General features: G+C 38.8%; 1 long non-coding RNA gene across 11 annotated transcripts; it reads left to right on the forward strand.

Annotated features, from left to right (window-relative positions):
* Positions 1-22,058: 22,058 nt before the first annotated feature.
* LOC105497258 (uncharacterized) lies at positions 22,059-60,535 on the forward strand. 11 transcript variants are annotated; one of them, XR_011606898.1, is made up of 10 exons: positions 22,059-22,909; positions 25,486-25,582; positions 28,993-29,190; positions 36,948-37,064; positions 39,295-39,393; positions 39,961-40,109; positions 42,178-42,231; positions 43,486-43,606; positions 52,385-52,510; positions 59,973-60,535. It is a non-coding gene; the product is annotated as an uncharacterized lncRNA (long non-coding RNA). The 11 variants fall into 11 exon arrangements; XR_011606891.1 differs by lacking the exon at positions 25,486-25,582 and adding an exon at positions 57,144-57,404; XR_011606892.1 differs by lacking the exon at positions 25,486-25,582 and having other exon boundaries at positions 22,061-22,909; positions 42,178-42,329; positions 59,973-60,534.
* The last annotated feature ends 10,544 nt before the right edge of the window (positions 60,536-71,079 follow it).

Consider the following 71,079-nt stretch of genomic DNA (forward strand, 5'->3'; position numbering starts at 1 on the left):
ATACAACATACCAGAATCTCTGGGACACATTTAAAGCAGTATGTAGAGGGAAATTTATAGCACTAAATGCCCACAAGAGAAAGCAGGAAAGATCTAAAATTGACACTCTAACATCGCAATTAAAAGAACTAGAGAAGCAAGAGCAAACACATTCGAAAGCTAGCAGAAGGCAAGAAATAACTAAGATCAGAGCAGAACTGAAGGAGATAGAGACACAAAAAACCCTCCAAAAAATCAATGAATCCAGGAGTTGGTTTTTTGAAAAGATCAACAAAATTGACAGACTACTAGCAAGACTAATAAAGAAGAAAAGAGAGAAGAATCAAATCGACGCAATTAAAAATGATAAAGGGGATATCACCACCGACCCCACAGAAATACAAACTACCATCAGAGAATACTATAAACACCTCTACGCAAATAAACTGGAAAATCTAGAAGAAATGGATAATTTCCTGGACACTTACACTCTTCCAAGACTAAACCAGGAAGAAGTTGAATCCCTGAATAGACCAATAGCAGGCTCTGAAATTGAGGCAATAATTAATAGCCTACCAACCAAAAAAAGTCCAGGACCAGATGGATTCACAGCTGAATTCTACCAGAGGTACTGAAACTATTACAATCAATAGAAAAAGAGGGAATCCTCCCTAACTCATTTTATGAGGCCAACATCATCCTGATACCAAAGCCTGGCAGAGACACAACAAAAAAAGAGAATTTTAGACCAATATCCCTGATGAACATCGATGCAAAAATCCTCAATAAAATACTGGCAAACCGGATTCAGCAACACATCAAAAAGCTTATCCACCATGATCAAGTGGGCTTCATCCCTGGGATGCAAGGCTGGTTCAACATTCGCAAATCAATAAACATAATCCAGCATATAAACAGAACCAAAGACAAAAACCACATGATTATCTCAATAGATGCAGAAAAGGCTTTTGACAAAATTCAACAGCCCTTCATGCTAAAAACGCTCAATAAATTCGGTATTGATGGAACGTACCTCAAAATCATCAGAGCTATTTATGACAAACCCGCAGCCAATATCATACTGAATGGGCAAAAACTGGAAAAATTCACTTTGAAAACTGGCACAAGACAGGGATGCCCTCTCTCACCACTCCTATTCAACATAGTGTTGGAAGTTCTGGCTAGGGCAATCAGGCAAGAGAAAGAAATCAAGGGTATTCAGTTAGGAAAAGAAGGAGTCAAATTGTCCCTGTTTGCAGATGACATGATTGTATATTTAGAAAACCCCATTGTCTCAGCCCAAAATCTCCTTAAGCTGATAAGCAACTTCAGCAAAGTCTCAGGATTCAAAATTAATGTGCAAAAATCACAAGCATTCTTATACACCAGTAACAGACAAACAGAGAGCCAAATCAGGAATGAACTTCCATTCACAATTGCTTCAAAGAGAATAAAATACCTAGGAATCCAACTTACAAGGGATGTAAAGGACCTCTTCAAGGAGAACTACAAACCACTGCTCAGTGAAATAAAAGAGGACACAAACAAATGGAAGAACATGCCATGCTCATGGATAGGAAGAATCAATATCATGAAAATGGCCATACTGCCCAAGGTAATTTATAGATTCAATGCCATCCCCATCAAGCTACCAATGAATTTCTTCACAGAATTGGAAAAAACTGCTTTAAAGTTCATATGGAACCAAAAAAGAGCCCACATCTCCAAGACAATCCTAAGTCAAAAGAACAAAGCTGGAGGCATCACGCTACCTGACTTCAAACTATACTACAAGGCTACAGTAACCAAAACAGCATCATACTGGTACCAAAACAGAGATATAGACCAATGGAACAGAACAGAGTCCTCAGAAATAATACCACACATCTACAGCCATCTGATCTTTGACAAACCTGAGAGAAACAAGAAATGGGGAAAGGATTCCCTATTTAATAAATGGTGCTGGGAAAATTGGCTAGCCATAAGTAGAAAGCTGAAACTGGATCCTTTCCTTACTCCTTATACGAAAATTAATTCAAGATGGATTAGAGACTTAAATGTTAGACCTAATACCATAAAAATCCTAGAGGAAAACCTAGGTAGTACCATTCAGGACATAGGCATGGGCAAAGACTTCATGTCTAAAACACCAAAAGCAATGGCAGCAAAAGCCAAAATTGACAAATGGGATCTCATTAAACTAAAGAGCTTCTGCACAGCAAAAGAAACTACCATCAGAGTGAACAGGCAACCTACAGAATGGGAGAAAATTTTTGCAGTCTACTCATCTGACAAAGGGCTAATATCCAGAACCTACAAAGAACTCAAACAAATTTACGAGAAAAAAACAAACAACCCCATCAAAAAGTGGGCAAAGGATATGAACAGACATTTCTCAAAAGAAGACATTCATACAGCCAACAGACACATGAAAAAATGCTCATCATCACTGGCCATCAGAGAAATGCAAATCAAAACCACAATGAGATACCATCTCACACCAGTTAGAATGGCGATCATTAAAAAGTCAGGAAACAACAGGTGCTGGAGAGGATGTGGAGAAATAGGAACACTTTTACACTGTTGGTGGGATTGTAAACTAGTTCAACCATTATGGAAAACAGTATGGCGATTCCTCAAGGATCTAGAACTAGATGTACCATATGACCCAGCCATCTCATTACTGGGTATATACCCAAAGGATTATAAATTATGCTGCTATAAAGACACATGCACACGTATGTTTATTGCAGCACTATTCACAATAGCAAAGACTTGGAATCAACCCAAATGTCCATCAGTGACAGATTGGATTAAGAAAATGTGGCACATATACACCATGGAATACTATGCAGCCATCAAAAAGGATGAGTTTGTGTCCTTTGTAGGGACATGGATGCAGCTGGAAACCATCATTCTTAGCAAACTATCACAAGAACAGAAAACCAAACACCGCATGTTCTCACTCATAGGTGGGAACTGAACAATGAGATCACTTGGACTCAGGAAGGGGAACATCACACACCGGGGCCTATCATGGGAAGGGGGGAGGGGGGAGGGATTGCATTGGGCGTTATACCTGATGTAAATGACGAGTTGATGGGTGCAGCACACCAACATGGCACAAGTATACATATGTAACAAACCTGCACGTTATGCACATGTACCCTACAACTTAAAGTATAATAATAATAAATAAATTAAAAAAAAAAAGATTTTCTACAGAAAAATACATAGGGTTTTGCTGAAAGATCAGCATGTACAATGGCAGAATTTAAGATGAGATATTTGGGAGATTTACCAAGAAATATAACTTTCTTCCACCTAATTCATTAAGTGTCTTTATCTTTTTTAAAGGAGAAAGTTTCTATTTTCTCTGGCCTTTCATCAATGTCTTTTTATATGTACATACAAAAAAAATAGAGAGTCTATAGGACATACCCACATTTGAAGTTCCCTCTGTGTACTCTGATATTGAAATCATTTTGTGAAAAATAACATCCTTTTTTTCCTGGTGTAGAATGTGTTAGGTATTAGATTAACAGAAGGAGTGTGTTAGAAGTTGGGCAGTCTTATCATTTAGACTTTCATAACAAAGGTACTTGAATATGAAACCATTAGTTCTTTGAGGATAGAATTTTTTTCTTTTATCATCTTATTTTTCTTTGGATGGAACACATTTTGGTCCATCAAATTCAAGTTCCTTTCTGAAATGTGCCCTGAGGATACATGCCATAAATTCCAACATATTCAGCATTCCCCAATCAAAATGATACCAACTTGTTACAGTGTTCTGTTTCTATTGACATCCATGAGTTTCTTCTCTCTCTTTTTCTTCTGAATTAAAGGTATAAGAAATGGTGTCGAATGTCATTTATTACTTTCTCAGAAGATCTGAACAGAAACTATTATCTCCTTCAAATCTTTTGTGCTATCTTTATTGAAAATTCTCAGGGAGACCTGAACCAGTGTACTTACTGTTGACCTCAGAGCTATGGTAGTACAGTTTCTGTTCTGAAAATAATGTAAAGCATAAAAGAGCTGGAAAGGACACACATTCTGAGTTACAAAGAAAAAAGCAGCCTACACCATGTGATTTACAAGAACTCAACATATTGCTTTGTCTGAGGCATAACTAGTTTAAAAAAAATACCATTGAGTAAATAATGCAATTGTCATAGTTAGGTCATAGTAGCCCATGAAGATTGTATTAGTCCCTTCTCACACTGTTATAAAGACACATCTGAGACTAGGTAATTTATGAAGAAGAGAGGTTTAATCAGCTCACAGTTCTGTGGGCTGTATAAGCTTCTGCTTCTAGGGAGGCCTCAGGAAATTTACATTCATGGCGGAAGGTGAAGGGGAAGCAGGCACATATTCACATGGCCAGCAGTAAAGTGAGAGTGAAGTGGGAAGTGCTACACACTTGCAAACAGTCGGATCTTGTGAGAACTCTATCACTGAAACAGCAAGGGGAAGTCAGCCCCAATGATTCAATCACCTCCCACCAGGCTCCTCCTCCAACACTGGGAATTACAATTTGACATGAGATTTGGGTGGGGACACAGAGCCAAACTGTATCAGGGATAACAAAAGAACATTTACAAAGAAGAAAGTTAGGATAAAAGTAAACTATTTTCTTATAGGCCTAAACATAAAAATATTCATACTAAATCGTATTAATACTGAAAATGGGCTAAACCTTGTAAACATAATCATTTTTAAGCTTATATTATTGAACTGAGGCATTAATTCTGCATCATCCTAAATTATAAAAGGGACGACTTAGTTCTGCTTCCTATTGCTATAATTGATTTCTCATTTGTTCATTAATTTATTTAATAAATAAGCATTTTTTTCAGCGACTCTATATGAGGTAGTTCCTACAAATAAATACAAAACTCTAATATTTGACATAGATAGTCTCAAAGCAGAGTTATCAGTTATCTCTTGGGGAGTAAGACTGACCCTTGAACTGAGTCATGGGTCAGGATGTTTCGGAGTTGAAGCTGGAGAGGACGTTTGACCAGAGTGGAGGCAATGAAGATGAAAGGAAAATTAGGAGACAATAATTGTTCTGAGATTAGGGGTGAGGGAGAGGGAAACTTCCCTAGTATTAGCAACTTGGTGGATGGCATTGCTATTTACCGAGAGACAAACATTTCAGCTCATGACAGAAGATGGAGCTGGAGCTAGAAGTCTCGAGTGGCTCTGAAGCCTTGATAGTGGATGGGCTCCCTTAGGGAGAGCATATGGACGGCAAATCCATGAAAAGCTGCATGGCCAATGGCTTCATTAGTCTGAAGACAGGAAAAGGAAAACAGAATAAGGGACCTCTGAATGTCAGGCTGAAGAAACTGGGTTTTGTTTCCTAGATTCTCTGGAATGACTGGAGGTATTTATGGTGCAGGGAGTTGATTAGAGCTTGGCTTCTGGGGATTAATTTGGAGTGAAAAGAAACTAAAGCCAGATGACCCAATTTGGAAGCAACTGTTGGTGAAAGGTACTGCAGACATGGGGTTCTGGAGAGAGCGTGGGGCTGAGACAATCCAGTGGCAGATTCTATAGGACCAGGCTACTCACAGGATATGGGGAAAGAAATAGCTGGGAAGACGTTTAGCAACATTGTTAGCAGAGAATACAGAGTTTGAAAAGAAGGCTAGGATGTGTGCGGCTGCTCTCGCCTATAACTCCAGCACTTTGGGAGGCCAAGGGGTGGGAATCACTGAAGGTTAGGAGTTTGAGACCAGCCTGGCCAACATGGTGAAACCCCGTCTCTACTAAAAATACAAAAATTAGCTGGATGTGGTGGCAGATGCCTGTAATCTCAGCTACTTGGGAGGCTGAGGTAGGAGAATCGCTTGAATCTGGGAGGTGGAGGTTGCAGTGAGCCAAGATTGTGCCGCTGCCCTCCAGCCTGGGCAACGAAGGGAGACTCTATCTCTAAACAAAAAAGAAAAGAAAAGGAACGAAGCTATAGGAAGGATGTTGATTAAGGTTTCAGTTTCCAACAGGTTGCATTTGAGGGAAGGGGAGACACTCCCAAGCTTGGAAACCTGACCACATCCCTGACCAGAGCCTGGGAGATCTGTCAAGGATGAACATGAAAAATTGAGTTATCTGAAAAGCAGCAAAAAAAAAAAAAAAAAAAAAAAAAGACTGTGAGAATCTTTCCTGTTACAGAAATACTGTCCTCTCTGAAGCCTGTGGAATAATAGAAGATGTTTTTTAGAAAGACTCTCAGGAGAAGTGAAATGCTTTGCGTTTCAATTATCATTGGAACACAAACATTTGAGCTCTAGTCTCTACATGAAGTAACAAGGGGCATGCATGACTTTAAGTGACTTTTCAGAGAGTGGGTTGGTAACAATGTTAAACTGTGCACCAATCCTGAACTTTGTATTATTTCCTTTGCCCAGAATTTTAAAAATAGTTATTTGAAAAAATTTTTCTTGAGTATTTTTTAACGTAATGTTTTAACTCAGGTTTGGTATTTCAAATAAATTTCTCAGTAACACTGGATGAGGACAGACACATCCAAAGAGCTGGGCCAGCATCCCAAGCAAGCCAGCGAAAGGCTATGAGTTTCCCACTATCACTTTGATAATGCATGCACAATGCCTAATGTATTATTAACTATTCAAAATGTACTCTGGTTCCTGCCGTTTCCACAGAACAAGTATGGCAGCCTGCATTGTTTTGCAAAACACCTTTCAAAACTGGCTCCCAGTTTTGCCTTTACCTGCTGACATTTAAAAATAACTGAGTTGTTTACTCTGTTTTCATTTCTTGGAGCAAATAAAAGTAAAAATGATACTGTTAGCATTTGAGTCCTGGAGCCACAGTTGGAGATGGATTTTTTTTTCTCTTTCCTTCTTGCTGTATTTTTTTTTAACGAAAGGTTGTTATTTTTGTTGATTGGCCAATTAGAGGAGCCGGTAGCTGCTACCTACTTCTAAGACTTGATTCTATTATAAAACCTCAGAAGCTAATGCTGCTTCAGTCTTGCCCTAAAGAGACATAAAAGGATACACTTGCAGTTAAGTCTCCCGGCAGATGAAGGAGCATAAACCATTGATCACAATGCGAAATGCTGAAAACTGAAAAGGAATCCAATTTATTTTAAATAAAACTACTCTGTTCTCCAGTGACAGATTCCAGAGTCAGACAAGAGAAAGGAACTGACAGCAGATGTTTTAGAGCCAAGACACAGAGAGACTGAGTAATAGTATAGAAAAGAAATTGCTTTGAACTTCACCCCTGCTTTAAATACTTCAAATCAATAGGGTCACAGAGCTCTTTAATAGAGTGATGAGGTCTTGCCCTAGCAGATCTGCACAGTGACAAGTTGATGTGCGTCCTAACAGCAGGGTCATAAAAATGGCAGGCTTCTCCCTGAAAGGGAGCTTTGTGTGAGCGGGGTCCATTTGGAGTGACTCCCCTCTACGGCCACTCTCGAGAGCGAGGCCCTAATAGTCTCCATCTAAATGGGACTGACCTCATGAATTACCTCAGGAAACTTAATCTATAAACTGGCTTCTTCTTATGCAGACTGATGAATTCTTGTTTATTCCTAAATGGCTGTCACAAGACCTATTCATCAAACTCTTAAAGCGGGGAAAGGAGGCTTACAGAAGCCAGCCTCGAGTGCAGCACCGTTAAATAATCATTAGGTTTCATGGCTGGTCTTGAGACCCACTCCAAATCCACAAAGCAGGTTTCTTTTTTATTTTTTAAACTATTCATCAGAACTGCATTCAGATGAGAGTCTGACCTGATAAAGAAAAAAAGAGAGTGCTTTTTGTCACTATCAGTTTCATGGCTGTGTTCTTTCTCTTTTGAGAGTTTTTTTTTTAAACAAAAGTAAAAGAAAATAAAGGCAGATGGCCAACTCCTTTCAATATCCGTTTGCTTTATTTGAGCAGTTTAATGTAGTGAAACAGAGTGAAATGTTGCTACTTGCTAAATGGTAAACAACACCATTACCCAGAATTCTGCTGTAGATTGGTACAAAACAGGGTGCTGGTGATTAATTAAACTGTTGTTGTAATTGTAATGCATGATACATAATAGATAGTGTGCCATGTATTTTAAAAGCAGCAAATTAGCAAATAATAACTTTCCTACATAGCACATATCCATTGCTTGCTGCTAATGCATAAATAATCAAAAATAAAAGGCTATTATGCAACTACCTAATAAAATGAATGTATCTGATGTTCACCAATCTGTAAACATGTGCTAGTCAAGCTACACATCATGGCTGCTATGGGTCAGATGTCCCTGGCGGCAAGAGGAGTAATTTTTTCTCCAGTTGACTTTATAATGTCTGCTGAATTATAATATTCCCAATCCTGCCAACAGTCATACAAGGAGTGATCTCCTCTCCATATATATATTTAACATGTTTTTTCTTTTTTTTGTGTGGGCTACCAGCCTAGGTTACAGAAATGACTGTACAAATACCTTTTACAGGAAAAATTTTTTTAAAAGAACAATTTTATGAAACCTGTTAATGTTTCATCTACTTTTTCAGTGTGACGACTTTTCAAAAAATGGGGAAGTCAAGGTGATTATTTCTCTTTTCCAATTCTTTCAGCATTCTCTAGCATTTGGTAGGTGGAGAAATAGACCTAAGATAAGGTAACTTAAGCCAACCAGTACATACCGGGCACTCATATAGGATGAATGAGATAAAAATACACAACTGGCAAAAAGAGGCTCATGTGAGTTCTACGAACATGAGAATCTTCCAGTCCAGTCTTCTTTTTCCCCTTACCCTGTCTTGCTTAAGTTGAATGATCAACCTAAATTTTTCTCTGTCAGCTTTCTTGAGGTATAATGTACGTATCATACAATGTATTCACTTTTTAACTTCACAATTCAGTGACCTTTAATAAATTTACAGAGTTGGGCAACCATTGCCACAATTTAATTTTAGAACATTTCTATCACTTTCAAAGAGCCCATATGCCCATTTGCTACCAATCACTGTTCCCACTCCCAGACCTAGGCAAAAAATAAAAAAAACAGTTTAATGATACCATGTTCGTGTTTTGTCTACTTTTTCACTGTGACAATTTTTCAAAAATCAGAATGGCAAGGTGATCTACTTTATGTCTCTATTGACTTGCCTTTTCTGGTCCATTCATCTAAATGGAATCATGCAATATGATGTCTTCTGTGTTTGGTTTCTTTTACTTAGCACAATATTTTTCATGTTTAACCAAATTGTAGCATATATCAGAATTTCAAATCTTTTTATGGCTGCATAGTATTCCATCATGTAGATATACCATATTTTGTTTATCTGTTCATCAATTGATGAACATTTGGATTGTTTCCACTTTTTGGTTATTACGATTAAAGCTGCTATAAGCATTCACATACATGTACTTTTGTAAGCATATGTTTTCATTTCTCCTTGGTAATTTTCTATGAGTGAACTTGCTGACTCATATGGTAAATTTATTCAATCTGAAATTTTAAAATGATCTCTCTCCACTCCAAAAGTTTGTTGTGAAATCTTAATGTAACCCGTATGGAAAATGATATTGAATTCCAGGGCTGAAGAGTTGTTTAGTCTTTAGTACTCTGGTGGGACTAGGAAATACTGGGCCTGCTTGCATATCCACCATTTGTACCTTTGTGACCACAGCCATACCCCTAAAGGGACTACTAACAGAGAGAGCCCCAAGACAGTCCTGGTGGCATTCTTTGAATTCTCAAAGGCAAGAAACAACTGGAAACAACCAACTCAAACTTGGTTAGCATTGCTGGTTTGACAGACTGGCATGAGACAGAAGATATTTTGGCACACAGCAGTATGCATGCAGACCAGACGCAGTACCCCAATGTCTGGAAACAAGGGAGGAGTCAGAACTGGTAAGTATATGTTCTTCTGGCCTGGTACTGTTTCATAAGAAGAGAGTGAGTGAACTGCAAAAGCCCATTGCCTACAAAGCAGCTCCTTTAATGTGATGCTGTTAGAAGAGGTTTTTCCCAATCAAATTGCAGTAAATTCCTAGGGGATAAGGAGGTCTGGGAATCCATGTTTCCCACCTCACTCTACCATTTATTCCTGGTGATAAAGAAGGCCTCTGTCTGTTTCAATGACTAGGGGCTGTTTTAGGACACATTGATGGCAGCGGTGGGCTGTCTGGAGTAGCCACTACCATCATACCTGCTGCATCATGGAGGGATGACTGGGGCTGCATGCTCCATGGAGCTGGAAGCTGGGAACAAGCAGGAGCCCTGCCCCTTCCAAGTTGGGGTGGGAGCTCCCTGGATGCTGTTGCAGCTGCCCAAGCCACAGCTGCAGACCTGGGCATCCCTGTGCTCTCAGTGCCCAGGAGCAGGCAGGATCCCTGCCCTTCTGGGTACAGCCACAGTCACCCAAACCATTGCTGCAGACCCAGGCCTCCTGCTCCACAAAGCAGGTAGAAGCCCTGCACCCCCCAGGTGCAGCTGCAGCCACTCAAACAGCCACTGTGGACCCAGGCATCTCTATAATCTTGGGGGCCCCGTAAGGCCCCCCTTCCAATCATCACAGGCTCAGAAGTGCCTGCTCCTGCTGCCTGGCTTCCCCTTGCTGTCTGCACCTGCTCCAATCTTGGAGAAAAGTCAGGGCCAAGCCCAAGAACTGTCACAGCCTGGCCGGGTGTGCACATGCTTGAGGCAGTGCTGACATGCCAGACCCTTGCTGTCTTGGCACCCTCTGGACTTCGGGCACTGACAAGCATAGGAGGGAAGCTGAGATGGGGCTGAGGACAGCTCGGTGCTGGTCTACAGGTGCCTCTCAGCACCTACAGCCTGGGCATCATGAGGAGGCAGACAGGTTCTTGGGCAGAAGAGGGCAGGTCCCCAGTAAGTCCTCATCTTCAGTCCGGAGTGGGAGGCCTAAAGGCTGGGGGCCAGGCTGCCAGTCCTTTGGACTGGAGTGGGAACTTGTGATGCCTTTTCTGGGCTCACCCATGGCTGCCCATGGACCAATTGGAGTGCATTTCTTCCCCTCTAAGGCCCATAAAAGCCTTGGGCTCAGCCAGAGCTGAGAAGATGTTGGGACAGCCAGCTGCAGAGAGGAGTAACCCACTCTAGGAACTCCTCTCTGCTGAGAGCTGCAAAAGACGAGGGAGAGACAATGGGAAGATGATGGGATGACCTGCCTGCAGAGAGGAGCCATCCACTTTAGGGCTTTCTCTCTGCTGAGAGCTGCATAGACGACGGGACAACCAGCTGCAGAGAAGAGCTACCGTCTCTGCTAGGAGCTGAACACTTGTCAGGACACCCTGGCTGCAGAAAGCAGCTGCCCCCTGCAGCTTTCTTCTGAGTTGTTCTGTTGCTAAATAAAGCTCCTGTTCATCTTGCTCACCCTCCACTTGTCTGCATACCTCATTCTTCCTGGCAGGACAAGAATTCGGGACCCACCCAATGGTGAGGCTAAAAGAGCTGTAACACAAACAGGGCTGAGACATGCCCCTTGCTTGCCATGTTGTGGGTGAAGAGAAGGAAAGAAAACCTGCGGCTCTTCTGGGAGCCCAAACTTAGGAGCTCCTCAAGCTAGAGCTGTGAATCCCTCTTTTGGACTCCGGTGTCATGGTGTTTTGTGTGATTCCTGGTGTCTCCAAGCTTCTGGGCACCACCATGTTCCTTAGTGCCAGCTGTGGAAGCTGCTTGTGGTGTGCCTGGTCTGGTCACAAGCTTGCAGAGAGCCAACACTTGTGCCGGCAACTTGAGCTGCCTGCCCCACAGCAGCAGCTCACGTTTGACTGCACAGTGGCTGGACCCATGCTAGCTCACATACCCCTCATCATTCTATGCTTGACTCACCCTTGGCATGGGACCCAGGCCGTTAGCATAAACCAAGAGCGCCCTGCCAGGCAAATTGGGCAAAATAAGCCCAGAGGGCCTGAACAAAGCTCAGGCAAAGGCGCCCTTGGCCACAGAGGTTTTCAGCCAGAAAAACAACACCCCAAAGATCATGTAACACCACCATCATCTAGGTGCTTTTTCCTACCAGTTATTGGCTTGAAGTGCTGATAAATCACACTCTGTCCTACCTATGCTCCCTATAAATATACATAAATGATAATTTCCCTAAGCATGGTAAAACTCTGATCAATGCTATAAAGCAAAATGCAGTTATTGCTGCCTGGCATATAAGTAATGCATTTCAACACTCACTGTCCTCCTTTAATAGTCCAGGTAGCATTTAGTCAATAAAGACTCAGAGTGTGTGTGTGTGTGTGTGTGTGTGTGTGTGTGTATGCTTTTTCTTTCCTTTCTTTGCCAGACACGAGATTCTATTCTCTGCCCTACAGGGGTCTGGAGTAGACCTCAAGAAATTAGCCAAGTGAAACAAGGACATCCTGGGAGGTGAAAGCAGTGTAAATCCCGCAGAGTGAGCTTCCCAGACTTCTGTGGGATTCAGACGTTTCATGGAACATAGACACTTCCTGGTGGGAGATGAGAACACTGTGTACAAATAACTCTATTTGCTCAGGTTCTGCCTACTTCTATTTGTTTCTTTTGTGACAGCATGATTTTTAAAATAGCATAAGGGCAGGGTGATGCTTCTACTTACATAATGTTGCCCCTGCTGGGAGGTGGGATGTGGAGCAGTGTCACGTGGGGTACACATGCATGTAGAATAGTGCACTTAGGCAAAGAGCAGGGGTGTCTTCAGTCACCCTGGCAATGCCAGGTTTGCAGCAGACCTCCCTATGGGTGTCTTCCATTGTGACCTCAGCAATGTAGCCAAGGACTGGGATGTACTTGGGGTGAAAGTTGTGCCAAAAAGTTTAATTAGTTTTCTTTATCTTGGTTGCCACAATCTGGGATTCAAATAAGCCACTGAAAGGAAAAGTAGACTTATTTTAAGAATATGTGTGATGAGAATTGGAAATGAAAGACCATCTAGGACTTGGGGAGCTCTACGGGTCTGTTACTTGTGGCCAGCGTAGTACTGAGTCTCACAGCACATTGATCATCAGTTTTACTGCATGCCCAGCTCATTCTCCACCCATTGCTCATTGGATAGTTTCTCCGTCTTCTGCAGGACTGAGAAGGAGAGTGCTCATCTGAGTGGTCACATGAACACCATCACCCATACTGTTATCAGGTCCAGGGTTCCCTCTTTACCAAGTAAATAATTCACTATAGAGTTAGAGCTATTTTATTCAATGTCTTTGATCTATCAAGGCTCTACTTACCCACAGGGAAAAGGAGTGCATAGCTTGTCTTTTTTCCTTCCTGTGCTGAGTGGAGTGTCTCTCTCCCAGGATCTTCTGCCCCAAACTGTGCTAATTTGTATTAAGTTATTTTATAATATTTTATTGACTTGAAGTGAATGTTTCTTTGATTTAAGTTTTAAGAATTATATAACATCATGGGGCATTGCAAAACTGTAAGACAAACATTTTATTGAATTGTTTTCTTAAACTCCGAAAAGTAGAATGAAACTCAAAATGAGCATGGAATGAAAATAGTCTACTTACCTTGAAAACTAGGCTTTCCTCTTAGCTGGTGATAATTACCTGTATCCACAGCCTTATTAATGTAACATCTCTATCCTTAAACATTATATTAATAAGAATTCTATTTACATTGTATCCCTTTTAACCAGTGAAGAGTTTGATAAGCACAGTTTCTATGTGGCTTTTACTGAATATTACTTTTAAATGTCATTGTTTTGATGGCATTTATCAGGCATTATAAGGACCTACCTCTTCATCAAACTTCAGTAAATTTAAGTTTCAAATTTATTTAGATAAATAATACTTAGATAAATATGAAAATTATAATTTACATTAGTTCGGTCCATTGTGCTTTACAAAGCCATCTCAAGTACACTATGGTATCCAATCCTCAAACCAATCATTTGAAAGAGGTAGGATGAGAGCTTTTGAGTTTAAATCCAACTTCCATTAAATGTTGAAGTTGAGATAACAACTTGGATATGTATTCTCTGAGTTTAATATTCTTCTTTTCTAAGAGTCAATATTATTGAAAAACAGCATCTCAGATGCAGGGAGTATAACAGTTTCTGACTCAGTCTTAGTCAAGACCTCACTGTATAGGAGAAGTTTTATGTACCACACATTGTGAGGAGTTATCATGGGAATAACAGCTTGTGTTCACATTACACATGTGCAAGCTCATCATCTTTGGTCAAAATTGTAATCCCAGCATGAATTCCCCTCGATACTCTGGTTCATCTTTCTTTGGTCCCAGCGGTCAGTGTTCAAACATCAAATAATAAGAATAAGCCAAATACAGTTAGGAAAAGAAATTTACTGTGAAGAAACATAAAAACCTTGTGCCACAGAGGTCCTTTGACAGAGGTTTGGCTTATATTGACAGGATTGATCATACTGTTGGTTTCTGTTCCTCTAAAAGTCTGTAAAAATATATCTCACAGAATATAGATTTTCTCTATTCATGATAATTCATGCATAGGTCAGAAAAGACTCTCCTTTATGAAGAATATAACTAGGATGACTACCACATTAAAATATTTTTATTATTTTTTTTTAAGGGATGAAGTCACACTATGTTGCCCAGGCTGGACTTGAACTCCTAGCCTCAGGGGATCCTGCCTCAGCCCCCTGAGTAGCTAGGACTATAGGCGTATGCCACCACACCTGGCTTTACCCCCATAAAATTTTGTACTCTTTCCATGATGAGATCTTTTTCACATTGGGGGACATCAGGTTTAGACTGAACAGACAAACCCTAGTAGAGACATTTTTATCTCCCAGAAACACAACCCAATAAACCTTTAGTTTCCTGTGTTTGATTAGGAATAAGGTTAATCAGATGGAATCAAAATATGAATTTCCACATAATGAATTTTGACCTCTTGAACAATAAAAATTCATTGTAGCATGGTCGAGCAATACTTTGAAATGTTAACTAATGTATATTTAGTGCTCACCCTGGCTGCTTGGCTTATGAGTTTCAGAATCTTAAGTCTCAAGCAAACAGGGAGGATTTATGCACTTAAACATAATTCCAAGTGAATATATGATAGGAAAAAGCAAGACTTAGCACACACATTTCCTCCTCAACTTCCAAGACTTGAAACCAATTATACTACACTGAGGAAGGAGAAGAACATAAAGGTGGAACAAAAAGTGAGTAGATAATGTGGATCCTTGAGAAAGAAATTCTCTCACCCTGGTTCCTCCAACTCCTGAAAACAGCATTTTTAGGAAGATTAAATATAACAGCTGTCAAAGGGAAGACTCACGGGGAAGCAAACTCAAAACTTACTTTCAGAAAGCAAAGCAACCCTGGAAAAGCTTATAATCTAATATTTAAAAAAATAGCAACCAATGCCACACAAATCAATGATTACTGGTTGAAAATAGTCTTGGAATTTGTTGAGCTCACTAGCTGTACCAATGCTTAGTGGATTACACTGGAGTAAATAATGCAATATTTGAAAAGAATGACACCACCTATTGTACTAATCTGGATATTACTCGCTTCTACTTTCAGGCCAGTGATTAAGGTACCCACAGACAAGTTACTAAACATTAGGGTTTTTAAAAATATATATATTCTTCAACTCCATAAGCAAAAAGTAAGAGAAGTAAAAGAACTTTGTCAGTTGCAGTTTTTGAATGTAAGCAGCAGAAGCAGAATTTAGCTATCTTAAAAAAAAGGCAATTTGTTAAAAGATGATGGAAAAGTTTTAGGATCAAAGCAGAGGCTGCAAATCAAGCAGGAAAGGGGAGACAGGCAGCTTCTAGGGGCTCAGGAACATCACTACATGAATTACTTGATGGTCTTCTCCAGGCACCATTGCAGGATTAAGTCACATGCAAACATGTTTATTCTCTGCCATTCAACTTATGATTTATATTTCAGAGGTAGGAATTTGGTCACATGCCTGTTGCTTGGCTAAGGAAAGAACAGGGTTCCTTGACTGGCAGGAGTACCACCAAGCTGTATTCAAAGGTGCAGTTTCCCTAAAAAGGAAACTGAGGTCTAGTACCCAAAGGAGGAGGGAATTGGTTTTACAGGGCTAACCAATTATGGGCTTTACAGGGCTAACCAATTACAGGGCTAACCAACATGTTCCCTGCAAATTGTATGGCATTTTGATATTTGTGAATAAACAGCAGCAAATAATACAGAAGTACTATTATATTTACATAATATATATAAGTATGCAATAGTTTTCTGTGTTTCTTTCCATGTTTTCTGGTTTGCAGTATCCATTTGCACAAAGGATGTCAGAATTCCTCTCAAGTTCCAATTGCCTTTTAGGAGAAGGAACAACTTAACAGATCCTGAGATGCTAAGACTGGGTCTGAGCCAGAAATACTAAGTGCTGAACATTAACATTTGGCAAGTGACCATGAGATCTCCTATAGGCAGCCATATATCTCTTCTTAAAAGAGAGAGTGTCCTTCCCAATCAGCTTGAAAAACAACCCCAATACAAGGGACATCTATCATTACAGTCTACAATTTCCAGTTTGTAATAATGGCATGCTGATGTAAGTCATGCTTAGCTCTCTAGTGGACTTTCTGCACCAGTGTACTGGGCCTTTCAGTTAAACTAAAGACCGATCAGCTGCTTTCTATATATATGCACTAATCACTCATTTATTCATACTATTTATTAGAAACCAATTATTATAGGATATTCAAAACTCACTTAGGGACCAATTCATTTAAAAATCAATTACACAGTTAGATTGTATAATGTACCAATTAGTCTAAATGATTTTCGGCTTTGGAAACTATTTGTAATTTACAAAATATATCTCACTAAGTTAATAGAAATGATATATAAATAATTCAGCAACTTGTATGTTTATTCACATCACTTCTTGTAACAGCACTAGTTATAAATGTTGGAGATGGGGGTATGGAGAATGCTACAACTCTTTACTTCTTATTTACCTCACTGCAAAGAGTACTTGAGGGTGGGCAACAGAAATTGCACCTAAGATGGGCTCCAGCTCCTTCAGGTAATCTAATCTGGAGGCATAAAACCAGAGCAATTGATTTGAGGCCCAGGTTGAACATAAGCACAACACATAAACACTTTTAGATACACACTCAAATGCACACATAATATACCCACTTACAGATACACAGAGCTCATGAAAGTGCTCATCATGTAAGGCCAAAAGTGTTGACTCCCAATTATCTTTGAGTGTGAGCAGGTTACATCAAGACTATGAGGCCATTTTTTTGTTTCATTTTTGTATCCATTTTCACCATTATATTCTTCACTGCACCTAGCATCGTTCCTTCATACTAGTTGTTCAGTTGTGGTTTTTCAAATAAAAAAAGCAATTAAAAATTCACACAATTTAATAATATCATTTTACAGTCATTACTGTACCCAATTATTTGTTCTTTAAAAGAAAGAAGAATTCACTATTTTATTCCATTTTGGCACCTTTCCTTATTTGTTCTAGTGAAAATGTTAACGAGAATTTTATAATCTCAAAACAGATGCTGTTGCAGAAAAGCAGTCCAAAATCATCCACAAGCTGAGAAATCAGCTGCTGGACATTAGAGAGTAAGTCTTCTCCCTACGGAATACCCAAGGGTCATATAATGTCCCACACCATGCTTTTTTCCTTCTCAGGAATGTAGAGTGAAATGTAAGTTACAGCTAATTTGTAAGAGAAAATAATACCAAATTTATTCAATATATGATAAAAAAGACATGTATATTGAAGACAAATTTCATGCTCAGAATCCATGACATTCCTAATATTGCTCACATATTCCTGTGAAATTCCTGGAATCTTGAATATTTTAACCACGTTAGAGATGAAGCTACTGTGAGACACATGGGCCTTGGCACTAACTATCCCGACTCTTTGATTTGTCTTTAAATTTTCAGTACTGCAAAGAACTCCAGGGAAACATTTAAATTGACGGTTGGTAATCAGAAAATTGAAATACTAACAAAGTAATCTCTGCACATTACTATTTTTTCAAAGTAAAAACTTGGCTCATTTCAAAATAAATCATTTTGTCAACCTTATAACCTAGATAGCAGCAAAACTTCATTTTGAAACAATAAAATTGAGTGAGGACAAAAACATCTTAAAAGCAAATGTTATATTCACATACATCCATATTTAGAATCATTGTCATTCATCACAAGCAATTGGATAGTCTTTTCTGAAATTCAGTCAATATTATTTTCCTACTTAGTTAGGTATTTGTTTTCAGAGTTTTAAGGATTTCTGGCCATTTCCGTTTTGTTGTTTCTTACATTTTTTTCCTTTAAAATAAATAGCCAATAGAAATGACAATGTATTTCACATCTTTTGGTGATACTGTAGATATAGTAGAGCCATCCATTCCCAAAGAGATTTGGCTGCTGTCTTGAGTGTTCCTTCTAGAACCTGGTTTCATCAGATGAGAATCACTTTATTTTCAGTGGGATTTGTGTGGACTGATAACAGATAAAGAAGTTCAGAGGACTCACATTATGATTAGGAAAATAACTCATCATGAGAAATATAGATTGACAAAATGGAGAACTTTGTAATGAAACCATGCCCTCGGTAATGTTAGCAACACGTAGTTAGTCACCTTTCAGGTATTAAATGAATAATTTACTCTTAAATTTTAAGAAACAGAAGGAAAGGAAGACACTTTCTGGCAAATTAAAGAAATATGGATTACCAGTGTCTGCTTCCTTGTGACTCTAAATGTTTCTATGATAGAAGCATTTGGTCTAGAATGTCTTTCCCATTATGAGAAGAACTTGTCCCTATGACTCTTGGAATGAAATTGCAATGTCCCTGTATTAGTCTGTTCTTACACTGCTATGAAGAAATATTTGAGCCTGGGTAATTTACAAAGAAAAGAGGTTTAATTGACTCACCGTTCTGCATGGCCAGGGAGGCCTCAGGAAACTTACAATCATGCAGAAGGCACCTCTTCACAAGGCGGCAGTAGAGAGAATGAGCACCAGGAAATGCAGACACTTATAAAACCAAAACCATCAGATCTCATGAGAACTCACTCACTATCACAAGAACAGCATGGGGGAAACCACCCCCATGATTCAATTACCTCTCACTAGGTCCCTCCCATGACACGTGGGGATTATGGGGATTATAATTCAAGATGAGATTTGGCAGAGGACACAGACAAACCATATCAGTCCTTGTCCAGGGCACTGAATGTTGAGAGTAAAGTAGGCTGGTGGGGGAAAATAGGAGGTGAGGGGCAAGAAGAGAGAAGAAAGGAAAGTGAGTCCAAGTTTACCTTCTGTGGAAACTGCAGCCCCTGGAAATCAAGCAGTTATCCAACTCCATTTGAAAGAAGTATCAGAGATCCTCAGATCTTGCCAGGGTACTTGGTGCCTGGGTGCTGGCTACAATCAGCTAGGCTAGGTCAAGGACTAACACTTTCTTTTAAATTTCAGCACAAATTTGATCAGATGGAGCATCAGAAATATGATTATCTGACTAATTCAGTAAAGACAGAATTTTTATTGAACCACGAATGAACAGACTGAGATCATCCACTCCTATCTCCTATAAGCATTCATACAAAGTTCTTTTTCAGTTCAAAACCCACAGAACTAATACCTGAGGTAAAATAGAGAATGATTTTGGGGAATTTGAACGAATATAGGAAACTAGAACTCCAGTTTCTGTGTTTGCCTTGCAGAATCCATGAAGTTAAAGTAATCAGTTATTGCAAGAAGAAGGGGGTTCAAATCATTGTTTTCTAAGTTCATGTATATGTGTGTGTGTGTGTGTGTGTGTGTGTGTGTGTGAGAGAGAGAGAGAGAGAGAGAGAGAAAGAGAGAGAAGTGCAAAGAACTTAAGAGCAGAGCATTTTTTAGTTAAACGATTTTCTGCATTTTGAATGAATATGATTCAGACTTAAAACCAAACAAAACTTTTAATTCTTTAAAGTTGGTCAGGTTTATTTTAAGCAGCAGGACTGATCTGCAGAAGAATGACAGAAATGTTCCTTTCTCCCTTGGTGGTTTACGGCTGAGACCTGTACTTCCTCAGTATATCAAAAAATGGGAGAATGTGTTCTGGCCTTGGGGTTGCCAGATTCAGTAAGTAAAAATGCAGGATTCCCAGTTAAATTTGGATTTCAGATTTTTAAATGAATGCTGTTTTAATATAAGTATATTCCATGCAACATTTGGGACATACTTATATGGAAAAACTTGTTTATCTGAAATTCAAATTAGCCAGGTACTTATATTTCACCTGGCAGTGCTATCTGGCCTTTGCCTGGCCATTGTTTCTGTGGGTGGCTTATTTGACAATGTTTCCTGTACTATTTTTTCTATCTTTCTGGCCAGAGATCCAGTGCTTTTCAGGCTCCCACATTCACCAGAGCCATCATGGCCACAGGGTTCTCCCAGACATAAACCATTTTACTTCTGGTGACAAATCATAAAAGCCAAGATAATTGAAAATTCCAGTGAGAGACATAAAACAACTTATTGCACTGAGTATCTGATAAAACCTTACTGTTTAAAATTTTATGTTAGTGAAAAAAAAAAAAAAAGGAATGAGATAGCGTGTACCAAATCTTCCTTGTCAAACTTTGGCAACTGAGATCTGAAACCTCTGAATCTGAATCCCAACTCTGCCATCTACAAGCTGAGTAGAACCAAGTTATTGAACTTCTCTGAGCCTCAGTGTCCTCGCTTTTACATTGGAGATAATGACAGATAATAATATTAGCTACCCTAGGAAGAGGATTAAATGAAATAAGATACATAAAGTACTTGACACAGTCATAGTAACAGCTCTTTCTATTACTACTTTTACTACTGCCACCTCTACAACTATTGCGATCACTAACATTACGTGCAAGGCATTGTGGCAGACAATATAAAGCAATTGTTAAAAAGCTCACAGGCTGTTTTGGAAATAGACCAGCTCCTAAAGAAATAAAGAACAATATAAGCCAGCAGGTCCTAAGTGCCAAATGAGGGTCACAGATGGGTAAACTACAGGAGCTCAGAGGAGGAAGGGACATTGGCCATATCCCTGGAAGCATATGAGGATAGAATGGTTCATGTCCTACCATGTTCCCCTGGGAACTTTCCTCTTAATAGACACCTCCAAATGCAGATAACTGATTACTTGCTACAGCTCTACCAGCTGCCTCTATTTCCTCCATACTACCTGCAATGCCCTAGGTCTCTTGACTAACAAACACAAGTGTGCTCCCTAGAATCACCAATAACTTTCTCCAGGTTAAATTTGAAAGCTGTTATTTCTTTCTGTTATCCATCTGAAAACTTTTTTGACCCTATGTTCATCATGCATCCATTCTTTTCTTAGTATATTCTATGTATTTACCTGTTTGACTCTCTTCTATTCTCTGCTTATGGATGCCAGCCAGTCTCTGGCCTTCTCTTTTTGCGCCCCCCGCTTTTTTTTTTTTTTTTTTTTTTGAGACAGAGTCTCATTCTGTCACCCAAGCTGGAGTACAGTGGCACAATCTCGGCTCACTGCAACCTTGGCCTCCTGGGTTCAAACGATTCTCATGCCTCAGCCTCCTGAGTAGCTGGGATTACAGGTGCCTGCCATCACACCCAGCTAATTTTTTTGTATTTTTAGTAGAGATGGGGTTTCAACATGTTGGCCAGGCTAGTCTCAAACTCCTGACCTCAGGTGATCCACCCTCCTGGACCTCCCAAATCTTTTTGCTCTTTTTAATTCCTCTGTACACTTTTTACTTTTTAGCTCATTTGTGCAAGTGGTTCCTGTTGCTAATTTTATATGAATAAAATTTATGTTCCCTCTAAACAACTTCTTTCCATTAATCACTAAAACAGTTGAAAGAGGAATATCCTGGTAATGTGCCACATTTATGAGAATATTAGTAAGCCTATAGTCTTATACCAACAACAAATTCATAAAATTGAAGTCAATATAGAATTAGCATTGCACTGAACCAGATTAAGGTTGACAGATATCCACTCAACTAAATGAATATTTCCAACTTAATTGAATCATTTGGCAAGTTTTCCTAGCTGACCCATGTGGTTCTTCCCCATGCTTTGCCTTAAAAAGTGTATTATTAGGATGTCACCTTAGTAAACATTGAGAAATGGTAAACTTTCTGGCTTCTTTATTTTCTTTCTTTTTTCCCCCCCCAATGATATCCATTGAACTACTCTTGGCGTTTTGTGAAACAGGCATGCACCAGGGACCACAACAGCAGAACGTTAGAGAAAAAGATAGTGTCAGAAGTGGTGGGGACTTGGGGAAAAAAAGTGGTGACGGAGTTTTTTTTCCTCTCTCTCTCTTTAACAGATTCATTTTATTTTCATCACGGGGTGCACCCTGTTGGCGAGTTCTCTGGGTCAGACCTCCGATGGCTCCTAGGTCTCGGGGCTGGGTCTGAAGTTACTCGTTGCTCAGGAAGAGAGTGGAGACGGTTGCAGTCCCCTCACTCAGTGGGTCCGGCTGTGTCCCCTCACTCTGTTCCTCCGCCTGCGTCCCCTCACTCAGTGGGTCCGGCTGTGTCCCCTCACTCTGTTCCTCCGCCTGCGTCCCCTCACTCAGTGGGTCGGGCTAGGCCCCCTCAATTCCGGCCGGTTGCCCTCACTCAGTGTTTCCTCTGGCTGCGTCCCCGCACTTAGTGGCTCCCGCCGCAGTTCATGCTGAGGGAGCTTCTGGTTCAGCGGGCCAATGGGGCCTGATGGCGCTGGCCCGCTCCCTTCCTCAGGTGTTCTTACAGTCGAGGTCTTTTTTGGAGCACTTTTCTTCCTGGCTCTCCCTCGACGAGTTGCTTTTCCTTTCTTCGCTATTTTGGGACACTTCTTAGGGCTTCTGGGCCTTGGCTGAGAGGAGGACTTCGTCTTTCGTGTTCCCTTGGTGCTGGCTGGTGGTCCGGCGGTGGGCAGGCTCTCGGCTTTCCATCCGTCTTCGACAAGTCAACGTCTCCTAATGGTACGGAGTTTTCTAATTTATCAAAATAGGAGTCCTGAGACTTTTAAAAAATAAAATAACGTAGATAGCCTTAAGATTATTATAGAAAAATGTTCAGCTAGTGGGGGGCAAACAAACTTTTCCAGAGCACCAATTGCATGCCTGGTTTCATTTTTCAAATACAATTAAAATGGAAGTCCTGCCCTTTATCCAAATTCTCACAGAGAACATGAGATTCGACTTTTGAACTCAGTAATACTGATAATATTAGACTAATATCTTAATGATATAGACTACTAATAATTAGACTGTTTCCAAGTAATCACGTTTGCATCTGGAAAAAAGGGAATGCTAACATTAGATGTCAGACTAATATCTTAAATATATATTCTAATTATTATTAGACGAATAAATTGCCCTATGGAGCAAGAGATTTGCTGTTCTACAAAACTAACAAATCAATAGACTGGTTGGTTTAGGGAAACTACTCTTTAGAAAAAAACTTAAAACTCCAACATGAAAAAAGTGAAGTCTGTAGCTCTGCCTGGAGCCTAAAGAGAATTTGGACATTAAAGAAAAATAAGGTAAAACCAACTATCAATCAATTGATTACTCGTTTTTTACAATTGAGGATCTATTCAAAGATGTAGTCCATCAACCACTTTCCTCAGACATTTTCATCAGAAGAATATTTCATTTTTAATAGAAATAAAATTATCTGCAATTCATATAAAGTTTTGTCATTTTCAAAGAGCTTCTTTACACACATGATGAATGGGACAGGATCTACAGTAAAAACAATAACAGCAACATGGCTGTTGGTTTAGGCTCTGCCATTTTTAAGGTAATCAATTTTTCCATCTGGAAAAAAAGGGAATGCTAATACTTCTCAGGATTGCTAAGATGATTTATTTAAGTCACCTGGTAAGTTTGTCCATTGGGATCCATATTGACATAAGGAAATAATACCTCAAATTTCCAAATTATATAAAAATAATTGTTATTATTACAATAAAATATACTAATTTTGAAGCAAATATAAATGATTTTCTCACATTTTTCTGTCCTCCAGAAATGCCTGTCAATGTATAGAAATGATTTACTTAATTAATTACATGTATGTGAGCATCTTGAACATAGCCAGCAACAAATACCTGCTAACTGGTTATAAATGACATTGATGAATATTTAGACAAAAATTTCAGCAGGTAACTCTGAAGTTTCTATGTGCATAATGTAAAAGCAAAAAACATATTTTAGAATTATATCTGGATTACATGTATTCTAGTGGTAAGGGAGATTTTGTGCTGATTCATGTAACAACAGGCCTACCTGTCGTTCAACGCCAGCATCCATTATGATTGGTGGTTGATTTCCATGCCATAAGTTTTAGATATTTTGCATTTCACCCTTCCCTTATAGTTATATAAAGATATTTTTAAAATTGTAAAAAACAATTGGTCAACACATACATGTGAACACATACCCATATGTACATTTGCAAAACACAAACTCAACAAAAGACAAGTATCTAGAATATATAAAAAAACTCTAAAAACTTGCTAGTAAACAAACAAATAATCCAATTAGAAATGGGCAAAAGATATAAAGAGACTCTTTTTTTTTGAAGAGGACACACAGATGGCAAGTAAGCTTATGAAAATATGTTAAACATCATTAGCCATTAGGAAAATGCAAATTAAAATCACGATAAAATATCATTACACACCTATCAGGATGGCTAAAATAAAAACATAATGACAAAGCCAAATGCCGGTGAAGATGGTGAAACTGGATCACTCGTATATCGCTGGTGGAAATGTAAAATGTAAAATGGTACACTTTGGAAAATAAGTCTGGCAGTTTCTTGAAAACATGCAACAACCATATGACCCAACAATTGCCCTCCTGGGCATTTATCCCAGATAAATAAAACTATATTCACTTTATGGGTAAATAGCCCTAAACTGGAACAATCCAGATGCCCTTCAGTGAGTGAACGAACGGACAAGCAAACTATGGCACATCTGTACCATGGAACACTATTCAGCAACCAAAAGGAACAAACCACTGATACACATGACAACCTGGATGAATCTCCAGAGAATTATGCTGAGTGAAACAACCAAAATATCCTAAAGGTTATATACTGTATGACTCTATTTAGATAACATTCTCAACAGGATACAATTGTAGAAATGAGAAACAAATTAGTAATGGTCTAGGGCTAAGAATAGTGGGGGTGGGAGGAAAGGGGTGTGACTACAAGGGCAATGTGAGGAACACCTGAGTGATGAAAATGTTCTGCATCTTGACTGTATCAATGTCAATATCCTGGTTGTGATACTTGAGTTTTTCAGGATCATACCACTGGGGGAAACTGGGTAAAGGATAGTGGTGGGGAAATTTTTCTGTATCATTTCTTACAACTGCACATGAAATAATTATCTCAAAATAAAAGTTTAATTTTAAAAAACGTTAAAATATATGGCATTGAAATATTAATCTAAGCTACTAGATTTTGATGCTCTCTTAAATTTTATACCCGAGTACTCAAGGTGAGTGACTATCTTGCCTTACTTTGGCTCCTGTCCTAGAAATCAGATTAAATGTGGAAGAAATCACAATGAATGGGGCTCGAAATGAATTGTCAGGAGTTTCCAAGGAGGATTCTGCAGGCTTGTGGTGCTAGAGGTGATAGAATGCTTTAACATATTTTGGGAAATAAGAAAGGTAGTTAGTAGGGAGACTAGAAACCCCAAGAGGTTCAGGAGAAGTTTAAGAGACAGAGCTTGGGAACAGAATCTTCCTTACAGCACTTATAGGGAAGCACAAAGAGAAGGGATATTATGCAAATATAGATATTTAGAGGAATCAAACAAAACTAGGTTTTTGTTGTTGTTGTTCCCCTTCCATCACTCCGTTCCCCCTGCTGTGAATCTTGCCAAGAGGAATCTTAGAATGCTAATGTCTCGGTATTTGACACAGCGAGTGATAATTGCACAGTGGCCGATTGATTTCTGACTCACCCTTTTGCAGATCAGTCCTGCAACTTTGCATTCATTCCAAGCCTCAAGGAGTAGAGCACAGCAGCAGCAAGGCCCACCTTCACCCGTCAGATAATAAAGTTTAGTCATGCAGCTTAAAATAAAATAAGCAAGAAGCAGATGGTGAAAAGGACAGAATGTAGCATATTTAATCTGTCCATGTTTGCGAGGAAGCAATTGTCTTCTTAGCTTCAGAAAACAGAGCAAGACAAACAATAAAGCTTCTCTTTCCTGGACACATATGAAATTGTTGATAGAGATGATCTGGAGTTTGGGGTAATTTGACCCTCATCTTGCTGAATTCTCTTTCTTGGAACCAGGAAACTGAGCTGGTCTGCTTCTCCTGGTAGGCAATCAATGATAGGAGGAGGTTAGCAGCAGTCTGCTCAGTAAACAACTCCGAACAAAATGATCATACCCAAATGAAACCAATATTGGACAAAGTGAACCTCCCAAGGCCTGGGGTGGTCATCTATAATAAAAGAGCTGTCAGAGCAAATGGGCTAGTGTTAAATACTTCAGCCTAAACTGTTAGGCAGCGGCCCCTACGAAAACACAAGGTGGTGAGTAGTGTCATGGAGCGTTTATTCCAATTTGGCTTGTTTAGAATCGCTACAATGCTGGAGAAAGACGACAAAAAAAATGACTGCCTCCTCTGAGAGGGCTCTCTGACACTGAAATCTGGAAGGCTGGCTTGAGCCCTTTGTCTGGAATTTATTCTTATTCCAGTTCAGATGGTGCCTGAGTATTTTTTAATGATGTGTCAATTAAAGCCCATTGCTGACTGCCAGAGTGGAAGGATCGGGTGGAAATCTGTGTGCAAGACGAGGTAGAGACGGGTGGCTAAAGAAGGAGAAGCTGTGAGGAAATAGGCAGAGTTCGGAGAGCAAATGAAAACGAGGTTCAGCCTGGTTGTTGTTGTTGTTGTTTTTCTTTTTGTTTTGTTTTTTTTTTTTTTTTTGAGATGGAGTCTTGCTCTGTCGCCCAGGCTGAGTTCAGTAGCGCCATCTCGGCTCACTGCAAGTTCCGCCTCCCGGGTTCATGCCATTCTCCTGCCTCAGCCTTCCAAGTAGTGGGACTACAGGCGCCGCCACCACTACCACGCCCGGCTAGTGTTTTTTGTATTTTTAGTAGAGACGGGTTTCACCATGTTAGCCAGGATGGTGTCCATCTCCTGACCTCAGATGATTCGCCCGCCTCGGCCTCCCAAAGTGCTGGGATTACAGGCGTGAGCCATGGTGCCCGACCTGTTGTTTTTCATTAAGTTTAATCACATAATGGGGAAAACATTCATAAAATCTACATTTTTTTTTTTTTTCAAAAGAACACATTCAAATAGAAGAAACTTGGAGGTGGTCAAGAAGAGAACAGGCCTAGCAGGCCCAGCGTGACTCCCTTGCCATTGTTCCATATCCTTGTGGAGTGTGAATTCCAAAACACAGGGGCGGGGTATGCTAGTGGACTACCTTCTGGTGAACGCCAATTCCCTTATCTGCATACACTGGGCTTTATGCTCTGCCTTATAGTACAATGAGTCGAAACTGAGTGAGGAAGACGAAAACTGAGCCTCCCCTTCCCATGCTATAGCTGTTTTCAACGGCCTGTGAGTCTTCACCTGGAACAGTACACCTCACACTTCCCTTCCTTCTCTGTTTCGGACCTACAGAGAATGTAGCACACATCTCAACATTTAGCTTTCTCATGTTTTCATTTTCATTTACCTTGTTTGTTCATCCACCTGGCCAGCAGGTTTTGAGCGCTGAGGTTAACACAGTAAGCAAAATAGCCACATGGAGTCATATAGTTCCTGAGTCTCTCATAGAACTTCCTGTTAAGCCAGGTAGCAGACAATACCCAAAATACCTTAAAAACAAGGCCCCTCCCTGCATCTCATGATTTCTCAGAGATAACGGGGTATGTTTAAGTGGTTCCATTGGAAAATAAGTGATCTGATGAGTTTGCTGAACTCATTCCCTGTAATGGTTCCTAAACTAGACTTCTTTTACAAAAATACAGACATCAGGCTTATAACTTTGATGATTTCCCAACAGTGAAATATGAGACTTTTAAAAATGGGATTATTCTACACTATAGTTATATCGGGCAATAAAACACAAAATTGCCCATGCCATAACAAAATTAGAGATTAGAACCTGTCCTTGACTGTGGTTCTAACCATATGGACAGAGAAAATGGAGGAAACGGATCAGCAGGGGGAGAGGAATGAATCAGACATTCAGAGGGTCACAGGAGCCAGGGATGGCGGCCAACTGTCTCCGTTCGCGTGCGCTGAGGGGATTTCCAGGACCCTGCACTTTTAGTGCTAATGCTGGGAATGAGTGAGTTAGCCACCGTACCAGGGGCTGAGTTAGCCACCTTACCAGGAGTTTCTGGACCCCAGCTTTGTTCCTGCACTCAACTCTGTGAGAAATTTCCCTTTTTGCTTATGCTTATCTGATCTGGGTTTCTGTCACTTACTTGCAAACCGGAGTCCTAACAAATGGTTAAGTAGCATTTTCCACTTTGTAAAGAATTTTTGAGTCTCACGACAACTTTTTGAGACAAAGTAGATGACATCCCCATTTTGAAGAGAGGAAAATTGGCTTGAAATCCCAGGCACATTTACCAGCTCATATGGCTAAGTAGGTCAGGTAGCAAAGCTGGGCCCCCTGTCTCCTATCATGAGAGCTTTGTACTTCTGGAAAGCTCCCTTTCAGCGGGTGGGGGTGGGTATCTTGCAGGAATAGATTCTGTACTGCCTGGGCATCCATCAGTCACAACCTGCACTTTTAAAGACACTTGCTCTTATATACCCCCTCTTCTTTACTTCTCTTAAGTTTGCGTGCTGCATAAACTTCCTCCACCGTACATTGTTTGAAACTCTGCCATTGTAGCCCCTTTTCCTATCCAGGGTTTCCTTGTCACTTCACTGAGTGAAAAGGTGGGAAAGTAAGAGTAACCAGAACTCAGAGATGACCTCCCTTACAGTCTTTACAAACATGTAATTTAATCCTCAAGGCAATTGTATGATATAGATTTTACTCTTTCCTTTTATAGATAAAGAATTTGAATCCCAGAGATGATTAAGCGGCTTTTCCAAGGTCACTCAGCCATTATGCAGTGAAACTGAGATTCCAGTTCAGAGTGTCTGACTCCAGAGCCCATTCATTATTTTGCCCATATATAATGCAAACTTCTAGGTAGGCACAGCCCTCTATTTTGGAGCACGTAATTTATTTCACTGGGAGAACAAAGGTGAGTCTGTGCAAACTCTCAGGACAGAGAAAGCTCGGTGATAATGTCGGGTGACTCTGGCTACCGTTTTAGGGCTGTCCTATGCAGCATAATTCTAGAGCTGCTAGAACAGTGTAGGCCCTAAGATAAAGTATGGTTTCTGTTCACAATTCATTTAAACTCGCTCTGGAAATTTTTCCTTCAAGCATTTGAAAGGCCCTTATGTTATCAGAAAGGGGTTCCAATCCAGACCCCAAGAGAGGGTTATTGGATCTCACACAAGAAAGAATTCAGGGTGAGTCCACAGAGTAAAGTGAAAGCAAGTTTATTAAGAAAGTAAAGGAATAATGACCAGGTGCAGTGAGTCATGTCTGTATTCCCAGTGTTTTAGGAGGCCAAGGTGGACATATCACTTGAGGTCAGGAGTTCGAGACCAGCCTGGCCAACATGGTGAAACCCTATGTCTACTAAAAATACAAAAATTAGCCAGGCATAGTGACAGGCCCCTGTAATTTCAGCTACTTGGGAGGTTGAAGCAGGAGAATCACTCGAATCTGGGAGGCAGAGGTTGCAGTGAGCCGAGATCACTCCACCACACTACAGCCTGGGCAACAGAGCAAGACTCTGTATTTAAAAAAAAAAAAAAAGAGAAAGTAAGGAAATAAAAGAGTGCTACTCCATAGACAGAGCAGTCCTGAGGGCTGCTGTTGGCTAGTTTTATGGTTATTTGTTGACCATATTCTGCCAATAATCCAAGAGGTGGAATTTTCATAAGTTTTCTGGGAAAGGGGTGGGGATTTCCTGAAACTGAAGGTTTCTCTTCCTTTATGCCACATAGGGTAACTTCTGGACATTGTCATGGCATTTGTAACCTGTCTTTGCTCTGGTAGGAGTGTCTTTTAGCATGCTAACGCATTATAACAGGCAGTGAGGACAACCAGAGGTCACTTTCATCACCATCTTGCATTTGACGGGGTTGGTTGGCTTCTTTATTGCATCCTGTTTTATCAGCAGATTTTTTTGTGACCTGTATCTTGTAACCTCCTATCCCCTCCTGTGACTAAGAATGCCTAACCTCCTGGGAGTGCAGTGCAGCAGGTTCCATCCTCATTTTACCCAGCTCCTTTTCAAGATGAAGAGATGAAGTTGCTCTGGTTTCACTGCCTGTGACACGCAGGATGAGTGTTCCTCCAAAGGAAATAAAACATTTCAGGGAGAAGAAAGTGAAATAGGCATAATCTTTTGTTTAATGTCTATTATTAGATTTACTACTAGATGTTTATTATAAATTTATAATTATTGAAAATAATATAATTTTAAAAGTGTTTAAAATACATATGAATAAAATAAATTATAAAAAGTCATCCTAAAAACACCTCCCCAAAGTCACCTCTATAAAGATGTTGCTGTTCATTCTTCCAGGTTAAATACACACACTCCCCCAAAAACATCATATAAAAAAGGTTTTAGAACCAGCTTATTTTCCTTTAACAATAAATTGTGAATATCTGTACATGTCAATGAACAATTATATTTTTAATAGCATAGAGAATTAATCTCTACCCAGATAGATGCTGGTAGTTATGTTTTATATCCATTCTTTCCTCTTCCCCTTCCCCCGTCGCCAAAATCCAGGCCCATCCATGAGTAAAGCAGTGTCTGATGAGCTGAAGTATTTAGTAAGCTAATGTTCACTGTCCCCAGCAGGAGGCCTGCACAGCTTGGCTGATGAGAAATGAACTGCCTGAAGCGATCTTTTAATGGCAACTAATTTCCCATATTTGATTCTCAGCTTAGCCAACTAACATCTAGTTCAAGCGTGACAAGGCATTCACAGTTCCTTTTGAAAGTTCTCTATCTGAGAAGCCAAACAATATGTTCAGGGCCATCGTGACCTTCCAAGATCTTGTCCTGTCTACTCCAGACCAAACTTTGATCTGCCAGGGTCAGTGATCTTATGAGAAAAAGTATACGTCTCTATATTGAGCTCTTCTTCTTTTTGATTCTAACTATTTTCAGATAAGTTAGCGCTGAAAATTACTGAGCAACAAAGTTTGTAAATGTCAACAAGACTCTTCAGAGAAACCATAGAGTTATTTTCATTTTCTTTAGGTTCATGTAAACAGTTTCCTATCAATTGGTCTTTTTCATTCTTAATGCATTTAAGATATCTAATAGGTATTAAGCTCCTCTGTCCTTGCTTTAAACAAATCCTATTACTCTGTGATTCTATCCCATTACACAGTGATTATTGAACAGAGCTCAACTTAATTGGATATGATCATGTCCTGGTATGTAGAATTATCCAGGAAAATTAGTACTTTTAGTTGTCTCCAATAGCCCTATTTGTGGCTGTATTTTATACTTTTTTTTCTAAATCTACAGATGAGTTCTTTTATATTTTTTTGAAAGTGGCTCTAAAATTTCTTGTTAATAGCTACAGCATGGCTAGATTCAAGGACGACTACATTCAAGGATTACTTGATCTTAAGTTTTATAGGCAGAGAGGTAGGTGCAGTGTAGCTTAATGAATATTAGTGTCCTGGTCTTATATATAGGGCTGTGCGTGTGTATGTGTGTCTGAAGGTTTTAATATCATCAGAGAAAATTGCCAGGTCCTACTTGCCACCTCCCACCTCTGTTTCACATACCTAGTTTTGGAAGCCAGAATTCTAATTATTTATATTTTGTACTAGATTGTCATTTTTCAATTCTGAGACAATCTCACCACTTTATTTACACCTGAGTAAGAATGGCAATCTCAAACAGTACTGTAAATCACTTGCCAAAGCTTAGCCGAATGTAGGCAGCATTGCAAGCCTCAAAGAAAAAACCAGTCAGCAGAGGCCGTCAGGGGGCACGATAGGCCTCGGGTCCTCACCCTAGACGGACTAAAGCATGAATGTGTTCCTGTCCTTGAGATGATCCTGAACTGTTCATTTCAGGGAAGAAACCATCACACAAAACTAGACTCAGTGGTTCATTTCAGCTCTTTAGGAAGAAGTGAGATCCTTGTTGCCTTAGAGAAAGGCCATTCCAGATACTCCTCTGTCCCAATAGTCTCTTAAATTGCACATGAAACAGTTTACCTAGTTTCAGACTCACCGATATTTGTTCATCAGCAGAGTCGTCATCTAGCATGGAAACTTTTGCTTTTCTATAAAACCTAAAACATTTGATAATTTTGCAGGAATATCCTTAACCTTGATGTGGTTCAAAACCACATCACACAGTGGTTATGGCAATAGGCTCTGGTGCCAAACTGGTCTGGCTCTGAACCTCAGCTCTGCCACATGTTCTTGCTATGACGTTGGACAAGTAAGGTGGCCTTTAGAAGTCTCAGTTCTTCAATCAGTGAAATAAGAAAAACAATAACAACCATCTCCTCAGGCTGTCATGAAGAATAAATTACATAAACCATGATTTTAGAGCAATGCTTGAAACGTAATAAATTATTATTCATTGTTACTGTTACTATATTAGTTTTACTATTATTATTTTATCCATGCTTTCAAAGCCCAGGCAAGTTAGGCATGATTTTTAGGATACAGGATTTTAGATACCTAGTTAGGTCACAAACTCTGATTCATTAACCTTCCATCTCAATTGGATGACAGTCTCATACCTAATGGTCATCAACCATCAGGTTGCAGGCGCCAAAAGCCCTAGACAAACTCTGCCTTTCTGTTTCTTTCTTGGTTTTGTTTTGGTTTGGTTTTAGGATGGATTCTAATAAGAGTAATTATTTCAGTCTTAGATCGTTGTGCTTTTTTACCTTATCGATGACGACCAGGAATTGGCCAAGAAATGGCTAAAAAAGTGTCAAAGATGCTCTGGAAAGGGAGGATTGGCATTACATATTTTTAAAGGGTAGGAGTAAACAACTGTGGACAGTACCTGACATTCACAGTTGATAGTATGGAGTTGTTATTTGATAAACTGTTTTGTTTTTTCCTTGCTACATTGTTCAATATGGTAGTCATTAGCCTCATGTGGCTCTTTAAAGTTAAATTAAATTCATTAGAATTGAATAAAATTAAAAATTCAGTTCCTGAGTTCTCATTACCATTGGCTACACTTCAAGTGTTCAGTAGCCACATGTGGCTAATGGCTAACATAGTGGACAGTCCAGGTTATGGAATATTTCCATCATTATAGAAACTTCTACTGGCCCACTTGACTTTCTAGGGTGCAGGGAGAAAATGATCAGCTTCTGGGTAGGTTGAGGCTTATGTGCAGATCCTTTCCACTGTCCCAAGTATTCACACTGCTGAGGCTGAAGTGCCCTGAAAATGTGCTTACTTTTCAAATGTACAAGATGAATTCAGTTTTGACCCAACCCTTGGACTGTGAAGTAGCCTGAAGGGACTTTTTTAGGTCTGGAAAAAGGTAGGAAAACTGTCATTGAGCCTGACCCTGTCTGTCAAGGATGACTTCAATCTAGTTGGATCACCTGCCACTTGGTAGTGAGAGGGGTGGGGTCCAGATTTTCAGCCCCGCCAAGTGAAGGAGATGATGAGATGCTGAACAGACCAACACTAACATGTTTCCTAGGGTTCACCTGGACCTGGCATAGGCATCAATACGATTTACTTAATGTTGACACTTCTAATGCAGGATGCAATGAGTAATCACCAGATCAAGTTTCCATATAAACAAAATTATTCTCTCCATTTTGAAAAACTATGATTTGGCATTTTTAGGTGACTTGCCTAAGTTTGGATATCTGGAATTGACATAGTAGCTACACACGATTTTAAGCCAAATTTTCTGATTAGAAATTCTGAGACTCCCCCAATAAACTTAGCTATGTTGTAGTTCTAACAGTAAATATAAAATCACAAGCATCTTTGGTAGTGTGGTCAGAGTTTATTTTTATCTTGGGCTAATGATCTTTCATTCATTAGCATGAGCATCCCATTCACACATGGACCCATGATTCCAATAAAAATGTCAAAAGGTAATATGACTATAATTATTTTATTTTTCAAACTAGGATACCATGGATGCAAAGCCAAAAAAAAGTGCATTTGCCCTCTTATCTCTCACAAGCTCACCTGGCATATGCCAATCAGGTAATTGCTTGTGCAAACGGATCATTAGGTGCACAATTACCTCATTTGAAACACAAATTCAGGGCTGAGTAGAAGCATTCCCTGCATGTGCAATTTTGTGAGTGTACTAATCATTACAGCCAATATGGAAAAATTAGCCCTTAAATTCTTTTCGCACCTATGGCTTTCTGTTTCCTTCGCTGATGGTATTCATTAAAATCAAACAAACATGATGTGCTTTTCTGGACATAAACAATTAGTCACTTTCCGTCATCGCTACTTGAGTAAACATGTACATAAAACCATGTTGTGTATGCAAACTTCACCTCATTCAATCTAAGCAGGGTAGTTCTCCTTTTACCCCAGGCTTCAGCTGACATTCTAGTTCATAACTGTTTGCATGGAAATGATGAAGCCTTTATTTTATTTTATATTTTTTCTTTCCAAATACATTTGGCAAAATCTTCCAAGCTGTCTCCTTTATGGCAGAATATTGTCCTTGGCCCATTTATATGCTAATTGCTGAAGTGTTACCTTTTACTGACAAGTATTTACATGTTAATTAACTTTGGGAGGATGGTTAGAAATACTAGTTTGCCCTGTTTAAAGTGATAAAGGGGATGTTCTTTCCTTTCAAGAAGAGAACAAAGACAGTATCATAAAAGGAAATTATTTAATTACCTCCTTCTAAGAATTAGAAATATGTTTTCCAGCCTTTCTCTCTGTAGAGGAATTCTCCAGATTGTGACCTGAGGCACAAAAGGAGCAGGGAGTGAACATTCTTCCTTTTAATCTGAGTTCCAGGTGAACACATCTGGTACATGGAATCTAGGTCAGTGATAGTGAAGGAGGAAGAGGAAAAAGAAAAAGAAAATGAAAAGCAAGCTTGGAAATAGTATATATTTAATCTAAAATACATGAGCATAAATTGATTCCATGAAAACCAATACAAATGAATTAAACATACTCTCTTGACCTCTGATTTTATTATACTGTTGTGTGTCCTGGCAATCACTGAAGGGAAGGGAGTAGGAGAGTTAGGATGTGATAGAAGATGATGTGATGGAAATACTGAACACCTGACAGGAAGAAATGATCGAAGTGGGAGTTAATAACATTAAAACAACTAAAATGAAGACTACTTTGAACTTAATGAGCAAAAGAAGTATAGTGAAATATGGCTCATCAAATAGGAGCAACAAGTAGAAAGACACAGGTATAAACCAAAAATAAAAATTCTAGGTCCCAGAACCAACTAAATGAATACCCTCTTCTTAGCCAAGGGCATTCCAAAATAAACCTGAAACACTAGTTCAGGCCACGATGGAAATGGGTGGTCGAACATGACCCATTATACCTTTCTCCCTTTGGAATTCAGTCTCAACTGACCAGCATTAACATTAAAACAGACCTTAAGACTAACAAAGCAGATTCTTCACACCAATAAAATGCCAAAATGACAGCTAACAGGCCCTAAAAGAAATCAAAGTACCTTTCCCCCCAAACATATTTAATTGACATATTTTGAAAAGGCCCTGCAAAGCTGTCTCCTGTGGGGAAAATCTATATCTTGTACAGAATCTCTTTCCCTTGCCATGTTTTTTTCCTGATCCAGGAGAGAATTAACTAAGAATCTGGTGCCTTTTATTAAGTCTGATAAGAAATATTTACAATCTATTCTCTCTGAAGCCCTGTTACTTGGAGGCTTTATCTACATAATAAAAACCTTGGTCTCCACAAGATCTTATGTTAACCCAGACACTTCCTTCCTTAGATAAATTTTTTCAACCACTTGCTAATCAGAAATATCTTTGAAATCTTTGAATTCACCTATGACATGGAAGCCCCTCCCACCCCTCCTATAAAACCAAGCTGTAGCCCGATGACCTCGGGCACATGTTCTCAGGATCTCCTGGGGCTGTGTCATGGGCCATGTCACTCATATATGGCTCAGAATATATCTCTTCAAGTATATTTCAGAATTTGACTCTTTTTGTCAACACAGGAAAGCTGATCCTTGTCAGTATGTAGAAGGATGTTTAGGGGAGTAGATGATTTAGTGAGTCATACTTAGGCACTCTAAGGCTTGTAAACTTATAAATGTCCATGTTTGTTCTAATGATATTCACATAATTTTTTGAAATCTTCATTTTCAGGTGAATACCAGTGGGTACAGTGAGTCCTGTCTTTATCATCCTCTGGATGCTTGCCCAAAATTCATTCTGGCAACAATTTCTGAAGATTTTACCTGTCCCTATTTTTAGAATATACCTAGACCTTGTTCTCCGTTTCCACTGCCTTTTAAAAGATCACTACTTGCCTCCTCAATGTTATTTAAAAAATCTCCTAACTGGTCTTATAACTTCCAGCTTGTCTAGTCTCCAATTCACTTTCCGTACCTTAGCCAAGATGATTCGCCACATCCTCACTTCATTGATTTATCCATTCAGTAAACATTTTCTTGTTGAGGGCTCAGTGGTTGGTGTGTAATTTTACATAATTGTGTACTCTAAGAAATTTGAATGGGTTTGCTATACAAGTTACATACCCTTTCACTTGCGAACTGATAGTCACTTTCATAAAATCTAATAAGGTCTAAGAAGACTATGCTGTGAGCTCTGAATTTTGGATTTGAGGCATTTTTGGTGGTTCAATAGAAAAGGTAGAAATGTTTGTATTTTTCCATAAATGTGAGTATGTGAAGTTTACATTTTTCTTCTCTAGTAATATAGATCTGCCCTACCAATGGAGGTATCTTTTGTGATGCTACCACTTAGAAGAAGTGGAAAAACAGAAAGTTACATACCATCTTCTCCAACTTCTTTATTCTTCAAAAGGAAGGTAGTGAATGCTTAAAAAAAAAGTGAGGTCATTGTTGGGAGGGAGGTGCGAACTTGTGCATATTATGTATAGAGAAAAACAAAAAGATAAAGACAAAAGATAAGTTCAAGGAGTTGTGTGGGGAGGAATGGGGATAATGGGAGGAGGAATAAGGAATGCCAAAAAAAAGAGAAAAGACAAAAAGTTCTGATTTCAAAGCAGAAAAGTAGTCCCTGATGGGAAACATAAAGAATACAGAGTAAATGTTTTATATGCATCTCAACATGCTTAAAATTAGTCTCTGGTAATAGAAGTAACATCATTTTGCAACCAAAGATGGATATATCTCCTTTGAAAGACTTTCTGTTTTAATAAGGAAACATAGTATGCGAATAGGGTTTTATTCATTAAGCATTGTATGAAATCTTAAACTTCTGATCACTGGAAGAAAGTTAACATCAGTATTTTGTAGAGAGGAAGTAATTTTCTGATCGTGTGCCACACGGAAAAGCATTATTGCCCTGTTGCATTTTTTTCTTGACTTTTTTTTTTTTCCTTTTCACATTTTGTTTGGTCTGGAGCCAAAAGAAGAAATAGATAGAGTCTGAGTGCCAGAACTTGGAAGGATAATTAGGGCCTTTCCTCTAACTGGTTGGCTGTAAGCAGGCAGTGGGAGCTCTTTCTCTCTGAAGTAGCAATCTGTAAGAGAAGAAAGACCAAGTGTTTTTTGTTTTGTTTGCTTTTGTTTTTATGCCAATGTCGCTCTAGCTCTAGCAGTATTTACTCCCCCAAAGGGCTCTTGTCTAGACATGGTGATCCCCATGATGACATTACGAACTATCCTACACAAACCTGAAAGAAAGCCACAGGTAGATAAAGACTATGTGTGAATAGAATTCAAGTTGAGTAAGAATGGTATGTTGTGAAAATATATATTTACATTTTTTTCAACAAATAGACGAAGCATTAAGTATCAATAACATATGTCAGACTATGTTCTAGGTGATCAGAATATATCAGTGAACCAAGTCACCTGCCTTAATGGAGATTACAGTCTGGTAGAATTATACCTTCTTGTTTGTGGTTTTTTTCCCTTAAATCTTGCTTTATTAAAGTATGTTTTCAAATATAAATTATTACAAGTTACATTGGATTACAATAATTAATTGCAGTATCTTGGGAAAAAGTAATTTATTGGGAGAACAGTCATTTTTTCCACTTAATAAAGAATGGAAGGCCGGGCGTGGTGGCTCAAGCCTGTAATCCCAGCACTTTGGGAGGCCGAGGCGGGCGGATCACAAGGTCAGGAGATCGAGACCACGGTGAAACCCCGTCTCTACTAAAAATACAAAAAATTAGCCGGGCGCGGTGGCGGGCGCCTGTAGTCCTAGCTACTCAGGAGGCTGAGGCAGGAGAATGGCGTGAACCCAGGAGGCGGAGCTTGCAGTGAGCCGAGATCGCGCCACTGCACTCCAGCCTGGGCAACAGCCTGAGACTCCGTCTCAAAAAAAAAAAAAAAAAAAAAAAAAAAAAAAAAAAAAGAATGGAAGAACCGTCTGTATCCCAAATCCCTAATTAAACCCCACCTCTAGGCCACCTATGAATTTACTGGAAGTATATTTTAATTACAGACAAAATATCAAGCATAAAATTTGTTTATGTTCTGCTTAGGAACCTGAAAATAAGAGATGAGAATGAACACCACAGTCACAGAGTCTTTGGAAATGTTTTATATTTATAAAGAAAAAGTTTTCTGTAATACCTTACATTTTGTTAAACTTCTCTCATGATCCACACACACATAAATAGCCCATTGAAATCTTCTCATTTATTGTTTACTTTTACCTCAAAAGTGAATACAAAAAGGAAGAAATTGTTATTTTTTTTTTGAGACTTTAGAAATGTTGTATAAAAAGGGGGATAAAACGGTTAATTCTCTGTCCAGTCAATAGCTATGGTAACTATTTAGTATGATGAAGATGCCATAAGATATGAAATTAATGAACAATTGTCCTAATTTTCAGTAAACATTATTATTTTAAGTCTTCTATTGCTCAAGTCTCCTATTGTTTAAATTTTTATCTTCCTTTCCTTTTGAATGCTAGAGTTAATGACTGAAGTGTTCACATCAGAATTTTCCCCTTTTATGTAGCCCTCTCAAACCCCACAGTTCACATCCACTTGAAACATACATAATTATAAAAGATGAGAGACCAATTATTATCTTCTCTCCTCCCCTGTATCCTCACAGGTGCCTGGCTACTTCAAGAGTTGAGCTAATCACAGGGAAGATTCAGTCTCAGTTCAGCTGCCTCATTTGATCAACTCAAGACTGAGTCCAACAAAAGTGGTCTGTTTACTGAAACTCATTTTCATTTTTTCTCATTAGTCTATACATGATTGACACTGGAAAAGGACAAAAGAATAAAACGAATAATGACAATTAAAAATCATTTTCTCTGGCCCTTGATTTTTGCCTTCTTTTTTTTTAAATGTAGTTACGTGCTCATTTTTTTTTTTTCCTTTTTTATTCTCTGCTTTTCTTTTCTCTTGATTTTCCCACTTATGAAGGGGGATTTAGGAAATCCATGGTCTGAGTGCTGAGATGTTCTTATAGACCTTCAAGTTTTCAGCAGTACTCTGAATCAGAATAATATACTCCAACAAGGAGCCTGACAATTGGCACCACCTTCCCAGAAATCCAGGAGTGCCTTTGCCTGAGGAAAAGCAGAAGGGAGTAAAGTCATGAAACATTGTGTGTGTGTTTGGATAAAATTATGTATTTTTGTTCACATATAATAATTATGTATTTCTGCTAATTTTTCCTTTTAAAGGCTGCTATTAAGTTATTTAAAATCTACTGCCTAATAAAACTGCAATTCACCTTTGTAATTCACTTGTTTGTTCCCTGTCACAGAGAAGATAGAAATTGAGCAAGTTTTCTGCTCTCCTTCAATACCAACCTCCGAATAAAGTGACGGTGGAGAGAAAACAAGGATCTTGTTTCAAAAATCCTTTAATTCCATGTAATTGAAAACATGAGTCCAACTGACGTTTTTAAGAAAGGTAAGGAGGGAGTGTATTACATAACTAAAAGTCCTGAAGTAGTGGTCACGTAAAGATTATTACATGAATTAACAAAGTCACTCAAATAACCATTTTTTCCCTTATGTCTTTCTTTCCTGGTGCCATAAGATGGCCTCCCACAGCTAGTGGAAATTATTTGCTCCTAATTCACATTTAGCAGGAAGTAACAGTATGTCTTGTAGCAGCTCTCTGGAGGATCAGATAAACTTTTTTTTTTTCCCCATAAGCCCCTATCTGAGTGTTTGATTGGCGCAATTGGTCACATTCTCTGAACCAATCATGCGGTTAGGAGGATGGGACCTACGTGTTGACTGGCTGAACCAGTCAAGACCCACACACATGGAGGTGGGGTGAAGTCAGTACATAGGCTATATGGGTGCCATGCTGATGGCTGAATTATGAAAAACTCAAGGAAAAGGGTGAATGCATGTTGGGAGGTTGAAAACAGTATATAGTCACCTCAGAGATAAACATCGGAAGGGTTAGGCAATTCTTAAAATGTCATTCTCAGCCCTCGAATGACATCCAGAACCTTAGCCTAGTGTAGATCAAAAATTTGTCACTCACATTATTGATAATCATGGAGTAACCATTAATTCAATAGCATTTAAAAATTCCTGTTCAATGAATTTTACTTATGTAAAGTGAATTTTTACATTAGGTGAATTTTACATATGCATGGTGAATTGGACTGGTTTTTGTATTTCAAAAAGAAATTTAGGCACAAGGGCTGTATGAGAGTTACATTTTGCCAAGTTTTCCACCAGTTATTTAATAATGACTAGTCACACCACATGCCCTGCAGTGACACCAGTCTGTGGGTGTGAACTGGCCAGAAGGAAGGAGGGGATAGTAGGCCTGGCAGGGCCTATTGCACAAATCATAGTCTAGGGATTTATTAGCAGGGCCCTGCAGTGGTGCTGACTTTAGCACAACACAGGGTTTGCTTTGCACATTATAGAGGAAGCTCTACCTGTTGGAGATATCTAAAGAACTTCACTTAAGCAATGATTTTCTTATTGTATAGACTGTGAGTTTTATTCTACAAATGTGAAAGGATAAGAAGTATAACATTCCTCTGTTTTTAAAACTCAAACTAAATGTAATTCATTTATTTGGTAATGATCGAGAATGTAATTTTAGACATTATCAAAAGATTTTTCCTCCTTATTTTTCTTCTGCTCCTCTTGATAGTCCTTCTACCTTTAATTAAACCTCCTTTCCACAACCACAGTGGCTTCACATTCATCAGTCTTCTAGCCTTTATATCCCAGTAAGTTTTTATTGTATTTTGAAACAAAGACTTTCAGCACAATAAGGGATCATAAGGACCAGGCTGTTTCGTTTAGAAAAGGGAAAATGCAATGAGAATCAAAGACAAATTAATAATTCATTATATTGCTACATATTACCATAGGATATATTCTGCAAACAGTTATCTAGCGTTTCCTGCATTATATATTATAATTCACCTCCCCCACAACAACAAAAACACACACACTAGAATAGGTTGCCAAAGGAAAGTGCAAAATCATTCCCTGGAGGTCTTCATGATAAATCTGAAAACTTCTTACCCTAATGAGTTTAGGAGATACTTTTTAGGTTTTCAAATTCTTCCTACATGGAAGCTTCTTCCCCTCCCTTTTCTCTCTTCACCTAATTCAATCCTTTTTACCGTAATGACCTCGGGTACTCTTTCTGTTCAAATTATCCCAGCATATCCTGGGCTTTTCCTTTAGAATACACAGAATTGGCAAATATAAGTTGTATGTCATTAATTGGTTAATGTCTATCCTCTCTGTTAGACAGTCACACTCATTTGGCCAATGGTCATGCCCTATCTCCAGGTTCCAACACAGTGCCTGTTATATAATGTGTTCCATAAATGCTACCAAACAAATGAACATCTCACTTGGTAGACAGAAAATGGAAAGGAAGAAGAAAAAGCATATAGTCTTTTGTAGTGCCTAGCATTGTGCTAGGCGTTACTTATTATTTTATTCTCATGGCAACCTACAGTGATAGCTGATATTATCTTCTTTTGCAGATGAGGACACTGAAGCTTTAGAGATTGTTTAACTTACCTGAAATCAGTCAGTAGGTATAAGAATATCTGCCTTCAACTAGCAGTGTGTTTTTCCATGATTCTATTTTCAAGATGATTTGCATCTTCTTTCAACAGGTTCTGGAATATTGAAGGTGGGGAATGTGAAATATTGTTTTCCTCTTAGAAGGAAATGACAGAAAAGATATTATCCTGAAAAAAAAAATAAGGGAAAAGACATTTAAACTAGCTGTGGAAATTTAAAGAAAGGTTCAGAGAGTAATTTTACTGGGAAGGCTTTTCTCTTAATGTGCCCTAAAGAAAGTACAGTACCACGTATTGAGTGAGGTTCACTCCCAGCAGCAGGGTGGGTCTGCATGAGCCATGTTTCCACCATGCACTTGGCATTCACTGGCCCCTGCAGCACTCCTCCAATGGAGTTTGCAAAGTTCTCCCTAATTTGGACCTGCTTCAACCTTTCAGTCAAACAAAAGGATCACTTTTAGTGGGTGCCCTTGTCAGCTGTTTCTCTAGAACCGGGCCTTTTATAACACCCAGAAAAAGCACTCAGTAATTGTGCAACCACCCCTGTTTCATTTATATAACTGAGATTGATGAGAAGGGAAGGAAAGTGTTTACAGTGCAGGAAGATAGGAATTTTGGGATTAAGTAGGAAGCAAACTGAAATGAGCTGTCTGGGGTAATTATGAAACACATACTTCATATGTTTTCATTAGATATTACTACCATACTACATAAGGCAAAGGAGTTTGATTAAACTACAGTTCAGTATATAAATGTATGCATAAATTACAGGGAAAGTGGTTAATTCATTACATTTCAAAAACTCTTCAGGGACATTAAGTGAGTAGAAATTTAGTCACTAGGTACATAGCGTAAGAAGAAAACTATAATTAGGTGAAGGATGTGAAGACACAAAACAGACAACAAGTGTGCCACCAAAACATGGCCAGTAAAACTTGATGCTCATGGATTGAAAACATAAAAGCCAAGGTAACAATACATTGCAAAATCTAAGAAGCTATAACAACTTCATAACTATTATTGGAATCTATCATAATATCATTAAAATAATCTTCGCGTGAACTATATGAGTCTACCAATTGCCCTTTGTTATGTATATGATTTGTCCTTTTCTTTAAACTTATTTTAGGTTTGGGGATACAAGTGAAGGTTTGTTATACAGGTCAAATCCTGTCATGGGAGTTTGTTGTATGGATAATTTTATCATCCAGGTTAAGCCTAGTACCCAATAGTTATTATTCTTAGTATTTTTTTTTTTTTTTTGAGATGGAGCCTCACTCTGTTGCCAGTCTGGAGTGTAGTGGTGTGATCTCAGCTCACTGCAACCTCCACCTCTCAGGTTCAAGCAATTCTCGTGCCTCAGCCTCCTGAGTAACTGGGATTACAGGTATGCGTCCAGTTAAGTTTTGTATTTTTAGTAGAGATGGGGTTTCACCATGTTGGCCAGGCTGGTCTCGATCTCCTGACCTCATGATCCGCCTGCCTCAGCCTCTCAAAGTGCTGAGATTACAGGCGTGAGCCACCACACCCACCCCCAATAGTTATTTTTTCTGCCGCTCTCCTTCTTGCCACCCTCCACCCTCAAGAAGACCTCAGCGTCGGTTGTTTCCTTCTTTGTGTTCATGAGTTCTCATCATTTAGCTCCCACTTATAAGTGAGAACATGTGATATTTGGTTTTCTGTTTCTGCGTTAGTTTGTTAAGGATAAGACTCTAGCTTCATCCACACTCCTGCAAAAGATATGATCTCATTGTTTTTTATGGCTGCATAATATTCCATGGTGTGTATGTACCACATTTTGTTTATCCAGTGTGTCACTAATGGGCATTTAGGTCGATTCCATGTCTTTGCCCTTGTGAACAGTGTTGCAATGAACATTCACATGCATGTGTCTTTATGGTAGAATGATATATATATTCATCTGGGTATATATCCAGTAATGGGATTGCTGGGTTGACTGGTAGTTCTGCTTCTAGCTCTTTGAGGAATTGCCATACTGCTTTCCATAATGGTTGAACTAATTTACACTCCTGCCAACAGTGTATAAATGTTCTCTTTTCTCCTCAACCTCACTAGCATCTGTCATTTTTTGTCTTTTTAATAATAGCCATTCTGACTGGTGTGAGGTGGTATCTCATCATGGTTCTGATTTGCATTTCTCTAATGATCAGTGATATTGAGTCTTTTTTTATATGCTTGTTGGCCACACTTATGTCTTCTTTTGAAAACTGTCTGTTCATGTCCTTTGTCCACTTTTTAATGGTGGTGTTTTTCTCCTATAAATTTGTTTAATTTCCTTATAGATGCTGGATATTAGACCTTTGTCAGATGCATAGTTTGAAAATATTTTCTCTCAATTCTGTAGGTTGTCTGTTTACTCTGTTAATAGTTTATTTTACTGTGCAGAAGCTAATTTGATGAGATCCCATTTGTAAAATTTTGCTTTTGTTGCTATTGCTTTTGGTGTCTTTGCCATGAAATCTTTTTCCGTTCCTATGTTCAGGATGTTATTGCTTAGGCTGTTTTACAGGGTTTTATAGTTTCGGGTTTTACATGTAAGTCTTTAATCCATCTTGAGTTGATTTTTGTATTAATATATGGTGTAAGGAGGGGGTCCAGCTTCAGTCTTCCCCATATGGCTAGTCAGTTATCCCAGCACCATTTATTGAATAGGGAGTCTTTTCTCCATTGCTTGCTTTTGTTAGGTTTGTTAAAGATCAGATGGTCATTGCAGGCATCATGTTATCTGACTTCAAACTATACTATAGGGCTACAGTAACCAAAACTTCATGGTACTGGTACAAAAACAGGAATATAGACCAATGGAACAGAATAGAGACCTCATAAATAAGGCTGATCTATACCTTTTTAAGTGCTCAGCTCAAAAGAAATAATTTTTTATAACATTATCTCAGGACATCTTTGAGGAAGCCTCAATAAGTGATCTGTTTTTCCTCTGATAGCTAAGTGTTAGTCATAGTTTCTTCTTCCTGAACTGCTCACATGCTTGGCCCTGCAGAGGCCCTGCCTTAGTCTTGTGTTATAAGAGAGTTGAAGAAGAACATGGGTTTCCTCCAGCCCCAGCCACATGCATCCTGTCTCCTCCTCAAGCACTAATTAATAAATATTTTTCTTAGTCAACCACTGTATCGAATTGAACTCATTTATTCTTTTCACTCAACAAATATTTCTTCCGCAAATGTTGGAGAGCCTACTAAGTGAAAGGCAGAATGTATTACTTTCTGAGAGCTGACGTAATAGAGGATCACAGATTTGGCAGTCAAAAACAAAGAAATGTTTGGTTCTTACAGCTCTGGAGACCAGAAGTCTAAAATCAAGGTGTTGGCAGGTTGATTATTTCTGGAGGCTCTGAGGGAGAAAGCTCCTCATGCTTCTTTCTGAGCTTCTGATATTTCTTGGCAATCCCTGGAGCTCCTTGGCTTGTAGATCAATCACTACAATCTCTGCCTTCATCTTTACAATGCTTTCTTCTCTATGTCCTTGTGTCTTTTCTTTTTCTCTGCCTTACAAGGAGGCTGTCATTAGATTCAGGGCCCACCTTAATCTAATATGATCAAATATTGAGCCTTATCTTAATCATATCTGTAATGACCCTTATTCCAAATAAGGTCACATTTTGAGGTTCTGGGTGGATATGAATTCTGGGGAAATGCTACTATACCCACTATGCACATTAAATTGGATTTGACTTGAAAAATTACTAGAGCTTTGGAGATCACATATTTGGGACTTACTCAGTGTGGCACAGATGTCTGACAAGTTAGGTATCCTGTGAAGAAAGTTCAGATTGAAGCTCAGAACCCGAGGTTTGGCCAAATCCTCTGATCTGGTAGGATCAGAGCAAGGTCTTTAAACTGTGTCTGGGAGAATTCTAGGTCTTGAAAGGGTCATGAAAGGAAAGGGGAAGGAGGGTTAGGGAGCATCCAGGTAAATGACACTTTGATGAGAGCTGCTGGGCTTTTCTCTGTTTTGTATGTTGTGACTCTGTGTAAGAATTGATCTGTAAAGAGTGTCCACTTCAGAAATGATAGAAAATTAGTGGCCAAGAACACCTCTTGCCCTAAACACTTATACTTATTTCAGAAGTATGTTTTCAAGTAGGATAACACATTACAGCTTTCAAAGTTTGCTGTGGAATTAACCCCATCATCTCCAAAGGACCTCAAGGCTTATGGGGCTGGTGAGTTTCAAAAGAAGGGAGGACATGAATAGTATTTAAATAGGTTGTAGGCCCAGATGCGGTGGCTCATGCCTGTAATCCCAGCACTTTGGGAGGCTGAGACGGGCAGATCACGAGGTCAAGAGATCAAGACCAATTGCTGTTCCAAGATGGACGAATAGGAACAGCTCTGGTCTGCAGCTTCCAGTGTGATTGACACAGAAGATGGGTGAATTCTGCATTTCCAACTGAGGTTCCTGGTTCATCTCATTGAGAGTGGTTGGACCGTGGGTGCAACCCACGGAGGGTGAGCTGAAGCAGGTCAGGGCGTTGCCTCACCCGGGAAGCACAAGGGGTCGGGGGATTTATCTTTCCTAGCCAAGGGAAGCTGTGACAGACTGTACCTGGAAAAATGGAACATTCCCACTCAAATGCTGTGCTTTTCCAATGGTCTTAGCAAATGGCACACTAGGAGATTAGATCCCGTGCCTAGCTTGGTGGGTCCCACGCCCACAGAGCCTTGCTCACTGCTAGTGCAGCAGTCTGAGATTGACTTGCGAGGCAGCAATCTGGCAGGGGGAGGTGCATCCACCATTGCTGAGGCTTGAGTAGGTAAATAAAGCAGCCTGGGAAGCTCGAACTGGGCGCAACCCACAGCAGCGCTGCAAGGCTTGCTGCTTCTATAGACTGCACCTCTGGGGGCAGGGCATAGCTGAACAAAAGGCAGCAGAAACTTCTGTAGACTTAAATGTCCCTGTCTGACAGCTCTGAAGAGAGCAGTGGTTCTCCCAGCATGGTGTTTGAGTTCTGAGAATGGACAGACTGCCCCCTAGGTGGGTCCCTGACCCCTGTGTAGCCTAACTGGGAGACTCCTCCCAGTAGGGGCTGACTGACACCTCATACAGGTGGGTGCCCCTCTGGGACAAAGCTTCCAGAGGAAGGATCAGGTAGCAATATTTACTGTTCTGTAATATTTGCTGTTCTGCAGCCTCCACCGATGATACCCAGGCAAACAGGTTGTGGAGTGGACCTCCAGCAAACTCCAACAGACCTGCAGCTGAGGGACCTGACTGTTAGATGGAAAACTAACAAATAGAAAGGAATAGCATCAACATCAACAAAAAGGACATTCACACGAAAACCCCATCTGTAGGTCACCAACATCAAAGACCAAAGGTAGATAAAACCACAAAGATGGGGAGAAATCACAGCAGAAAAGCTGAAAATTCTAAAAACCAGAGCACCTCTTCTCCTCCAAAGGATCGCAGCTCCTCCCCAGCAATGGAATAAAGCTGGATGGAGAATGAATTTGATGAGCTGACAGAAGTAGGCTTCAGAAGGTCAGTAATAACAAACTTCTCCAAGGTAAAGGAGGATGTTCAAAACCATTGCAAGGAAGCTAAAAACCTTGAAAAAAGATTAGACAAATGGCTAACTAGAATAAACAGTGTAGAGAAGACCTTAAGTGACCTGATGGAGCTGAAAACCATTGCATAAGAACTACGTGATGCATGCACAAGCTTCAATAGCTGATTCGATCAAGTGGAAGAAAGGGTATCAGTGATTGAAGATCAAATTAATGAAATAATAACTTACAAGGGATGTGAAGGACCTCTTCAAGGAGAACGACAAACCACTGCTCAACGAAATAAAAGAGGACACAAACAAATGGAAAAACATTCCATGCTCATGGATAGGAAGAATCAATATCATGAAAATGGCCATACTGCCCAAGGTAATTTATAGATTTGATGCTATCCCCATCAAGCTACCAATGACTTTCTTCACAGAATTGGTAAAAACTACTTTAAAGTTCATATGGAATCAAAAAAGAGCCCACATTACCAAGACAATCTTAAGCAAAAAGAACAAAGCTGGAGGCATCACGCTACCTGACTTCAAACTATACTACAAGGCTACAGTAACCAAAACAGCATCATACTGGTACCAAAACAGATATATAGATCAATGGAACAAAACAGAGGCCTCAGAAACAACACGACACATCTACAACCATCTGATCTTTGACAAACCTGACAAAAACAAGAAAGTGGGAAAGAATTCCCTATTTAATAAATGGTGCTGGGAAAACTGGCTAGCCATATGTAGAAAGCTGAAACTGGATCCCTTCCTTACACCTTATACAAAAGTTAATTCAAGATGGATTAAAGACTTAAATGTTAGACCTGAAACCATAAAAACCCTAAAGAAAACCTAGGCAATACCATTCAGGACATAGGCATGGGCAAGGACTTCATAACTAAAACACCAAAAGCAATGGCAACAAAAGCCAAAATAGACAAATGGGATGTAAGTAAACTAAAGAGCTTCTGCACAGCAAAATAAACTACCATCAGAATGAACAGGCAACCTACAGAAAGGGAGAACATTTTTGCAATCTAGCCATCTGATAAAGGGTTAATATCCAGACTCTACAAAGAACTTAAACAAATTTTACAAGAAAAAATGAAACAACCCCATCAAAAAGTGGGCGAAGGATATGAACAGACACTTCTCAAAAGAAGACATTTATGCAGCCAACAGGCACATGAAAAAATGCTCATCATCACTGGTCATCAGAGAAATGCAAATCAAAACCACAATAAGATACCATTTCACACCAGTTAGAATGGCGAGCATTAAAATGTTAGGAAACAACAGATGTTGGAGAGGATGTGGAGAAATAGGAATGCTTTTACACTGTTGGTGGGAGTATAAATTAGTTCCTTAGTTTAACCATTGTGGAAGACAGTGTGGCGATTCCTTAAGGATCCAGAACGAGAAATGCCATTTGACCCAGCCATCCCATTACTGAGTATATACCCAAAGGATTAGGAATAATGCTACTATAAAGACACATACAAGTGCGCACAATAGCAAAGACTTGGAACCAACCCAAATGTCCATCAATGATAGACTGGATTAAGAAAATGTGGCACATACACACCATGGAATACTATGCAGCCATAAAAAAGGATGAGATCATATCCTTTGCGGGGACGTGGATGAAGCTGGAAACCATGATTCTGAGCAAACTATCACAAGGACAGAAAACCAAACTGCATGTTCTCACTCATAGATGGGAATTGAACAATGAGAACACTGGGACACAGGGAGGGGAACATCACACACCGGGGCCTGTTGTGGGCTGGGGGGCTGGGGAATGGACAGCATTAGAAGAAATACTCAATGTAAATGATGAATTAATGGGTGCAGCAAACCAACATGGCACATGTATACCTTTGTAACAAACCTGCACATTGTGCACATGTATCCTAAAACTTAAAGTATAATAATAATAAAAAAAAATAAAAAAAAAAAAAAAAGAGAGCGCTCAAGACCATCCCGACCAACATGGTTAAAACCCATCCCTACTAAAAAGTACAAAAATTAGCTGGGCATGGTGGTGCATGCCTGTAGTCCCAGCTACTCGGGAGGCTGAGGCAGGAGAATTGCTTGAACCCAGGAGGTGGAGGTTATAGTGAGCCGAGATCGCACCACTGTACTGCAGCCTGGGCAACAAAGTGAGACTCTGTCTCAAAAAAAAAAAAAAAAAAAAAAAAAAAAAAGGAACGGAGGAGAGGAGAGGGGAGGGAAGGGGAAAGCAGAGGAGAGTTGGCTGGAAAGGTCTAGAGACCTTAAGATGCTGCTCGGAAGGACGACCTCCTTCCATCACTGTTTTGAAACTGGCAGCTTCACTAGGACTGTTGCTAGGGGTCATCAATATATTCTGAGAATAGGACTGTTGCTAGGGGTCATCAATATATTCTGAGAACAGAGCAAAACATTTTATAAAAGGGTCCTTTCTCTCGAATGCTTAAGGGGTGAATGTTCCCAGCTTAGAGTCAAGCTCATTCATTGCCATCACACTGGCAAATGACTAGTAAACATGAATAGTATTTAAATAGGTTTTAAGAAGTGGACTCAGGCTGAGGTACCATGGTGATTATTCAGGGAAATGGGGAAAGCTTCTTTAACTCAGATTTGGGCTTCTAAGCTCTTTAGCAACCCCAAAGCAGTGAGATTGTTAAAGTTATAGAGGCTTTCTGGACCCTCACATCTGTTTATGAATAACCTCAAACCCTAAGCTAAGCAAATCTATTTAACTCAATGTAATTATAAATATGAGCTTTTATTATTCAAATGACTTCTTCATATGCCGGGAAAACCACCTTGCAAAGCTTATTAAGAACCACAGAACAGAAATCTTTGTTCTCACGAATGACAGATGTCTTAAAGCAAAACAAAGCAAAATAATAACAAAATACCCAACATCCTCCAAATGGCAGCTTTTTATACTCGATGAAGAATAGATATTTGACCTCCAAACCAGTGACACATTTGGAAGGGAAAAAATGACTGTTTGGCCACTTGCTGCTCTGTTTTGATTAATAGGCTTCTCCTTCAGTTGGTTTGGGACCCACATAATTTAGTATTTCCGTTGAGATCGTGTGGAGTCAACTCTGACAGCCCCTCACCTTCCCTTCCTCTCCTCTCCACCTGCCTTACCAGCACCACCAAATAAAGAGTAATTGTAAATTCTACATTCTCTGATATTACTTTGATCTTAAGGGCATTCTTAGTAATGTTGGATTCTCATTCTGTAGTTTCCAGTTAGTTTTGTTGCCTTGATTTAAATTTGTCTTTTTGGAGATGGGACTGGAAAAGGAGATTAAAGCACATGCCTCCATCAAAGTATGTCTGTTCAGAATGAGTTTAACCACGAGCACTGGTGGCTTGCTCAGGAGGCTATGTGTTGGGGAGATCATAGAGAGATGAGGGTGTGTTTCCAAAGGTGGGCTGGTGGAGTCTTTGATTCCCTTCAAGGGGCAGTTAAGACAAGGTGGTGAAAGGCACACGGTCTGGGTGCAATTCAGTTTCATCACTTTTTAGTTGGTGACCTCAGACAAGGTCCTAGGCTCTCTGTCATAAACATCACATGAGTCAGCATGTGTAAAGCATATGGACCCGTACTTAGCACTTTGTGAATGTTGTCTATTAAGCCAGACAAGGATTCTGTCATCATCTTCACGATCAATCAATCAGTTGGCTCATTTCAGAAACTGGTATGACATAAGGAATAGAAAAGGGACAAAGGCACAGCTGGAGAAAAGAGCTTGGTGTGAGGGGGTTAAAAAGGAAAGTAGAGCTAGAGCTAGAAAGAGGGGAGAAGAGTGGGAGGTTAGGTGAGGGAAGCAGGCAGCGACCAGACCAGAAGGGACCTCTCTCACTCTAGTAAGGAAATTGAATTCTAGCCAAATGTACTGAGAATTCATAGAAGCGACACAATCTGATGTATGCTTATGAAAGATCGCTTGTTTGCGTGTGGACCATGAGTTGTAGAGAGGCAGACGCAGAATCAGGAAGACCATTCAGGACACTGGAACCGTGGAAAGGATATGGGGATTAGAACGGGAAAATTTGTGCTTGACAGGGAATGTGGTTTTAGGGGAAGCTTTAGGAGCCTTGCTTTTCTCATTAAGAAACATGGAAGACAATAATACTTACCTTGCAGGGTTGTTATAAGAGTGAAATGAGATCATGTATATGGAAATGTTTGGTGAAGTGTAATGATAAACAAACACCAGTTCTTAACATTACTACTACTAGTACCTACATCTGTTTTTCAACATGTGGTTCTCATATCATCTGTGTTAGAATCATCTGAAGCATAAGCACAGAGGTTTTAGTTCAGACTTCCAAATTTCCACCTACCTTTTCTAGTCACCAATACCATTCCAAATGAGGGATTGCAGTGTAGTGGTGAAGAGTGGGGCAGGACTACCTGTTTCTAATTCTGGTTCTGCCTCCTTAACTTTCCTTACCTCTCTGTGTCCCAGTAGCCTCATCTGTAAAATGGGAATGATAATTAGAACATGTATTTTCTGGGGGTTTTGAAAAGGAAATGGATTAGTACATTTAAAAGGCTTAGAATAGAGATCAACTCATGGTAAGCACTAAATGAATGTTAATCATTGTTAACAGGACAAGTCTGATTGGGTGCAGATGTTAACATTGGACGCAAACATTCAAGACTGACCTCTTAACATGCAAAGACGCAGTCCTTGTTTGTGAAGTGCCTACAGTCTTGCAGAGGTGATATATAAATAGGTCAGTACATTGCAGGGTAATAATTGGCACAATAAACATTAAAAGAAATAACCATACATAATAGAACATTCATACTGATGACTTTGGGTTTTAAGTTGTATTACATGCCAATCTCTTTTTATTCAGGCTTAGTTTAATATTCATCTGTCTTTAGACTCGTTAAACCTGGCTAACTTGTCTGGCAGTTAAAATCCCATTTAAATATTTGGTTCTGAGAAATGAGCCTTGGAGAAGAAAAAGGATTGCTTTACTCCCTTTATTTTTCTCATATACTTCCTTCTAGTTTGTGTTCCAGTAAACATTTATATTTATAGCTGACTGAATAAGCTTGCTTCAGCTTTAAAGAATTCAATGCAGTCTGGCTTTAGATGTGAAAACATTAGCTAAGCTAAAAGTATGAGGAGCAAGCAGAGTGTAAGTTGGAGGCTTGGAGAAATGATCTTTAAGAGTTTTGCTCTGGGTGTGGACTTTTTAATTTAGTGTTGAGTTGTTTTTAATATGTTTCACGCAATAATTTATTAAATGCCTATTGTGATAGAAGACAGATTTACTTCTTTAGAAATTTTGCATGAATTTCAGGAGCCTTAATATATCCAAAAATGCAATATATAATCAGGTGGGTTATGATGAGGCATGGATTATGTGTGCCGTAAGCATTTAGAGAGGGAAAAGAGTCAGAAGAACTGCAACAGAGACAATGGTTCTTGAGCTGGAACTAGGAGGAAGTTTAAGAAAGAATACATAAAATAGGCTGGGTGCGGTGGCTCATGCCTGCAATCCCAGCACTTTGGGAGGCCGAGGCGGGTGGATCATCTGAGGTCAGGAGTTTGAGACCAGCCTGGTTGACATGGTGAAACCCTGTCTCTACTAAAAATACAAAAGAATTAGCCAGGAGTGGTGGTGGGTGCCTGTAATCCCAGCTACTCGGGAGGCTGAGGCAGGAGAATTGCTTGGACCCGGGAGGTGCAGGTTGCAGTGAGCCAAGATTGCACCATTGCACTCCAGCCTGGGCGACAAGAGCAAAACTCTGTCTCAAAAAAACCAAACAAAAACAAAAACAAACAAAAAAAGAATACATAAAATATTTTGATAAAGAGACATTCTAGTACTTAGTATAGGATATCTAAACAAAATAAATATTACTTTTTTGATAAGTCCTAATATATCATGAGATAACATTTTTGAAAATGTAATCCATCCCTACATTTCTGGAACTGATCTTTTCATCCTGGACAAAGCATTTTATACATTGATTAAGTTTTTAGATTTTATGGGAGCAATGTACATTGAAGTCAAGAGTATGGGCTCTAAGTACCATATTGCTTGAGGTTTGAAATATGGACGGAACTGGTTCTGTGTCATCTAGGGAAAGTTAAATAAACCTCCCTAAGTCTTATTTTTAAAAAATGATAATAACAATAATATTTACCTCATAGATTTTTTAATGAAAGTTAAATGGAGTTAATGCATATAAGTAATTTAACACTAATAAATGATGATTCTTTTGAGGTATTATTTTCAATAAGTATAGAGTATCTAAAAAGATAAATATTACCTTTTAATATTAAAATTCTTGAGATATGCTTATCCTTAAAAAACAATTATAACAACTTGCAATTTATGATCCAAACTGTTTTCTTACAAATAAACAAAGTCCCTGTAGGCTATGATGAAAATTGAGAAAAGCTTCTCTCCAGTTGCCACCTACTGTTATTTCCAAGGATTCAGCATCTCAACTCCTTAGCACACAAACACAAACCATTTTGCTGGTGAGTTATCAATGGCATATTTAGACATAGGATTGGGTAGAAGTTATGATCAGATCAATTCAAATAGTATATTTATTTATTTATTCTTTTATTTATCTTGAGAATAAATCTCACTGTGTTGCCCAGGCTGCAGTGCAGTGGCACCATCTTGGCTCACTGCAACCTCCACCTCCCAGGTTCGAGTGATTCTCCTACCTCAGCCTCCTGAGTAGCTGGGACTACAGGCGCCCACCACCATGCCTGGCTAATTTTTGTATTTTTAGTAGAGACGGGGTTTCGCTGTGTTGGCCAGGTTGGTCTCGATCTTCTGACAGGTGATCGGCCCACTTCGGCCTCCCAAAGTGCTGGGATTACAGGCGTGAGCCACTGTGCCCGACCCAAATCATTTTTCTATTTAAGCACTGTACTCAAGAGAAGAAGATGATGGCCATATTTTTCTTAAATATTACCAAGGTAAAACTGAGTCTCAGGGAAGTTAAAGCCTTCCGAGATTTATACACTGACTATTCAGTCAAACCAGGAATATAGTGATAAAAGTTTCCCATTCCATAGCACCACATTTTCCTTCCAAATATGTCCATGGCTATCCAAGTCATGTCTGCCCTCTTACTACCAGTTGAATCCTTGCAGTCTGGTTTCCATCCAAATCTGCTACGAAAGGCTTAGGAGGTAACCAGTGCGCTTTGAATACAACCAAATTCTCTTTGGCCCCGAAGAGCATTTGATATAGTCATCCTTTTCTCCCTGAATACTTGCTAGTGTAGGCTTCCCTGACATGGCACAATTGGCCTATCATCTTTTTCCTAAAGATTAGCTGTTGACATAGCATCTTCAGTTTCTTTTTGCCATTTCAACATTCTGCCTGTACTATGCTTTAATCAATAATTTTCTTTATACACTGATTTTTATTAAAACTGAATTAGATCTACTTAATAAGTAGGAAAATGCCTTAATGGCAATACTATAGAAAAATAAGACCAATATCAATTGCCATAAACAGGAGATGATTATTAAGATACATAGGATTTTTGTTTGTTTGTTTTTAAGAGACAGTGTCTCACTCTGTTGCCCAAACTGGAATGCAGTGATGTAACCATGGCTCCCTGTAGCCTTGACCTCCTGGGCTCAGGCAGTCCTCCCATCTCAGCCTTCCAAGTAGCTGGGACTACAGGCACATGGCACCATGCCTGGCTAATTTTTAAATTTTTTATAGAGATGGGGTCTTGCTATGTTACCTAGTCTCATCTCAAACTCCTGGCCTCAAGTGATTCTCCTATTTCAGCCTCTCAAAGGGCTGAGATTACAGGCCCGAGCCATCATGGCTGGCCATGAATAGGATTTGAACAAAACAAATCCTTAATTTCTAGTTAGACAATCAATGTTTTCTGCTGAGAACATTGAACCTGAAGTCTGTACTCTTTCTGTTACAGAGGGAGTTTAACAAATTTTAAAGAGGCGTTTCAGAGCCTAACTGAAATTTTCCCCTTAATGTGATCCCTGGGATAGCTACAGTGTTTTCTTGATATAATTAAATGTACAAAATGAAATTCATGTGCCCTTTAAAATAATATTTTTTACCACTAGTCATCCTGGCTTCACTCTTCAGGAAACACAAACATACAAATGAAACCCAAGTCCCTCCGCCTGGCAACAGAGGTCCCCAAATACATCTCAATTCTTGTTTTTGTCACCATTGTTATTATTTCTCTACACACATCATTTCCTGTGGTGAAACTGTACTACTCCTCCTTTCTGTTGATATCTGAAACTTTCCATACCTTCCCCACACTTTTTCCTCGTAATGGAATGTCACCTCAAATGTACAATTCTCTATGTATTGTCAAATGCTACTTGAAGCCTTTCTTGATTTCCTAACTTGAAGCAATTGCTATTTTTGAGGGGCGGGTGGTTTAAGAACTTACACTTCCCTTGGGCTACTTCATTATTGACCTCATCACCCAATGTCATAATTTTCTACATTTCTCTATGGTAGTGGAGTTCATGTTCCTTTAGTTATTCCTATTCCTTTAGTTATTCTTAGTCCAGCTATGTGCTAGCCAAATATTCGTATTCCAGCTATGTGCTAGCACATAGTAGGCACTTGGAAAATATCCACAGACTTGCATGAATTTGATGATATTAAAGTTGGGTTGAGTTTGGGTGAAGGTGCCTTATCTGTACTTAGCTGTATGCAGTATGATAGAAAGGAAACTTAGGAAACTTGTCTGTGAATCAGGACATCTGAATTTTTACCTTGCTAAACTGAGAATTTAGCACGGTTAAAAAATTTTACCCTGCTAAACTGAACAATTAATTAATTTATCTGACTATTTGTGATGATACCAAATCTGTCCCTGTTTATATATGGAGTGTGGGGAGAGGTTCAGGTACTGTGTATTTAAAGGGGCTGGGGCAAATGCCACTGAGAGAGGAAGGAGGACTGGATGGAGTTCCAAAGATAACTCTGCCCAGGGGCAGTCATTGGTCATTATTTGCCCTGTGTACTCAAGCTCTTCCTGCCCATTAGTTTATTTTATTTATAAGAATAAAGGCATTGCACACCCTCCTTTAAGAGACAAAACACTGTACCCAACCTAGTTTATTTTCTCATGTTTAAACTTCTTGTTTGTCATCTGTAATAGGGAGATAATAATGGTATCTACCTTCCAGAGTTAACGTGATGATTAAACGAGATATCCTGTGAAAGATTTAATCGATGTTGAGTACATAGCAAGTGCTCAATAAAATATTAGTTAATTATTTCTACATATTAAACTGTATCTGAAAAACTTATTGAGCAACTCAGATTAAGCATAAAACATATAACCCTAATGTTACATACATTCTTTGTTTATTCATTTTAGAGACACGGTCTCGTCCTGTTACCCAGGCTGGAGTACAGTGGTGCAGCCACAGCTCTCTGCAACCCGTAATTTTTGAGCTCAAGAGATCTTCCCGCTCCAGCTTCCTGAGTAGCTGGGACTACCGACACATACCATCATGCTCAGCAATTTTTAAATTTTTTGTAGGGATGGGGTCTCACTACATTGCTCAGGCTGGAATTCCAGGTGTGAGCCACCAAGCCCAGCCAACATACATTCTTATAACTAATGAAATGAAATTTGGTTAGTGAAATTTGAATTTGTTCCTGTGTATGTTAATCTCTGCTCCTCCTCTCTGTATCTACTAGACTATATCTCTTTCCAAGGCTTCTGATATCAGTGAACAAACAACCCATAAGCACTGTTCACCTGCAATCAAAACATTGCTTTTCTTCAGAGATGCTCAAGGAAAGCCCTAAGGAAAAGGAATCAGCAGGGGGAGTGGGGAGATGGGACAATGTGAGGAAGACATTGAGAGGCTTGATTTCCTCTGTACCTTAGGCACCTTGCTCTCACATGGTTATTTTACTTTCCGGATAATTTTAATCTCACCCATGACAATGTTTGTGTCTCTGTCAAGCTAACACTAAGTATTTAAGGCCTTTTTGGCCACTCGGTCTCACATATGTGTTGCTAAAATAAAAAGACATAAGGCTCCTCATTGTCTATATTTGAATTAGCCATGATTCTCTCTTATTATTATTATTATTATTTGCTTCTGTCTTTGGTCCCTTTTCTCTTCATTCACCCTCCACCCCACTCTGCACTTTGCTAACAACCATTTGGATTTATTATTAGTTTTCTGGCTGTTTGTTTGATGATCATTAGTTTGTGGTCTATGCTGAAATCTGATTCATGAGTCTTCTTTCTTCATAACCTCTGATTTCATTCCATGATATCTCTGCCTCCACTTGTTATTGCTCTGAAATCTCCTGTCTTATTTACTCCAACGGCTTCAATAAAATCTATGGCTACTTCTTCTTTCATTCCCTCTAATCACTTTTAGGCAGTCATTATGCTTAAATATTTAGCCTCCCTTGATTTTCACTTGCACATAACAGTTTAGTTAAGACCGTGATGTCAAATACCCTTTATAGCTTTCTCATTCCTCTTTTTCCTTTGTCATGCTTCTTTGCTCCTGCATATAATTTTCTTAGAAATTTCCCTGGAGTGACTTTCTAAGATGTGCCTCTATTTTTTTTTTTTTTTCCTTAGGCTGTAGGCTTTCTATTTCACTGCTTAGTATTTTTTCATCTCCTTCTGCTTATATTTACTGTCACTTCTCTCATTTTCTTTCCTACTTTCACTCACTAATGAACACAGTTCTGATTCTTTATTCAATCTTCTAATTTAAGGAAGTGAATAAAATAGTGGACAAAGAGGTTTTCAATTGTAGCTACTCCAAAATTTCTCTTACATTATGTTAGATTGTAGAGAAAAAAGAAATGTTATTAATTAATATATGAAGGACCATCGTGGCAAGTCATCCACACAAACTAGAAGAAAGCAAAACATTATTTTTGTATGCAGGACTCTGGCCATGAGATGACTAAGAAACAAAGGTGAATGTCTAGATCTCTGAATTTGGGAAGGTAGTGTGGGAAAAAGCTTTGCTATTCAAATCATGGTCCATGGGCCAGCAGCATGGACATCACCTAGATGCTTGTTAGAAATGCAGTATCTTTGGTTCCACATCAGATCCACACAATTGGAATCTGCATTTTTAACAGATGTATTCACATTAAAATTTGAAAGCACTGGCATAGAGGAAAGAATCCTTAAAATTCAGATCAAGCTCAGCTCTAGCATTTCTTAGGCAGACTTTGAGTAAGTTACTTAACCTCTTTGAATTTCTGTTTGCTCACCCATGAAATGTGAGTAATAATACCTACTAACCTTTAAAATTGTTGTAGGGAACAGAAATAAAATATGTACAATTCCGTAGCAGTCAATAAATAGTAACAATTATACTTGTGGATTCCTTAAAAGAATAGAACAGGAAGGAGATTTCAGCTTCTCTAACTACATTTTAAATTTGTAGTCACTAAACGGGGAAAATATCTGGTTAAAAGTATGTACGCAAACCGGAAAAATTGATTAGATGTGAACTCTGGTAACACTGCAGGAGCTTCTCTTTAGTAACAATAATAATGACTGACTTGACTTGGGTTTGAGTCTCAATTCACTTACTAGTAATGAGAGATTGGGCGAGTCACAGAAACTTTTTGTCCTCAATTTTCTCATCTATAAGACATGGGAAATAATATTTGATTGATAGATTTGCTTTGAGAATGAAAGTTATGTGATTACTTATATATTCCTCCTCCCATTGATCCATCTATCCATTCATTTGACATATAGTTACTGCTTGTTATGTTCTGGGCTCTGGGGAAAGCATGAAAGGTTTAAAAGTGAATGAGACATAGTTCTATCCAGGAGCTTATTCTTTTTAGAAAACTATGTGTCAGTTTTAGCTACTGGTGATTTTTAAACACATCATAAATGCCAGGCACCACATCAAACACATTACGTTATTCTACTTGTTTCTCAGGAACACTGAGGCTTAGAGAGGCTAAGTTACTTGCCCACGGGCATTCAGTTAGGAAGTGGCAGACACAAAATACAATACACCCTACTAGTTTAAGTTATAGAGCAAGCACTATGCAAAAGTAAACTATTATGATCAAGGCAGAAGGAAAGAACCAAAAACTAGGTGGTTTTATTGTAGACTCCCCCGCCACTAGATTCCCTGTTTGCATCTTTTGCTAAGAAATGAATTCCTTCCACTGTGTGCTGTTTTTTCTTGTACAGATGCCTCCCAGCTGGAGCTGGGACTGAGAAGTCACCTGCAGAATGTTGAGACTCACTCTCCTTCCATCCCCATAAGAAGAAAAAAAAAATCTTCTGTGGTTAAATTTCATGAACCATTTAACTCTCCAGCAGCCATTTGGTCTTTGCTGTTTCTGTTTTGTGGATGAATTTATTGTATGTGTTATTTCCCCCTTAAATTTTAAGGATATGTATCTTCATGAAAAGAACAAAGGAAGAAAAACAACTTGTAAATTATCACAAGAAAAACCCCTGCTAAAAGCAATAAGTTTGCTGACAGATGGCAGAATCAGTTGAAAAGCGAGTACCATATTTACTAAGTCTAACCCATTTAGTAAGCCAAAAAAGTGTTATCTAATTCTATCCCCTGTGTATGCATGTGTTTTGGAATAAACAGATGCCTAATGAGGAATGTGTCTAGTGTAGTTTTGCAGGAACCTGGATAAACCCAGGTTCTGATTCAGGGTTTGATTTTGAAAAATATCCGTGTGCAAAGTTGAATCTGTTGTAAATAAAGTTGTCAGAGCAAAAACGGCATTAAAATGCGGTCAAAGCAACAATATTACTTAAAAAAAAACACACCACAGATTATTATACCACATACATTTGCTTTTCAAAATCATTTTATTATTTATATAGTTTTAGAACAACTTAAAAGTACTTTTTTTTAAAGTACACATATCAGGAAACCAGGATGTGTGCCTGGCCAGTCTAACCAATTTGGATATTATCAAGCTTTTTACAAAAAGATGTGAAAATAGTTCATCAAAACATACATTTGCTTATAATGCGTGGAACATGGCTAAGATACAACCTCCCCACCTGCCCGTCCTGACCTCTTTTCCTTCAAAGCTCCAGTTTTCTAAAAGAAAGAAATGCTAATCCTACTACTGTCTTATTTTGAATACTGAATTTTGAGACTGTGTATTCAGATGAAGATGTATCATGATCGAGTCTAAGTCGCAAAGAATAAATAAAGTCTGGAATGCTGTATACTTAAAAGGAATTTAGAATAGACTCAGATTCTAAGTGAGCACATGTACCATGGTCTCTAGAAAGTGGACTTATTGGTTATTATTTAATGCCTCTGTGAGTTTCCTCAAGAATAATATTGAGACTGGTGATTTGCACAGGGTCAGCATAGGCCTAAGTATTACTCACTAGGTAGCCAACACATATGGTAGAAGGAGCCAAGGAATCAATCAATCTTCCTTCCTTCCTTACTTCCTTCCTTCCTTCCTTCCTTCCTTCCTTCCCTCCTTCCTTCCTTCCATCCTCCCTCCCTCCCTTCCTTCCTTTCCTTTTCCTTCCTTCTTTCCTTTCTTTTCTTTTTCCTTCCTTCTTTCCTTTCTTTTCCTTTTCCTTCCTTCCTTCCTTCCCTTCTTTCCCATCCTTCCCTTCCCTTTCCTTTCCCTTCCTTTTCCTCCCTTTCTCCCTTCCTCCCTCCCTCCCTTCCTTCTTTCCTTCCTTCCTTCCTTCCTTCCTTCCTTCCTTCCTTGCTTTTCCTTCCTTCCTTCCATTTCCTTCCTTTCTTCCTTTTCATTCCTTCTTTAAAATAAATCATTTCTTCAATCTGGAAATATGATTAATTAATCAATCAATATCTCACAAAGAAAACTTCAAAACAAGAAGTAGAGCTAGAGATAAAGAAAAACATGCCATAATGACAAAAGGGTTAATCCATTAAAAAATGCATCAGTCCTTAATATGTATGCATCTAATAAAAAATTTCAAAGTATATGAAGCAAAAATGCCAGAAATAGAAAGACAAACAGAAAAGAACACAATCAAAATTGAGCATTTTAATACTCTTTCTTCAGTAATTGTTTGAACAGACAGACAGTGAGGGAGAAAAGATATAGACATGAACAACGATCAACTTAGCTTAATTGGCATTTATAGAATTCTACACCTAATAACAGCAGAATATACATTCTTTTCAATGCACATAGAGCATATGGCATCTCACTGTTTTTTTGTTCCTTTGTTTGTTTTAGACGAGGTCTGGCTACGGCGCCCAGGCTGGAGGTCAGTGGCTCAATGATAGCTCACTGTAGCCTCGAACTCCTGAAGCAATCCTCCTGCTTCAGCTTCAAGAGTAGCTGGGACTACAAGTGTGACCCATCACACCTAGATACTTTTTAAAATTTGTTGTGGAGACAGGGTCTCATTATGTTGCCCAGACTAGTTTGGAACTCCTCGGCTCAAGCAATCCTCCTGCCTTGGCCTCCCAAACTCCTGGGATTATAGGCATGAGCCACGGTGCCCAGCTCCTCAAATGCTTATTGAGTTTTAATTTTCATTTTTGTAGCCAATGAGCATAAGCACACATTAATATGTTTAGTGGCTATTTTGCTACTGATATAGATGGTCTTGGTGCCCTGTTCAGATCTCCTTAATCAGGATAGTGTAACTTTATCTCAGCTGCTGATAATAGCTTATATTTGCCTCTTCTTAGAGGATTGCCATGGGCTGATGGGAGCCACATAAGCTTATATAAATCAACTTGCTTGGATCACCCAGAATATGATACAGCCCATAGCCAGTGACTGATTGATGTGAGGTGCAACAGCACCAATCTTGCTCAGCTGGGCAGAGCAAGCTCTGCGGTACAATTCATGTTGCAGAGTTCCTTACAGGATGAGGGTGAGGCTAGACTTTTTTAAAAAGATAGAATAAAAGCAAAGTGCTTGGCCTTTCCTTTTTCCCATGCCTGCCAGGGACGAGAGCTGTATGGAAGAGGGCAGTAAGGTGAGAGGTGTCGCCAATTCTTCCATTTCCACACACCTAAGAAAAGTAGTGAAACAGACTTGAGCCTTCTACTCACTTTAGTCCTTGTTTCTTTAAGGAAGAAACTGCTGAGTGATGAGATAATCTGTTGTCTGCTTTTCATCAAAACAATGATGCACTGCATTAGAGCAAGGGTACCCAACCCCTGGGCCGCAGATGGGTACTGGTGTTTGGTTTGCTAGCAACCTGGCTGCACAGCAGGAGGTGAACTGCAGCCAAGCGAGCATTACCACCCGAGCTCCACTTCCTATCAGATCACCTGGAGCATTAGATTCTCATAGGAGCGTGAACCCTATTGTGAACTGTGCATGCAAGGAATTTAGGTTGTGCACTCCTTATGAGAGTCTAATGCTTGATGATCTAAGGTGTAAGTTTTATCCCAAAACCAGCTCCCCAGGGCCCCCCACCACTTCATCCCCCAACTTGGTCCTTGGAAAAATTGTCTTCCACAAAACTGGTCCCTGGTGCCAGAAACGTTGGGGACAGCTGCCTTAGAGGATCAGAACAATCTTGATTTCCTTCATTTGGAATCCACAAACCTTTTAACCATAGTTACCAACTGGTCTTGGTTACCTTCTTAAAGCGGGCAGAGCTAATCCTCTAAAACTAGTTAGTAACACACGTTTTCCAGGCGATAGCCAGTGCTTTCTCCTTTCTAAAATACAGAAAGTTCTAGCTCGTGTAAAGGTCCTAGAGGAATTTCTTGACTTTTGTATGGGTAAGTTAAACCACGATTCAAGTATGCAGCTTCTTCTTCTTCTTCTTTTTTTTTTTTTTTTTTTTTTGCTTTCCAGTAATTTGCTGAGCTGTGCTGTGTTGCTTGGCAAGCTACTTAACCTTTCTGAACCTGAATTTTAAAAACTCCAAAATATTTGACACATTTCTCCCAAGGCGCCAGTGGAATTAGCGAATGAGTCAGCAAATTTGTTTTATGATTCCTGGAAAAGAAAGCTCATAGTTTTTATAAGCACTGAGCAATGTAAAATAAATCTTATCAAATGCTTTGCCCATCTGTCCTACTGTACTATTTTAAATGAATACTCCAGTATTTCTGTTATTTATGTTCTTATTTCATTTATGCCTTTCCTCTTTCTAGAAAGCCAACTTATATAGCCTTCCTTTGAGGAAGTCTGGAAAAGCCAAACCTTGAACAGTGTGCATATCATACTGTACTGGTTAGTTCTTTCTTTCTTTTTCTTGTTTTTGAGACAGGCTCTCACTCTGCCGCCCAGACTGGAGTGCAGTGACATGATCATAGCTCACTGCAGCCTCGACCTCCTGGGCTCAAGTGATCCTCCTGCATCAGCCTCCAAGTAGCTGGGACCACAGGTGCAGGCTACCACCCCTGGCTGATTTTATTTTTGATAGAGTCAGAGTCTCTCTATGTTGCTCAGGCTGGTCTCAAACTCCTGGGGTCAAGCCATACTCCCACTTCAGTACCCCAAAGTGCTGGGATTACAGGTGTGAGCCACCACACTTGACCTCTATTTTTTTTTTTTTTGATTGAGAGGCAAAAATATATTCAATCTGTTAAAACTTCAAATACGCTCAGGTATGACTTAGACCAGGGACCAGATAGTACATATTTTTGGTTTTGCAGGTCATGTGGTCTCTGTGATGGCTATTTAAAGCTGCCTTTGTAGCATGAAAGCAACCACAGACAAGGTATAAATGAATGAACATGACTGTATTCTAATAAACTTTATAAAAACAGCGAGCTGGATGGCCTATGGGCAGTAGTTGGCCAACCTGTGACTTAGTTGGTGGAAGAATTCCATATTCATTCTACCTGCCGCCCCAATGCACATGAACGCCTTGCTTCCACCACACACACACATTCTCATATCCTTTATTTATCTGTGGTTTTGTGCAAAACTTTAAGAGTTTTTTCTTTTTTCTGTATGTATTAATGTAGCAGAATAATCTCACAGAGAAATTAGCTCCATGTAATATTCAGCTGTTGGATAATAATAAAAATAAGAAAAGTGGTTTTCTCCATCTGAGCACTTCAGTCTGTCATTGCCACCATCCCAAAACAACTGAGTCTTCCTGCCTTTTCACTTTCAAATTTTAAAATTTTATCTTTAGTCATTTTAAGTTTACTTTTAATTTTTACTCAAAATTTGTTTCACTAAACTTTTTATTTTCAAAAATTTCCAACCTACAGAGAGGCACAGTGAATACCCATACAATATCAACCTGAATCTACCAGTTATTGACATCTTTCAAGATTTACTTTATTTCTTTCACATATATTTACTTTGCCTAATTATTTGAAAGTAAGTTGCAGATATACAAGTATTTTGACAACACTTGTCCCCTTAATACTTCAATTTATATCCCCTTAGAATAAGGATGTTTTCTTGCATAAACACAGCATCGCCACACTCCCAAACTGACAATGACAGAATACTATCATCTAATAGATAGTAGTCCCCAAACGTCTCTCAGTTGACCCTTTCCTGCCTACAGGCCTGATTTAGAATCCAATTAAGAATCACATTTGGCATTTATTTACCATCTAACTTTGGTCTCCTTTAATCTAGTACAGCCCCTTGCCTTTTTGTTTGTTTTACATGATGCTGACATTTTTGAAGAATCCAGAAATCCAGATGAATTGAAGCATAGCATGGCTTCAATTCTGGATTAGCCCAATAGACTCATTATTATACTCAAGTTAAACATTTTTGGCAAGAATGCTACACAGGAGCTTCTTAGATTTTGCATTGCACCACATCAGAAAGCACATAATGTCTGTTTGTCTCATTATTGGTAATACTTACTTTGATTATTTGGAACTGGGAGAATATATCTCCTTGTTTTCCTTTTGCAACCAGGAAATACTCTGTGGTATATTTTGAAACATGTGAACTTCTTGTCCCTCCATAATGCCCCAATCTTGGTGTTCAAGCAAAAGGATGATCACCTAATTTTTTCATTCCTTTCACATTTATTAGTTGTCATTCTTATTTAAATAAAAGATTTACCTTCTGTCTCCCCTACTTCTTGTGGCTATCGCACGGATTCTTTCTTTGTTCAACGTGTTATAATCTATCATTATTATTCTTTTTCATGCTGAAATTATAGGCAATTTGGCCAATGGAAGCCCATAGGCTGACTTTTGTGTCTTGTGCACATGACTGCGTCATTCTTGGAGTGCTTTAGTGCAGGATTTTCTAGGTGTACTTTGAATTTTCCTCGCCTACACTTGAAATCAAGCATCTCTTCTAGAAGCCTTGTTTTCTTCTAGATAGGAGTGGTATTTAGAAACCAAGATCTTGGCACTAGGTGTGCTCATTGCTCCTAGGATGTCATGGCTTCTAGGTTCTTTCAGCAACCAGTTAGGATATTTATCTTTGAAAACATCATGAGTTCATACGGGTTGTTCTAGTTAGAGTTCTTCTTCATCTCCTCCCCATTCCATATTCATATCTCTTTTTTCCCCATAGTGAGGAACCTGATTCTCAAATATCATTCTTTTTACTAATGTTTTCTATCCTCTATGAAAACATTTTAGGTTAGTACTCTAATAGTACCACAAGCAAAAAACCCACTATGTAGAGTTTAAAATTTCTTTCCTAGTTTTCTATTCCTTTAGACTATATTCCATTAAGGGTATAGAACATAGCTGCTGTGCTGTGTCTGTGAGTAGCTTAGTATTTTTTTCTGTTTGATTATACTATCAATTTGTTTAAAAATTAGGTTTGTTTCTGTTTGTATTCAGTTATATGGTTAGATTTTTACATCTTTTCTGATTTGATTCTTTTAATTTAAAAATATTTGTATGTTTCAAATGTTAAACTATATTTAAAAATATATCAGAGACATCTCATTCTTATTTCTATCCCTTCTACCACATTCTTTACCTCTATAGGTAATAGTTATGGTTGTTGCATAGTCTAAACTATCTAATTTAGGCATTTTTTTGTGTGTGAAATTAGCAGCATCTACCAACTCACACTATATATTCATATTTGTTAATCTTTCTGTATATATTCATGTGCATCTTACTTTGTTCACCCAACAATATGTCCTTGAAATCACTTCCTATCACTTCATAGTGATCAACTCATTCTTTTGCATAGCAGTATATTATTCCATTGTGTGGATTTTCCATAGTTTATTTAATCAGTCTTCTAATAGGCATTTAAGTTATTTATAATATTTTGCTGCAATAAATACTTCTGCAATGAATAATTTTGTTCGTATCAGTATGTGCATTGTTTTGTATTTAAGAAGGGATATTGTTGTCCTAAGGGCTTAGATTTCATTGTCTTCTAGGAGCCAGGGAAAAAGAAAGAATCAATAGAATTGAGTAAGAAATTGAAGAAAGGGGTTGGATTAAATGAAACTCATAAAGGGAAAAGATGCTAGATTCAGTAGCTGATAAAGTGCTAGACCAGTGCCACACAGTGCCTGAAGACATGCAAAAGCCATACAGGAGAGACTCATGAAGGGAATGGAAAGAAGTTGTAAGGGCCCAGACGTTTGGAGCCTAATAAATTTCCTGGTGGCTGAGTGGACTTGGAAGGAGAGAATTCTATGAACAACAAAGCTACGTACTCTCCAAAATACCTGTGCTTGGGCAAGGCTCATCTCCTTAGTAGTCATTATAGATGCAGGGACAGAATTTATTTCCAAGTTTCATGACTTTTAAACCCCTAGAATGCTCAAATAATCTTAGGAAAGAAGAGGAAAACTCAAAATATTACTGAGACTGAACTTTCTACCAGTCAGAAGAGAAAAATAAAGAATGTTTCATTGCTTCCACTGTTGTGAAACAAATTCATTCCTGTTCCCAAAATGATTTATTATGTGTGTGTGTGTGTGTTTATAGAAATGGTATTCTAAATATTTACTGAATAATATAACCTTTTCTTCTATGACTTATTTTTTTATTTAACAAAATATATTGGACATCTTGCATTTTTTCAACACCTGAAAAGTGTCTAACTATATGGATACATGCTGTCTCGTTCTTCATAAGGTGCTGTTGGAAGAAACAAGTATAAGAGATCCAGAAGGTATTACACTGACTTTTTAGAAGCAGAGTTTGCAGCTGATTATACTGTTCTAAGAAAGTTTTAGCTCTAAGAAAGTGTGCATTCATGTTTTTCATAAAGAAAATAATTGCACAGTATTCTTTGTATTTTTTCAACACTGACAGATGGTAAGTGAACAGCCTGGGAGGAGGAGAAGTGACCCAACTTGCTTCTGCAGTATTAGAAAAGATATCAAAGTAAGAGGCAGACACTCCCAGTGCCAAAGATTTTGTTTTCTTTCTTACTCATCTCATTCAAACTGATCACAAATTGCTTTATTGCATTCTATGGTGTCACTTCATAATAAAGTAATTCCTTTTTACCTTTACATTGAAGGAGTGTCTTGGCCTATGATAAAATGATTTCCTCAGTTCACCCAAGCTTGAAAGTAATAGTAGTGAAAATTATTCAGAAATCTGTCATAATCATAGCAATAGTATAAGAAACACAGAATATATAAATGTACTATTCAGCATCAAAAGACAAAAGGAAACTTTCTAATGAACATTACCCTGTGGGTTTCAGGAAGCACAAGAAGTCAGGACAAATTTTGATGCTATTCCCTCCCACCAAACGTTTATGAGAATTGTAGTGCTTTGCACAATGCTAGACTTAGGTTGTCAGTTTAATAAACAGTAATATTGAGAGATTTTCTGTATTGCCAGTGAAAATTACTTTACCAATTTTTTCTTTGTGTTTAGCATATTTGTAGAATCAGCCTAACAGTCTCTAAAGTAAAACTCGAAGACATCCAATTTGCATATATTCTTGGGAAAAAAAAAAAAAAGGTTTGTTAGTGCATTGAAAAAGGTTTTTGTCTAATGAGGCTGGTGGTGGTGGGGAAATATGAATAATAAATAGTCCATATGCTTAATTTATGTTTTCAAATATATCGCATATCCAAAATAGCAGGTAGAATTGACAATAGTAATGATTGAAAAGTGCCATATAATAGAAAGAGTACAAAAACTCAAGTTAGAAAATTTGAGTTTTGGTTCTAATTTTGTCACTAGTTAACTAACTGACTGTGGGTAAGTCACTTTCAGTGTAATTATCTGACAAACAGTTTGTGGGTGTGTTAGTGGGGAGTGGTTGCTAGACTATGTGATTGTCAAAGTCCTAATGATTTTTCTGCTTCTCCTGACAATAAGCTTTGCACAAAAGTAACATGTGTTTAAGTTAATGTAATGTGATTTAATACTCCAAAAATTTCTCTAGAGTTACGTAAGTTTTTTTTTTTCAAAAATTTGTTTATTGATGGCATATTCTGGCAAATAGAGAATATTTATTTTCATGGTATAGGTGATAAAACCAATAATATTCATATACTTTTTTCTCAAAGATCAGTATATTACAGACATATAACTACAATTCAGAATCTCTATTTATTTATTTCATTCACAAATATAGTAATTCTCCCTTGATTCCCAATGGATGCCTGAAACTATGGATAGTACTAAACGCTATGACCTATGCATATTGTGTTATGTGGTTTCCTATACATACATGCCTATGACATTTAATTTATAAATTAGGCACAGTGAGATTAATAACAGTAACTAACAATAAAATATAATAATCATAACAATACGCTATAATAAAAACTCTGTGAATGTGGTCACCCGCCCATCAGTTTCCTAGTAGCTGAGAGATAGCAAGAGCATGAGATTTCAGCATGCTACTCAGAATGGCACGCAATTTGAAACTTATAAATTTTTTGTTTCTGGAATTTTCCCTTCAATATTTACAGGCTGGGGTTGATCATGGGTAACTGAATCCTCAAAATGCAAAACTGTGGATAAGGGGAGGCTATTCTCTTATTGCATACTAGGAAGGGACTAACATGAATTGATCACTTAGCATGCCAAGAAGTTTGAAAGCAAAGACTCTGGAATCAGAATCTGAATGTTAGTCCTAACTGCTATTTCTTAGCTGTGACCTCAGGCAACTTACATGATCTTTAGGTGGCAGAGAGAAGTTTATGAGGTAAGTCTCAACTCTTTGAAGGTGAAACATAGCTGCTTAAACACTTTAGCTATTCTATTTCTGGTGCAAATGTGCTATAAAATATTGCTTATGAATCTGGATTACTATAAAATTTTAAGTAGAAAATTATATGTAATTATCAGAGTATATATTAAGCTTACCTTCATAAATGATCTAAGTTGGTAACAGCCAAGGTCATTAGTTCATATGATGATCATACATTATGAACTAAAATAGTGCCTAGAAGGAAAAAAACATCTGAAATACTAAGTAAGAACCAATTCTCAAGGTAAGACATCTGGAACACTGGGTCAGGGATATGGAAACCCTGCAGAGAGATGACACACTGCCTGGCTATTCAGTCCAGGATCCCTCTGACAGAAGCATCAAGGATTATATTACACTCATTTTAGCAAATAAAAACCTCGAACGGCCACCTAAAAAGATAAAAGCTTTGACCTCTGCTCTTGGAGAGCTATTCAGGTTGTTTGATCGGATATATTGTCTATGAGGGTCTCCGTTTTTTGAGCCAAGAATCAAAAGAAAAAAACAGGTGCCTCCTCCCTCCATTTCTTTTAGTTTTCTCTGGGTAAGTAAAGATGGGACAAATCTTTTAAAATTAAATCTGTGATTTTAGTTTTAGTTCCTGGGCAGCCTTAAGGTAAAAGAAAATAATTTTAAAAATCCTTTCGGTATTATAAATTCAGATCCCAAAGTGATGCTATCTTACAGTCAAGCATAAAATGGGAGTGCTAGTAGTACTTCTTTTACAAGGCTATCTGGTGAATTAAGTGAAATAACGTTTGAGCCGCTGAGCTATAACCTTGTAACCAGTCTCTACTTTGCCACACATTCATGAGGAAAGTAGATGTGAGTTCACACAAAACACCTCAAAAATCATGAATGTTTTCTCTATATATCTCTTGGGAGCACTAGGGAGGAGCTTAGACAGTATGCCACACAGAAAACCAAATCTTTACCCATTTGTATTCCTTAAATCCAACCCCACAGGGGCAGCTGCCCCAATCATTGCTAATTCTCCTCTACACTCTTCTTAAAACTACTCTTTCCTTCCTTCACCTTGTTTCTTCTCTTCCTCTTCCACTCACCTGCTGTGGCGTGCTCCTTGTTCTATACCACAATCTGGTCTTGGTTCCTTCCACTGAGTTCCAACTGAATACATTTTCCCTAGTGATCCTCCAATCCCATGGCTTTATGTAACATACATAGGCTAATGTCCACCAAATTTTCATATTTAGTAAGTGTCTATA

The sequence above is a fragment of the Macaca nemestrina genome, chromosome 8 (assembly GCF_043159975.1).
Source record: "Macaca nemestrina isolate mMacNem1 chromosome 8, mMacNem.hap1, whole genome shotgun sequence".
NCBI classification, from domain to species: Eukaryota; Metazoa; Chordata; class Mammalia; order Primates; family Cercopithecidae; genus Macaca; species Macaca nemestrina.